The 71153-nt window shown below is 36.4% G+C and overlaps 6 protein-coding genes and 1 long non-coding RNA gene across 9 annotated transcripts in view; 6 read left to right on the top strand and 1 right to left on the bottom strand.

The window, feature by feature from the left end:
• Positions 1 to 15411: 15411 nt before the first annotated feature.
• nrgna (neurogranin (protein kinase C substrate, RC3) a) lies at positions 15412 to 20208 on the top strand. Its single transcript, XM_043240775.1, has 3 exons — positions 15412 to 15568; positions 18366 to 18512; positions 19414 to 20208. The coding sequence occupies exons 1-3, from the start codon at positions 15554 to 15556 to the stop codon at positions 19432 to 19434; spliced, it is 183 nt and encodes a 60-aa protein (XP_043096710.1). The 5' UTR covers positions 15412 to 15553; the 3' UTR covers positions 19435 to 20208.
• Positions 16297 to 18352, bottom strand: LOC122346104. The gene is made up of 2 exons (XR_006251092.1): positions 18102 to 18352; positions 16297 to 17071 (listed from the first exon to the last, which is right to left on the bottom strand). It is a non-coding gene; the product is annotated as an uncharacterized LOC122346104 (long non-coding RNA).
• Positions 20209 to 28275: 8067 nt separating the features above from the next.
• Positions 28276 to 41491, top strand: hepacamb (hepatic and glial cell adhesion molecule b). The gene is made up of 7 exons (XM_043238281.1): positions 28276 to 28594; positions 36210 to 36551; positions 36647 to 36928; positions 37039 to 37132; positions 37227 to 37312; positions 38985 to 39055; positions 39381 to 41491. Exons 1-7 carry the CDS (start codon positions 28507 to 28509, stop codon positions 39708 to 39710), a joined length of 1293 nt encoding a protein of 430 aa, XP_043094216.1. The 5' UTR covers positions 28276 to 28506; the 3' UTR covers positions 39711 to 41491.
• A 953-nt stretch (positions 41492 to 42444) lies between these two features.
• On the top strand, positions 42445 to 48580 carry ccdc15 (coiled-coil domain containing 15). 2 transcript variants are annotated; one of them, XM_043238177.1, is made up of 10 exons: positions 42445 to 42889; positions 43672 to 43821; positions 43951 to 44127; positions 44228 to 44335; positions 44425 to 44601; positions 45175 to 45258; positions 45608 to 45711; positions 46433 to 46633; positions 47176 to 47324; positions 48272 to 48580. In XM_043238177.1, exons 1-10 carry the CDS (start codon positions 42692 to 42694, stop codon positions 48364 to 48366), a joined length of 1443 nt encoding a protein of 480 aa, XP_043094112.1. In that variant the 5' UTR covers positions 42445 to 42691; the 3' UTR covers positions 48367 to 48580. The 2 variants fall into 2 exon arrangements, with proteins under 2 accessions (XP_043094112.1, XP_043094113.1); XM_043238178.1 differs by lacking the exon at positions 48272 to 48580 and having other exon boundaries at positions 47154 to 47291.
• Positions 48581 to 50160: 1580 nt separating this feature from the next.
• slc37a2 (solute carrier family 37 member 2) lies at positions 50161 to 61125 on the top strand. The gene is made up of 18 exons (XM_043239956.1): positions 50161 to 50790; positions 51491 to 51572; positions 51699 to 51789; positions 52401 to 52479; positions 52565 to 52700; positions 53126 to 53202; positions 54430 to 54596; positions 54832 to 54869; positions 55945 to 56082; positions 56551 to 56641; positions 56754 to 56816; positions 56891 to 56976; positions 57369 to 57417; positions 58000 to 58073; positions 58262 to 58340; positions 58538 to 58635; positions 58788 to 58852; positions 60733 to 61125. Exons 1-18 carry the CDS (start codon positions 50735 to 50737, stop codon positions 60746 to 60748), a joined length of 1485 nt encoding a protein of 494 aa, XP_043095891.1. The 5' UTR covers positions 50161 to 50734; the 3' UTR covers positions 60749 to 61125.
• A 1369-nt stretch (positions 61126 to 62494) lies between these two features.
• Positions 62495 to 68864, top strand: pde9ab (phosphodiesterase 9ab). 2 transcript variants are annotated; one of them, XM_043238567.1, is made up of 21 exons: positions 62495 to 62645; positions 62772 to 62912; positions 63638 to 63708; positions 63783 to 63860; positions 63933 to 63976; positions 64101 to 64155; positions 64233 to 64303; positions 64376 to 64463; positions 64558 to 64639; positions 64756 to 64830; positions 65261 to 65347; positions 65428 to 65532; positions 65610 to 65692; positions 65808 to 65964; positions 66636 to 66749; positions 66834 to 66938; positions 67051 to 67056; positions 67231 to 67359; positions 67447 to 67542; positions 67799 to 67868; positions 68352 to 68864. In XM_043238567.1, the coding sequence occupies exons 2-20, from the start codon at positions 62844 to 62846 to the stop codon at positions 67847 to 67849; spliced, it is 1566 nt and encodes a 521-aa protein (XP_043094502.1). In that variant the 5' UTR covers positions 62495 to 62645; positions 62772 to 62843; the 3' UTR covers positions 67850 to 67868; positions 68352 to 68864. The 2 variants fall into 2 exon arrangements, with proteins under 2 accessions (XP_043094502.1, XP_043094503.1); XM_043238568.1 differs by lacking the exon at positions 67051 to 67056.
• A 2161-nt stretch (positions 68865 to 71025) lies between these two features.
• oafb (OAF homolog b (Drosophila)) overlaps positions 71026 to 71153 on the top strand; it is a 6285-nt gene continuing 6157 nt past the window's right edge. The window contains exon 1 of the mRNA XM_043238412.1: positions 71026 to 71153. This exon is cut by the window's right edge and continues 470 nt beyond it. The gene's annotated coding sequence lies outside the window, so the exon portion shown is untranslated.

The following is a 71153-nucleotide window of genomic DNA, read 5'->3' as shown; positions in this document are numbered from 1 at the left end:
AATGGTTATAAGGATGTTAAACCTTAGATGTCAATAAAGAACTTCTATTTTTAAGAGAGTGAATTTACTTGAAGATCATACATTATAAAGGTATTCACAATGCACATTGCAATGCATTATATCTTTTCACAAATAATTATAACCAAAGTGAAAATGCATTATAATATTTAAAGGTTTGGTTCTTGTGTGCTTTAAGGAATTATACTTGAAAGGTGTAACAATGACTAGATAAGTAGATTGGATTAATGAATTACACCTGTGGTAACAGTTATTCCTGAGAGCATACAATCCATTATAAAGTTCATTACAAGAAACAATGAATGCATAAAAACTTTTTTTTACGGATTTTTATTTGAACCCACATTCGTTCAACCCAATTTTCATTGCATAAAAATAATTTTGCTATAAAAAGAAATTGTTTAAATCTATTCTGTAATCAAATGTTATAAAAAATGTAATTAAATCAAGTAAAATAAAATTTACAGCACTGGCCACCAACATATATTTATGATACTGAACTAGCGTGGATATTTTTGTTCTTCTGTGGTGGTCTTTTTATCAAGGTTAGGAGAAACGTTTTATATTTCCAGACGTTTAAAAAGCAAAACCTCAGCATTAGAGAGTTTCTTCAGTTCTTATGTTTATACAGTAGAGACTCATACTGTTGCTCAGTGTCTTTCAAACGTAATTAACCGGAGGTCAATGATCCAGAACTGCATAATAATGAGGATTTTACAACTGTTTCTGTTTTCATGTGAACCGGTTAGATTCTGCATTTCCGATGTATTGCAGCAGAAAACTAGCAGCAAGCTAATCAACCTCCAGAGCTGGTTATGGGTGCTTATGCAGTATAATTCAAGTTTATCTATTATTGAGATAACAATAACTGCAGAGCTTATTTGATCATTTTTCTGCGTAGCTGCATATAACTAGCACATACAGAATAGCTGATTGAGCAACACTCATCGATTGCTTTGTAAAGACAGCGTGACCGGCTGAGGAACAGAGTGTGTCAGTGGTGAAAGACGGTCATAGCAAAAGACATTTCTTTCTTAATAACTTTTACGGTCTAACAACAGCAACTGAACCATGAGATGCTTTAGAAGAAAGAAACGTCCTGAAAGTATCTAGTGAAACAGGTCACGGTTTATTCTAAAAACAAAATACCAAAATGAATAAATTATATTTTACATATACAAATATAATATCTTTTATTTTTTCAGATTAAATTTTTATATTTTGGTTACCAGAATGTCATAATTGATAAATGTAGGTCAGTGAGAATATCTTTAAATATCATTGTATTAAATAATGTGACCCAGTCGTGTTCCTGACAGGTTTTGAGAGATTTATCTTCCCCGTTATTGTATACGCTGCATCTGTTCACCCATACTGTATAAAAGCATGTCAAGCATAAGCTGATTCACAGAACTAGTAGGTGGTTTTGCTGTGCTAAAAGAAGAGAGCTGCCGTACAAGAACATGACCATTGTTCTACTGACACATCACCATGGTTACTCTTGGGTAGTGTCCTACTCGCTTGCCTGAAGGAAAAGCCCACCTCTCTTCCCAACTGTATCAGGGTCAAACAAAAATAGGCACAACTTATGGAAATGGCTTTCAGGATAAAAGTCATCTTTTAGCTGGTGGAAAATGAGGTCTGTTGTTGGCTATTTAAGTGTATTTAAACTGCGCTGTTCTTCGGCTCTCAAAATGACGCCTTTCAAAAAATGGGCGAGCGGTTATAATGACTCTCATGAAATTTTCATTATGAGCACAGCCCATGAGAGCTGCATGATTGGGGTATTTCATTGGTGACAGGATAAAAATAAATGCGAAGACGCCGTATTCAAGGGGCATTTCAGGACACTTCCACTTCTAAAGCAGTTTTTAATTATCGGTCAGTGAAAAATGCTGTAATAGGCAAGGGCCACTCTGGAATGAATGGATTTGTCAGGGCTGCTGTGCCTGTTAATTGATTGTAAACAATGCATTTGTACTGGACAGGAAATGCCCTCCTTGAAGGAAAATAAGTAGGCAGTGTGTGGGATTAGCATTGAGCTCAACATTACAGACTCAAATACCGAATACCGGCTCAAACCGAGGGAGTAGAGCTTTTCTACAGCTCCAGACATTTGTCCTCATGCAAACGGTGTCTGATTCATCTTTTGCTCCTTGTTAATTTTTAATTTTTTTGATGAATATACATATCAAAGGGTATCGTAGATCTTTTATTTTTGACAGCGTGAAATACTGAGGGATTAGTCAAAAGCCTTAGATCATGCATTCTGTAAGAAAGGTAAAGACGTTGGCTTAATTGCACTGAATGTGTGTTTTATAAACATTTAAAGACAATTAAAAGTTAGGGAAATTTTAAATCATTAATGTTTAACAGTCTTTTGTTGTGCTTTAAATACTTTGATACAGTATGTGTAGAACTTGATTATATTTCTAACTTCAGTGTGTTGTATGATATTGCATTTAAATTATTTTAAACTGCATCATTATTTAATTTTTTTTTTTTTACCATAAATGCTTATTAGTAAATGCTTTATTTCCTGCTAACAGTGGAAACTTAAAATATGCTGTAATTTCTTGCTCACACATGTAAGAGTAATAAATAATTTTTTTTACACTAATCTCACGGTAATTTGTATTTTTTACTTTATGTAATTCATACGGATGACCTCACTTAACACACTCCTAAACTTTACCCCTTACAGAAAACATGACAAATCAGGATTCATAGTGCAAAAACATTTATGAGCGTGTGTGTTCTCTGGATTGAAACCCATAATTGCATGATTATAAATCATAATATGCACTACCAACTGAGCTACACAAAACCTGAATTGTGACGCGGATGAAAAACTACAAAACATTAATATGATTAAATTAAATGTCATATTGCTCATAGGCTAGTGTTGTAGCGTATTCTCTGATGGGTTGTATATTTCTGGGATTTGTACAAATGACCTAAACAGGCATATTAGTTGGAGTACAGGTTGACATGCTATGGGTAGGTAGAATGCATCACTATTGAGTTCCTAAGAATAATTTATAAGTGTTTTCAGTTACTGTAAAATCAGTTGTTTTACATGATAAGTGGTGTACAATTGGGACACAGTGCATGAATTCATTCTGAAATAATAAAGTTAGTAATGGATTATATACATTTTTTATGCAGTCATTTTACTGCTAAAATGGTATGAACAACTCCCCATAGTATTCCAGCCTTCCTGACCATGCATCAATTGGAATAAGATGTAATGAGTTAAAATCAAATAATTTCAGCACATATGACCTGGCCATTCATCTTCTCATTTGCTTACATCCAAGTGAAAATGAAGAAACAATGAATCATACGAGCCAGACAAGATGCGTTCATGGAAGCTCTAGGATGCAGCATAAGTACTATATACAATGCATCACAACAATAGATCGATAATGTACTGTAGCACACACTGTTGCCAAGTGACGGTGATAAAATGCGGGTAAACAGTTTCTTGTTACATGCTATGAATGTGTTCCTCTTCAGTACGGACCCACTCCCTTGGGAAAATCAGCCCCTTCTGGGCTTCATTTTAAAAAATGCTTTCACTATATTTAGACAAGCTCTTAAGAAGATTTCCATCCTGCGTTGTTTTCTGCATGCAAGTCATGCATTCACTTTTTCTTTTCCCATCACTATATTACCTTTTGTAACCTTTTTACAGATGCTTCCTAAAACAATTACAGAAAGGCGTAATTGATATTTGGTCCCTTGGCATGGTTGGTGATTCAATATTAACATGCTTATTTTGCCACGGCTTTAATCCGTTCATCCCAGCATTTGACGCTAATAGACTTTGTTGGTCTCATCACGAAAACAGACCCTTGTTAAAACTACATCTGATAGTTGTGAATCACCAACATTGCTTCTGACACAGGTCACCTCCTATAGCTTCTACATCGTGTGTGCCTTGTCATAAATTCATTTAATAAGCCAAGCTAAGCTACCTGATAAAAGCTTTTGTATTCATTAGGAATGCATTATGGATATGCATCTGCATGGATTACATTTAGATTAAGCGAGATAAATAGTCTCTATGCACTTGAGGACGTATTCATGTCTCTCTAAAACAACTCGATGCATGCGAAGTGTGAATTGCCTGAAATACTCTTATACACTAAGGAGCGTCCATCGACTACCTGACATTTCTTCTATAAACAAACCACTGTGATATTGACGTCCACAGAATGTATGAGTGCGCTTTGCCCTCCAGTGGAGAACTGGATGTACGACACTGTTCGAGTCCAGCTATCTGCCCTGCTGGTTACATATTGTCATTTTAGTGCTATCTCGCTGTGCGATGCACCTCTGCAGTCAGTGATTAGGCTTGAGTCATGAAATGGTAGAAAGGTTCGCTAATGTTGCTAAAATGACTGATATACACAATCGGTTCCTCGGCCTTCAGCTAATGATTGTTGGCATGTGTGTGCGCGGATGTGTAGAAGCTCTTGGGCCCTAGCTCCCTCTCTCTAGGGGGTTAGGAGTAATGGCGCACAGCAGTGAAATCTAATAACAGCTGTGAAGAAATTAGCTGGGGTCCATGGCCCCACATGCTGCTATAGCGATTTAATCTCGCTTCAAAATCCACTTCTATGAAGATTAAATAGGCTCTGTTTGCATGGTGGATAAAGATATGGCTTGGATCATTAGAGTCTGGTCTGATCCTAAAATAACATTCTGTCACTGATTTAAAGGATATGATTCTGCTTACATTTGCATGCAGAATAACCAGTGTTTGCAGGATGGAAACTAGCATGTTGCTTACCGCATACCTTATTTTAAAGCATACCTTATTCTTAACTATTATTTAAAACAACAGGTGAAACAGTACAGTCACAAAAAAAAAGGTACAGAAGATTTCACTACCCCTAAAGGGCATATGTTTATACCTTAAATGTAAATGTTAGCAACCAAAGTGCATATATTAATATGTACCTAAATACATATTAGTACACTTTGAAAGGTTAGCACCCCTGTGACTTTTTTTTTTTTTTTTCGTATAGAGCGTATGCAGCTAACGTTTTCTGAGAATGGAACTGCAAGATTAATGTCTCATAACCTGCCTAGTTGCAAAGCAGCATTTTAATTCTAAATTCAGCTTTGCACAAGTAAAAGTCATAAAAAAAATTACAAAGATCATTTTTTCTCAATTTTATTAACTCTCATGTCCCAAAAAACTGATATAAAAATATCCTACCAAGAAAATACGAACTGATTTTTGTCAGTTGGTAAATTACAGGTCATAGATGGATCAATCCATAATGATGTCCTCTTGGGCAGACAGGAAGATTCTGTTTTCATTTGTGGACAGACATTTCTGTTTGCATGATCGTTACCCTTTTTTGTGTAAAAATGTCAAATCTCACACTAGCAATTGTATGGCATGCCACAAGGCTCTGTTTTATTTGTACATGTTTACATTATGAGATTTTTTTAGAAAACATTACAACAACACTAATTTTCTTTATTATGATGATGACTTCAGATTTATATTTTCCCCAGTCTAGATGACATTTCTCAATTTTCCAGGCTAGTGGAGTGTATTAATGACAATGAAAGCATTGAAATACCGATTTCCTACTACTAAATTTTGACAAAGCAAAAGTATTGTTCATTAGACCAAAACATATCATGGTAAACTGTTACACTTGATGACAATCTACATAGATAACGTCATCTGACCTGAGTGTCAAGCATGACAGCAATGTGTTTTTGCGAAAAAACATTTTCCAGTGTTTTCTTCCACATTAGTAATATTAGTAAAAAGTTACAAAACATATTCACTTTTTCTTTCTGGTACAGAAAAGTGCATGTATTCATGACCTTATAGATTATTGTAATGTTAATTTTTTTCATCTTTTTTGCCAGGCATACAACAAAATGTATTCTCAGTAATTTATTTTAGCACAAAAATACATAAATAAATCACTCGCACTAACATTGTCTCGTTTGTTTTCTTCTAGTCTCCTTTGGGATAACCACCCCACATCATCTGTGTTGCTGAGCGATGCTAGCTGCCAAATGCAGTCTATGCGGGACAGTCAGCAAAGGATGCTTCAGTAACCATGGCGCTGCCTGTATCGCTACCGGTCGTTTTGAGATGGTATTTAAAGACTACAATTTGTCAACACACTTCTGACACTAGACAGGCACAAAGGGATGCTTCACAGACAACTGCTTGCATCTTTGCCAGACATTGTAGGATGGGAAAAGACTATAATGTGCCAACCAGCCAATACTGGCAGCCAAGGCAAGATGCACTTTAATGACCACATCTCTAACAGTTGATTTAAGCTATAGAAAAGCATTAAAGAAATTAATAAATATATGATTTATACGGACTGTGCTGTGTCACAATCTCTACCTGGAGTGCCTGTGAGCTTTGCTAGAGAGCACTCCATTCCAGACTCTTGCCAGTTTACTCCAGACTGTCATACTCTAACAGACTACATTCCCCATAATCCCTCACCTGGACTCTTCACTGATTGCATTCATCTGTATCTCATCACTTCATCAGTCTCACACTATAAAAGTCTGGATTACACTCTTTTTTCATCTTACTTGTAGTCTGACTTGTTTTTACTTTTCTGAGCATAGTTTCCATAGTTTCCTTTTTTCTTGTGGTTTTGACTTTGGACTGTTATCTTGTTCCTTTTGATCGCTTGCTGCCTGCCCTGATCTTGGCCGTTTTTTTTTTTTTTTTACTGCAATTAATCATTACTCATTTGCACCTAAAACTACCTATAAAGGGCATTTAGAGGATGTAAAACAATAACAATAATAACTAAGGTTTTAGAACTGCTTAAGTTCTGTTGTATTTGATGTTGTAAAAAGTTATAATCTCCCTAAATGACAGACTATACCAAGAGTGGTCATTACCATTTTAAGAGGACTTAAATTGGGGGATGGAAAAAATTAATAATGATATGGGCTACAGTGATTATTCACCTTAAAAAAAGCTATGATTCATTTAAATGTGAGCTCTAAATATTTAAATGATGCAGCACTGTGCACATTCTACCAGTTTGTGGTTTACAGCATTTACAAACAATGAATTATGCATTTCTTCCAGGCAATTTTTTAGGATCTGCTGATTAATTTTGACTATGGTTACTATATTTTCTTCATGCATTTCAGACTTGCAGAATTGCAGACCAGGACGGCATTAAATCGGTTTTCTGGTTATTAATGGTATTTTGCTTACACGGTAAACTCATTTATTGTGGCATTTCAAAATAAATTCTTGTTTCTCACACAGGAAGGACAAACACAAAAAAACACATTCAGTAAATATATTACACTTGTATCAACACAGCAATGTGTACATAAAAATACTATTGTCACCAAGCCAGCAGAGGGAGCCCTTACCTCTGGATGATCTGTGATCACTCCCTCTGCTGCTGCTTCCTGTTGAAAGACTATAAATTCTGAAGCATGCCCCTCACCTGCAGGTTGCATTGTTTGATTGTTGATTGATTGTTGTTCCTAGTTAGCCTAGCCTTGTGGTTCCCGAGTCATAGATTCTTTGGTTTTGACCCTGCCTGTCTTTTGATACTCTGATTGTTTGCTGCCTGACCCTACCTCTGCCTGTTTTTTGGACTCTGTTGTTGCCTTGCCTCTTATACTCCTGTTTGCTGTGTTTTGATTTCTGCCTGCTTTGACCATGCCTTCAGCCAATAAAAGCCTGCGAATGGATCCGCACGCCTCAGACCTCTCATTTGTTACAACTTTAGGCGGAGCTGGGTGAGTTTTTATTTAGAGTGTGTTTAAAGTAAGGTCCAGTTTAAACATGTAAATTTCAGTATGTGGTGTATGCTTGGGAATAATCATACTGGACCTAAAACATTTCAAAATATTTCTTTCCCACGTAAAAAGAGGTCTCTTGGCTCAATCAACTTTGCCCCAGTGTATCTCGATGTATCTGCCATCCACACGTCAAAGCAGAGCAGAATCAGTTACACACACAGCCCTGAAGAATGTTGATTAATCCATTCAGATAACACACAGAACTTAGTTTATACAGTCATGTGATATGAGAACATTAAATGGCTGAAGGCTGAAAACAGCCATAAACTGCATGACGAGGTAAACTGGTAAAAAATGCAATGAGTTTACTATTAAGAATTCAGTGATATCTATTATATGTTTCTGTCCTGTGTGTTTATGTATTTATTTTAATTTAAGGCCCTATAACCTTGCAAAACATTCATGAGAAACTTGTGGACTGGATCGGCCGGATTTGTCCTGGACACAAATGGGTATAATGACATGGGTACCACAAAGTAAACATGGTTTATGAAGACACTTCCTGTGTCTTGTAAAACAGAATGCTTAAAAAATATATCAAACAATGTTTTATGAAATTCAAAAATGCCATTTGTTTTCTGTAAGGGGTAGGTTTAGGTTCAGGGTTGGTGAGGGGCAATGGAAAATACGATTTATATAGTATAAAACCATAAAGAACTTCCATAAACCACAAATGTAAGCGTGTGTGTGATTGGCTACAGCTATGTTCAAAAAGTGCAATGGATCATGGGAAATGCAGTCCAAGGTCAAATGAAACAGTCTGTGTGGTATGAGTGTCAATATAACGGAAGGATGGCCCCTGGTGGCAGCTGGAAGGAAATCCACAGATAGGATTTTTTATCAGAATACAACTAATATTTTAGGAAATACAACTTACAACACCTAAAATAGTCAATCCCCAATTTTCATAAACAAGGCCTATTAAGAATTTCAAAGCAAAATTAAGTTGTTAAAGCAAAGATAATATTTGGTTTAAAAAAACAGAAATACAATTAGAATTAGAATTACTATGTTAAAACAATCCTTGATCGTAAGAGGGGTAAGTTACTAGCTAGACTGGTTTGTTAAAATGGTAGGCATTCCTACCATTTTAACAAACTTGTAACATTAAACTGTTTAAAGCCAACATTGTGCTTGACAGTATAGCCTCATATTATCTCCCTGAAGTCCTTATACATAAAAAATGTAACATAAAAGAAAAACTGAATATGTAGTTACCAAACGTGCCATGGGTCTTTTTCCATTACAGGCTGAGATAAATGGAAAAATCTTTAAATATATGTGATCACATCACAATTTTTTTTAATGCTGCCTAGAAACAAGGGATTGCTCAACATCCAAGAAGCTCAACCCGGCTCTCTCTTTGTGTTAAAAGGATAGTTCACCCCAAAATGAAACTTCTGTCATTAATTATTCACCCTCATGTTGTTCCAAACCTTTAAGACCTCTGTTTATCTTTGGAACACAAATAAAGGTATTTTTATTAATTCTGAGAGCTAGAATTAAATGACCCGACATGCCCCCCTGCTTACATGATCAAGACAACTTGAAATATTGAGAACGAAAAACGTTCATTTCATTGATCTAGTCCAGTGGTTCTCAACCTTTTTTAATCCATATTCAGCAGCATTTAGTTCAAAGAACCACTAATCTACAGCTGTAACTTATTAAGCTAATAACAAGCAGGCAGGCACACAGTGTGGTGGCCACAAACATCATCTCATGTTGAGTTCCCATTTTATATTATAAATTCATTGTTAAGCCTAGATATCAAATGTAAAATGTAAAATCCAAAAAAAAACGTTTTGGTGTATAAATCATATGGGGTCATACTAAAACTCTTAAATTCCTATAAATTATATAAATATATATAATCTATACATTTTTTTAATCTCCCTTTGCTCAGATGTGCATGCCATCCTAAATCGAATTTCGGCAGTGACATGCATCAAGTTTATCATGTAAGATAAGTGTTTTTCTTAGCACCGTGAAAAACAAAAGTTATATTCAAATCGTATGCTGTTCTGTGTAAGCAGTTTCTGTTTATGATTTGATCTGATTGTAAATAATATATCCACGTACATTGCATACCCTGTTTACGAATGATTAGCACATGAAGATGAATGATTAATGACAGAATGTTAATTTTTAGGTGAACTATCCCTTTAAATCCCACCGTGCTCCTTAGCTCGTAGTAGAAGCCTATTTATCGGTTCTTTGAATTTCTGACATGTCCAAAAGAGACTGTTCTCAGTTCAGTGTACTGTTGGCCCAGAAACTAGTGTGATCAGATTTGATTTGCAAACTGGAGGACATGGTTCATTGCAAACAAGAGCTAGAAAAAGCAAAATCACAAGGTTTTAGGATGACATTACTTTATCTCAAGCAGGAGAGACACATTTGAGAAACCACTGTTCATTGCTGAGTCATCTGTGATCAGTTTTGACTTAAGACATGAACTGTTTTAAAAGAACGGGTCCATATGAATAAACGGCTAAGAATCAGAAAACAACATGCTAATCTTGCAGAGCCTCCACATGCTGTCTGATTACTGTAAATTAAAATGTCCTAGAAATAGGGCATGAACAGCCTCTTAAGATGTATCAGAGAGGTAAACATCCCTAACTGCAGAATTGTACATTCATTTTTTCCCCAACAAAATATTAATTGCTTTCTCTTGTCATTACTGTCATGTATATATATGTATATAACCATTATGCATGTTACATTTTATTCAAAACCTGTTGGACATTGGCTAAATATCCTCTCGAAATTGTGGCTTTACATGAGAAATAGACAAGCATGAATTGATGAACGTCCTTTCCATTACGACTCCTTTTCCTACTGACAACAAAGCACTTGAACTTGACACACTCATAATTACACCTTCAAAAGTAGGGAAATAAGGAAGTGGGAAATGTCTGATAGCATTTGAAAGCAGCACAGGTTAGGCCCTTTTGAGCACGATGAATTAGAAAAGAAAGCTCTTCATGTTCGGGCAGATGTTTGCACGTCTGTGAATCTTTTTATAATTCATTGCCTCGTGGTGTTTGTTAAATGCATTACAGTCGTCCCTTGTCTACTGTGTCTGTGGAGAGTGAAATCAGATGCTGGAGCACAAACTGAAAATGATGAGAGTCAGCAGCACAATCTAGACATGCACAGAAGTGACGCTTTCTGTATTTCTGTATGTATTTGTGTCTAAAAAATGGAAAAGATGTCTGTGTGTGTGTGTGTGTGTGTGTGTGTGTGAAGTGACAATGTTTATGCCTTTTCACATGACAAAATACATTTACATGTATTTAATAGTAAAACCCCTTCAAATTAATGAGGTCGTTTAATGTCTTGTATCATTTTGTGCAGACACATTGATATTCATTTGGAAGAACCCTGGATCAAATTATACAACATTGAAACAGCCATGTAAGGCTTTAGAAAACAAAAGTGACTCCAGTTTCAAGTCGGTTTAGGGCTGGAGAGTGAATATTTTAAAGCAATCCGAAATAGATTTCGTTTTTAAACATTTGAATATGCTGACATCCTTTATGGATCTTTGACTTAGCGATCGAAAATGGCTTACATGGCACTGAGATTTGTGCTGCTCTACTTCATTCTAAAAGGTGGGTTTAAAATCTTATATTAGAGATCTTTGATTTATACACACCGCGATTGCCATTACTATGACTTTATTTGCAACATTACTGTTGAATGTTATGCTCATTCGGTTTCTGTCTTTTTAACCCGTTCATTTTTGACTAAATTATGAATCTCGCAGTAACTGCCATAAAGCTGTGGTCCCCTCCTGGATCGATGGTTAAAATGCCGTGTCGATATGAATACGAGGCTCGAGGAAGTATCCAGCAGTTGTCCCTACAGTGGAGAAGCCCCGGGAACCAGCTGCTCTGTCACCTGATCAAGCACAAAACGTACAGCAACTGCACAGCTGGATATTCAGTGCACTACAGCCCAGGGAACATTACTCTCATCGTCGCTGAAGTGAGGCAGGGGGATTTTGGGAGGCACGTGTGTTCTGTGAGCAAGCTTCATGAATTCTCAGACTTTAGCATCGAATTATACCAGAACGAAGGTGAGGATGGTGCACTGAATTAAGAGTCACATTAATATCTGAACAGTAACGCAGCAGTTATGAATGCATCAGCTGTATCTTCTGTAGCCTATACCTGACAGTGTGAAATCTTGTAATATCTTTAGATCTCTCTGCAGAACTGCCGAAAGGCAAGGTAGATCAGTCAGGTACAGTATGTAATTGCCCTCAGTTAATTGAGAATATCAATGTAAAGATCACTGGCAAAACTGTCATGGGTACATTTGTTGAGATGTTAGTTTATTCATTGAGTGCCTAACTCTAACCCGCAGGTTCTGCAAAGGATCATTTCTTCCTTCTTGGCTGCAGTCTTTTTGTGTCCATTTTTGGGTAGCAAAACAAGAATAATGTACATCACCAAAGGAATGTTTCACGCTCATTTCACACTGAGATAGGGCATGCCTGGGATTTGTACAGAATAAGCCAGTTATGTGCTGTTATTAGTTTTTAAATAAAAATACCACTGGATGGCAGTATACTCATAAATATCTCAAAACACAGTTTTTAAGCTATGAGGTCTGCAATACTTGAGTACTGATGTTTAATTAACATTCATTAAATGCAATAAAAGTGTTTTTGGTGTAATTGTGTGTAAGTCGAAATATGTAATGCATAATGAATTAAAACACAATATGCAATTTGATAATAATACAATCTAATAATTGCGTAGATAGATAGCTAGATGGATGGTGTTAGTGTGGGTGTAAGCTAGGTATTTAGGTTCTTTCGGGCCTATCAGCCAAGCTGCTTTGCACATCATTTTTGTCACTAATTCAGAACACGGTGTATTTTTGCATGTGCATGTTTAAATGTGTTAATAGTGGGGGTGTGTTACGCCAAATCAGCATGTCAAATAAATGACAAAATAAATGCAACAACACAAAGGTTTTAAAAGTACAGAGTGACATGTTGTTTACCAAGTTATTTGCCTTTTTGATGCTTGATTGACGCTTCTTTCATCGGAATTAATCGAAGATGTGATGAAATGACATTGTCAGCAGCACTCGTCTTTTTCTAGACACACAGGCTTGCATCCATTGTACGCGTCTGTGTGGCTTGAGCTCGCACATAAACACGTACGTGTGCCTGAAGGATTCTGGCCTGACATGCCTGCATCCTTTCAAAGACGTTTCAGCCTTAAAGCACTTAATGTTCAACTTGCTATTTTAAATCAAAGTCATGCGACATATCACAAAGACGCTAATAGCTGGAAACAGCCACTGTGTTAATATCGCGATAACACTGTGATAATATTCTCATTTTGTTATAAATTCATTGCGGCTAATGTAAACGCATTAGGTGCTCTGTTAATAAGTGTCTTGAATTATATATAAAATTTAAAAATGCATAAAGTTGCAAATATGGTAGTATAACACAAATGAAGGAGAAAAGGATAAGGCTTCCATTTAAACAAGATGCAGCTGGAATTAAGCATGTCATTTGAGATACAGCGCTCTAAAGGACCATGCATGAGGCATTAGCTTTGTTAATTTTAACCTGTCAGCGCAGAATAATACATTGGGCTTTGACCTACAAATTAAGGGTGGTAAAAAAAATTTAAGCTGTAGTGGTGCCATGGCACACTGACGGAATCAGATTACTACTGTGTGGTAGTTTACCGTAGTATTTAGACTGTATTGATTCTTCTTTGTGTTGAGTAAAGACACACTAAATTCTATTTCAAATAAATGCTGTTCTTCTGAACTTGTCAAAGAATACACAGTGCAGCCTATTATGGCTTCTGCGCAATATTAAATCAGCATATTATTTCTGAAACATAACAGAGTAGCTGCTAAAAATGTAGCATTACCATCACAGAAATAAATTACATAAAAAAAAAAAAAATATATATATATATATATATATAATTTATATATATATATATATATATATATATATATATATATATATATATATATATATATATATATATATATATATATATATATATATATATATATATATATATATAACAATATTTTACAGTATTAATATTGACAATTGTATTAATACTGTTATTTATTGTATTTTGACCAACAAATGCTTTCAAATTTTGAATAGTAGTGTGTTTGTGATACTTCAAGGTACTTCCAAGAATACTTGATAACTTGTCTAATAAGTATAATGTGGTTACGTTTTAATAACCAAGTGGAATACACGAAAACAACTCATCATAGTGAATATATTCAGTGTGAATATTAAGAGAATCTTATCAGTAACTACCCTCGTAGTTGGGCTCTGACTCCCCGAAAAATTAAGGATTTATGGGAATTAAAAAAAAGGATGGGGTAAGTAAGTAACATTTCATTTCAGACTTATATTATGACTTGCGCTCATGGTAGTGGATGTTAAATGACAGAGTCGATAACATCTGAATCATCAGATTCTCTCATTCAATTTCTTATATAACATCCTCACAAGCTGTTCATTTGCATCCAAACACAACTAGAAATATCTTATTTGACCAGACAGGGAGGGTTGTAACACTTTTCAGTGTATCTCCTGGATCCACAAAGGGTTGATAGATTAGGACAGTGTATACAGTAGGTTAGATTTCACACAACTGTGAGAGTGACTAATGCACACCCACGCTGTCTGTTGTGTTTTTAGAGTTGTTAGTCTGTTTTATGTATTTGTTTCCCAATTTAATTAGGTAATTTTTATTTAAGATGTTGCATAGATAACAATTTATTTAAGGGTCTCTTAACTGGTTGCTTATTATGCATATTACTAGAATATTAAACATTTATTAGTAGTAATTAATCGCATATTAATGCCTTATTCTACATTAACTTATTCTGCATCCCTAATCCTACCCAGCACCTAAACTTAACAACTAGCCTACCTTACTAAATATTAATAAACATCAAATTAGGAATTTACAGAGGGAAAAGTATAGTGAATTATATAGTGAATATAGTGATTATATAGTGAATAAGTGTTCCATTTTTCCAAAGTGTTACCGTTTCATATCTGTTAGCTTTTTAAAATAAAATGAAATAGCACAGGTTGACTTATTAAGGATAGCATAATAATGATTTTAAGCAAATTTGATTACTACAGAACATATATGCACATCGTATTAAATATACATTTTTTTCCATCCCATCTGAGAGTGATAAAGGTTGTTACATCAGACGTTATTTATGTATAAGGGTTCGAGTTGTAGCCGTGATTTTTATTAAGTTATGGACATTATGAAAACAAAATGTGCGAGCTACGATTTCTGCCAAACGCGCGCGCTGCGGTTATAACTTTAAGTGTTATAAAAAAGAAGACAATAAACAAAACAAGCGAAAGAAATATAGAGTGTCTGCACCTTCTTGTGTGCTTAAACAATATTTAATCGTTAATAATCCGTAGGAAAGCCCATAAGAAGAAAGCCGTGTGATGTGGGAGAGATTCTCGCACTCTGATTGGTCCGTTCAGCTGAAGCGCACACATCATCAGCAGACAGCGAGAGCGCGCTCAGAGACTCGGCACACTGAAAGAGAGAGAGAGAGACAGCATCTTCACCGATATATTCACTTCAGTCATAGTTTTACTGGACAACAAATCTTAAACTTCACAAACCTGTCATCTCGAATCGCTATGGACTGTCGAAACGTAAGTAAAGACCGTGTTTGTGTTTGTACAGCTGCAAAGAAAACTTATGAATCATGCGGATCTGTGACAACGGACTAAATGTGTTTGCGATATTCTAGGCGTTCTTTGACAAATATAATCATTTTCTAATTTCTGAACAGTTAAGGTAAAAAAAATGAATTACGTAATCCAGCGAGACCTGCAACTTAGTTGAGTTAATATTGTAGGATTTACGGAACTGCTTGACACCAATTACATTAAAATATTAAACTTACAAATTAATTAAAAACTGAGAGAGAATTTGCATTGTGATTACGGAGCCAGATTAATCAGCTAAAACCAACCATTATCTAAGTGACTGTTTACAACAAGAGGATTTAAGAGAGCCTGCTGTACTCAGTTGTATCAATGTCCTGGCAGAGAAATAACAGCTTGCACATATTTGAGGAATATTACAAGTTTTACTGTTTATGCAAACAATGATTGCAATTTTTTAAAAAATAAATGTTTATATGTTTATATTAACCATACAGAGAATAACACTTGTTAGTGTACATTTTTAGACAAATCTTTCTCCATAGGGTTTTTACTGTATGAAAGAATTGAATGCCCTAAAGGAGATGTGCTGTGTATGCAGCTGTGTTTGCTGAGAAGGGTCACCGCTTTGACGTCCGGTCTTGTGCATTCATAAGTGCTGATTTTCAGAACTGACATGTCTGCGTCTAAAAATATAACACTTGAATGCTTGATGCGTTCATCTTTACAAGCTCAAACTTAAGCTTTATTTCCACAAATTGATTAAAAACGGTTAAATAAACTGAAATCTGTGATTGGTTAATGTCAAGTTGGCAATTGTTCGTTTCCATTTGTTTTACCCTCTCTGAACAGCAGGACGACAAGCAGTCGGTTGATTACACAAGTCATCCAATGCGTGGGTTTGGAGTTGTGTGTTTGTGGGAGGGTTCAGAACTTTCTAGAAACAGCAATTATCTGTGTATAATTTGAAGATGTGGCTGTGACTGATGAGACAGATGGTCATTTGCATGTTCCAAACTGACGGGAGATCTTTCTGATGAGACATACTCACGAGTAAAGTTCACGCAAGATGTTCCTTGATTTATGATTGGTCTCTGGATCAGCATCCGTCATTCTTGAGAAAGCTCTGTTGCTGAGAACGTTCTCAAACCTTTGGATGCAAATCAAAGGACATGTAGGTAGAACGTCAAAAAGGGTTTTTTTGACTTATGCGGAGCTTTATGATGAATGATCACAAAGCAGGAGCCCACGGGTTCTTGTTTGTTGTGTAATAGATCGTTGTTTATCCCTTCATAATAGTGCAGAAACCTCAGAGGAGCGTCAGGCTTCCACCTCACTCAGCTGGATCTTCACACTGTTAGCCTGCGAAGCTCAAAATGCTTTCAGCTTCAGTCCCTTGACTGAGACGCACCCCCAGCAGACAGGGAAAATTAGTCGAGCTGTTGGAAACTCGAGGCTCGCTAGGGACCGCTGACAGCTTGGATCCCACTGGATGAGGAGAATAAAAGAATCGAAGAAAGCAAACAAAAAAGAATATGCATTCCCTTAAACATGATGATTTAACTTTGAGGTACCGCGCGTTTTAATGATTTTGATTCTGAAAGAAAAAAAGAACTCTTTTAGCGAGAGACGAATCAAAGTTAATGGAATAGTATTAAAGTGAATAATTAATCAAAATAAGAAAATTCTGTCATTTACTCACCCCTGTGTCATTGCAAACATAGATATTTTGACGATTGTTGGTAACTAAAACAACTTGGTGACCTTGACATTTCATAAAAGATCTTTTTACATTCATTCATTTCATTCAATGACATGAGTGTGAATAAACGATGACTTGATGTTTTTATCAAAATGTTGTAATAGCAAACGATTAAGTTCTAAAAGGAATCTTATGATGGATATATAAGGTATTATAATAATACTAGAAAAGCTCTCACATCCAAAAATAACTCATACCTGTACATGAAAACACATTTACCAGTATCTAAACCTCAACCCAGTGCACAGCTACTCCCAAAGGAATTTTCTAATGGGACTTTCACCAAAAACTGGACTGGTAAGAGTACCATTAAACAATTCCTTTGGGAGCAACAGAGTGCCGACTTTAGGTTTTGACATGACTGTAACAATACTTTACCATTAGCCACTCCAACAAACAACACTGTATGAGAGAAAAGCTTCCACACATTTAGCTCTTTAGAAAAACCTACATACTGTAATGGCAATTTCAGAACTATTTTACATTTTAGTAAGCTGTATTGATTTATACAGTTTAATACATTTTTGTATGATCTACTTACACCCCACTAGCAGTTACAGTTTAAAGGTGGGATTCTTCTTAACCGTTCTCTAAATATCATGCATTTCTGTACAAATCACATTGAGGAAATCCACCTCATAAAATAGTCCCATTTCCTCAAAACCAGCTTGAAAGAATATCCATAGGGCACCTTCTGAAGGCGCTTCAAATATTATATTGTGTATTCATCAGTTTATAAATTAAATATATATTTACCTTCCTCAAAGCTTTTTCATTATGACCGGTTAAAGAGGAACAATTTTTGGAGTTCTGGCAAGAACTCACTGGGTTCCTTTTTGTATGTTCCTCAGAGACTTGCTGCGCAGCCTGCAATCATTTTACACTTGGTGTTCTTGATACAGATTACATGGTGTGAAAGTTCGTTGACACTTTAGTGTAGATCTTGACGAGGAACTGTAACTGTTCTTCTGCCACGTAGTCATAGCTAAAAGTGCTGGCTGTGTTTTATCTGAACTGCAGGAAGGATGCACTCAGCCACAAGATGAGGACATCATGGACATTCCCCTCGATGACCCAGCTGCAAACAAGGCTGCTGCTAAAATTCAAGCTGGTTTTCGAGGTCACATGACCAGGAAGAAAATGAAGGACGACAAGCCTAGAGATGAGGTTAGCAGCATGGGCACTACATCAAAATATCTTCGCCAAGCGACACACACACAAATCCACAAAACAATTCATTACACAGTAATTAATTTTTTTTTAAATATATTATATAAATACTTTGATTTACAGGTTAGATTCACATTTGTAAATTATACATATTCTTAAATCACTGCTAAAATAATTGATATGTCTGCTCTGTATAATACCACTCTAGCTACACATTAATTTCCAATAACCATTGCTTTTTTTTCAATTATAGCCCATGACCTCAAGACATTTTTTCAATTTTGACCCATTAAAGCATTTTTATGTGTCTCTTCACCTCCGACCTTGCTCAGAAACAGCACAAAATCTATAACCACTTCAAAAAGAGCACAGCAGAGAGAAATACAATTCTGTGTTTAAGCCACCAAAGTATTTTTGAAATCTATCAGCCAGTTTTGTAGGTCATTATCCAGTTAATCAATCTTATAATCCATCTTGTATTGAAAGAACAATAAGCATTAAAGCCACAGAGGTTCTTTCAAACTATTGTTATCACAAACTCCACATGATCGTTTATGTCTGGAATCAGAATTTCCCCAGCAGACGTCAGTATGGTTAAAATGGTATCCTAGCAATACCGCCTTAATTGCTTGTTGCTAAGCAATAATACAGATGGTACCCGGTTAATGTCATGTGAGTACCCTTCTCAGTTGTATTGCCTGTGCATAGTAATGCTTTAGAAGAAAAGCAATTTTGGTGAAATGTCTTTTGACCAATTTTTTGGTGTAAATGCAGCACTGAATTAAATGCAGTCCATTTCATGCATAGGAACACGACACGATCATTTGTAAATGCCGGCCTTTCATAAGCATCTTTCAGGAGTTTTGTGCAAAACAAAAACATGTGTCATCTGTTTCAGAAACAACGAGAGCAGAAGTAGCTAAGAGGACCACCGCCACCACCGCCAGATAGCACATCACTGCAATAACCAGAGCTCTTTTGTTTAAAAAGAACCCTTCAGTGTATGATATGAAAGCATCGACATTCAAACAACATGCAGAGTTTGCCACCTGACTAGCAGACTCTCTCACACTTTCCTCTTCTTCCTTTAGCATTTGAGTGGCTGTTTCTGACTCGAAACAGGTTCACAGCATGACATTATAAATTCGATTCATTTTAAGATAGAAGTTTGTTTGTGATCTGTCAGCTTTCAAATCTGAAGCGTTTTTTCTTGTTGCTTCAAGCAAGGCAAGCCAAATACTCTGTCTGGAGATTTGTTGATTTGTTTGAAGTTGTGCTTTACTTCTTTGGCTGTATTGAATCTTACAATATACAAGTATGCATTTACTAAAAGTCAGTGTTTTTTCTAGCATAAATTTTGTTTATGCCTGTTTAATAAAGCAAATTAAGTTCCTCATATAAGCTTTCTGTGTTCATTGGACCAGCTACTATTTAAATGTTGGTGTTGATTATAATAAATATGTTCTTTACTGCTTAGATATATTTTCAATTAGTCAAAAAACGTGGTTTACGTGACAAATATATGCAAGCTGTGCAATAAACAGAGAATATTGTTCGTATTTCCAGACAGTGTGTGTGTCAGATCCATGTGATTCAGTGAAGTATTCCCATAGCTTAATCAATCTTTCAAACACAGAGACTGTATCCTTCAAATAGCACAGATGCTCATTAAAAATGGATTTGCTCAAATGCACTCCTTGCGTGCTGCCCTGTCTGTGTGAATGTTTTTTTGTGCATTTGTGTTTCTGTACCTGTCTATTTGTATCAGATCATCTCCTGGTAAAATACAACATTTTTACCCTGTGTTCTTGTAGCTCAGCTAGTAGAGCATGGCATTAGCTGTGGCAAGGTCACATACTGATAAAATGTATAGAGCGGATGTGCTTAGGATAAAAGCATCTGCGAACTGCATACAGATAAATGTAAATGTCACTGGACTGTATTCTTGAACTTACTGCTCAGGGTTTTAAATGAGGTCTGTAATACCTGTAGAAAGCTCTGTTAGCATCTCCATTAATTTCAATGGCAGTTGCTGGGCTGGTGCATGAAGCACATTATTTGAAATGTGCTATCTTTAAACAATGTTAACATAATATAAAACTGTGAACTTACTGTAATGCTATTTGGACACTTAATTGCATTTTAATGTTGTAATTAATTGTAACACATGAAAGTGTGTTATAGTTTAAATGCATTTTAAATGCAATTACTGAAGAGTTTTTTTCGACTTGCTCAAATAGAAGATATGTAATTTCATAATTACTTTTATTGTCTTTGAAATACGGTTAAAGCGTGTTGCAGATTTTTTTATTTGTTTGTAATGTTTAGAAATATTTGTAATTAAGTTGAAATTAAAGTATACTGAATAACAGTTCAAATTACAATCAACATATTACATATTGCTTAGTCCGTAAACACATCAAAATAAGTTTACCTTAAAATACAACACATTTTTTTTAAACCTTTAATTATTTAACTATTGTTATTACACTTGGTTCACTTTTTGTGTTAAAAAAAGCAGTCATGAAAGTGTTCTTTTTTAAGTATGTTTAAAGGGATATTTCAGAAACTTCAATTCTGTCATCATTTTTAAGGGAAACAGAAGAGGGAAGTGCTGAAATGCTAAATGTCATTCTTGCAACACTCTATAGTGCAGAAATGGGCAAAAATGTGACAGGCCCATCAAATCGAGTCCTACTTTAATCCCAAGAGGTGGCTGTTTGTAATGCCTGACCAAAAACTTATTACATTAACATATTATCCATCCATCCGTATTCCAAACCGCTTATCCTTTGTAGGGGCCGTCCCGTTATCTCGGTCTAGGTAATCCAAATAGCATTTCAGGCTGTGGTTTTATAGCAATAGTTACTTATTGAAGTAGCACTCTGTTATCGCTGTTTGATTTATTTATTCATTCACTTACTTTGCACTGTAGCCTATGGTACTATATCTAAATACTAAGTGTATGTGTGGTAACATAAATAAATAAATAATTTTCCTACCAGTTCCAATATCTACAAGAAGAGGTTGACTAAAGTGACAGCTGTCTAATACGTCGGCTGTCCCTGAAGGAGGATCAATTCAGAGGCTCGACTCAAGCACCGAACTAACTCAATAAGTGATATTACACAGAGAAAGAGAAAGATTGAAATAGTGGAGAAGAGTGGGAGTTGGAGGGAATAATTGTTGCTGGGACGAATCAATGGCTGATGCTTAAGCTCATAATGATGATTGATAAGGATTAGGCTCCTTCTGTTTTTAATTCTTGGTTGCTAATGTGTTCTCTCTTTTTTTGGTGGGGGTGGACCATCTGAACTAGACCATCAGCCAAGCCCCGACTCTTGTTGGTTTTAACATGCCTTGGTTAAGCAGACATTTTACCAGCAGGTTATTTAGCTGACATCCCATTCTTCCCACAGAGTGCTCTTTGTTGGCAGTGAAAGAGTGCCTCTAGAACTCATGTTTTAATTACAGTACACTACTCACAATGGGCAGGAGAAAGTGGAGCGTGTTGTAATTATCTCTTCCTGCCCTGTCCCCTGACAGAGTTTTTATTACATCTACTCGGCCTCCTCAGTGATATCAAGCAGTTAAAATAGAGCAGTCGCACAAGACTGCTGCAAGCTATGTGAGTGTAAAAAACATATCATGTGTGGTTAAAATTCAGGGTGCAAATGTGGATAGATTCTGGGCATATTGCTCAGAATTTGCAATTAGGCCCCCTCAAAATCCCGTTCAGGGTAGGTGTTGACACTAGTCAGTCAGGCCCCTCAAAAGACATTGTGTTGGGCCACTCTCAGCCTCTGGTGTCTCAACCTCCTGCCCATGAGTTTAATAAGGCACCTGCAATATATATGATCATCTCTTCTGTCTGAAGGAGATGTGCAGACAAGCCCTAGGTATGGCAACAGGATGTATTGCGTCTCATTCCCCTTTCAGGATGCATGCACAATGTGTGATGTTCCCTTTCAAATTGGAACGTAGATGCTGCATCATAGAGCTAATGCTGTGATCAATCAATCACACCTAAAGTAAACACACATTGGTAAAATGGACAGCGATGCTGTGAGCCCACAGTTCTGACAGCTATGTGGAAGTGGAGGACTTCTCCCCACCAGAATCCCCACACTTGATCAGAATGATGACAGTGCAGGTCTTCTGACTTATCAGTTTGAACCTTTGGACCCTGAAGTGTATAGCTACACTAGAACACGAAGACAAACTATATGAAGAGCCAGTATAACGGTCAGACTGGTAGCGTTTTTATAATCGTAACAATTCAAAGTGTTTTTTGTAACATGTACTGCATTTGTGCAGATTGTAGAGACCACAGGAACTGGCATAGTGTTTTTCTACAAAAGAAGATGATACCTGAAACTGGTTTGCGCTAGTCTCCAATTACTGCCGGTAAAAAACATATTTTCCAGATTAGATATTTTTGTCATGTATTTGTCATGTATAATGTTAAAATGGTCATGAATAACTCTTAAAAGTGGGAAGTGTATGTGTAATGTGCAGCCACGCAGCCAATGAGCACTCAGATGACTAGGGTTTACTACACATGCCTCAAGCGTAACATTAGGCTTGTATCGATGAGCAAAATCTGCGCAGAACCGAACGCCGGTGATCACCATGAGATGCATGCCGAAAAAGTGTCCAATTTGCATCTGCCTTGTTCTGATGTCATGCTGACATGTGCCAAAAAACTCTCGCGATGGCGAAGCAACTGTGTTGGATTAGACAGGTGAGCACAGTTGCTCTTCACCGACTGCGCTGATCAAAAGCATGATTGGAAACGACTGATTGACGACATAGCTTTGTGCTCGTTGGTTCAGACAATCCTGCTGATGCATTTTTATCTAAAATGTTTGTTTTTTTTATTTCATTATGTACTTAAATTATGCATGCATATTTCCAAACATTATGACAGTACAATCTCTATGTGTCATATCTAATTGTTGTAATATTTCTATAAAAAAATTAAGAAATGGACATTTCCTATGGAATCAAATGGCAAGCACTTTGAGTGTGTTGTTTATCATATTTGTATTCATATAAAAACAACAGAACTGAAATTATATCACGTTTATCCCCAGCACAGCGCAAGAGTGAGAATAACGCAATATCTGCATTTTATATCGTAGGTAATCTGTTCCACTCTGAGAGGGCTGAACTGTCCGTCTTGACTGTGTGTATTTCACTCCTCCCCTCACTGCAGCCACCTACTCTCGTCTCCATTTCAGGCAAGGCTAGGTGCATTTCAAACAGCCTATTTTATACCGGATGAACTAAATGGTACTAAAAAGCTCAAAAATGTTTTATATTTGGTGACAGTTTTAAGCAATGTGCAACACATGCAGTATATATCTGAGTTCATCTCAAAAAATGTGTTGTTTGGATTCATGACGCTAAAACCTCCAATGCTACCATTATTCCAAGGGGGAACATGCATCCTTAACCTTACTCAGGAAAGGGAGGCAAATGAGAGCAAGATAATGCCTTTTTCCAGTAGCTCTTATCACCCAGGCTCTAAACCCCAAGGGAGCCATATAAGAGCTAAGGCCCTACTTAAAGTCCAGAGTGTAACTGAAGGAGATCATCTCAAATCCTGCCTTGAGTAAAGGCACACAACCTAAGACCCATGATTGGTATTTTTCTTTAAGGACTAAAACAAAACTTACTCAATCCATATGAATCCAGCAAGAAATTATAAGAGGGACAACAAATGACAATGCAAAGTCTGTTCATTACTGCTGGACCTGTGTACCATCCAACTGCCCACTCTCATGACCTCTCAGCTATATGCCGGAGGAGAACTGATGGAATGCTTGCCATCAGTCCCAGAGGATCTGAAGAAAACATTATTTTATCTTCCTTCAATCTCAAGAAGGGAACTGGAACCAGAAGGCATGCAATCAACCCACAACCAAACTTCTTGTCCACAGTGCTTTAACATCAAGCATTGTACTGAACTTACCAGCAGTATCCATTATTGAGACATACATTTCTTACATCAGTAATCCAGACTCCGAGCCTGATGTAAGCACTGTCCTCACCTCTTTGAACTCTCCCACAACTATATTAACAGGAGTGCCAGAAAGTCCTGATGATGAGATCGGGGGATCCAAAAGGATGGACAAGTCTGTGGTGTGGAACAGTTCAACAACAGTTTCAGAGGACAATCCCTGCCCCCGATCCATGATAGCAGACCAGGTATGCCTGCAAGGCTTCCCCAGCCTTACCTTGTGCTCCATATGGCCTGCCAATCAATCATAAGGTGGTCTGTAATTATTCAAAAGGCAAGATTTCAGCCTTCAATAAGGACGACTCATGCTTAGAGATAGGTGTCTTCTCAACATCTTCACAAATCCCAACTCGAACAATCCCTACAATCTGAATGCTAGAAGCAAAATAAGCAAAATGAATATGTTTTTCTTTTTCAATATTCCCATCACCTCAGTGACCTCAGCGAGGTTTATGGACAATTTAGCTATGATGTGGGCCATAACATCCAACACTTTACCACATGTGGGGCTGATACAAGGAGAGAGCTTGCTGCAGTGTCTTTACCCTCTACAACCTCATCCAGCACCTTGAAGATAGTTGGCACCAGCAACATGCTTTCTGCTACATCAGAAGATACTAGAGACTGGGCCTCCTGATTCTCCAGATCTTTCAAGCCAGCAGTTCAGCAGTAAGCAAGAGTGACCACTGTCTGGAAACCTTTGCTCACCCCACAATCCTCAAGCTGCCTTAGCAGACATTTGTCCCCACAATCCTCAAGCTGCCTTAGCAGACATTTGTCCCCACAATCTTCAAGCTGCCTTAGCAGACATTTGTCCCTGATACCTCAAGAAGAGGGACAAGTGGGGTGATCAAAGCGTTCCACAATGTGAGATTGTCACTGTAAGTTCATCAAGCAACCTCGAATGCTGTATGCATGTACCTCACTCCCAAGCAAACTATCTGCAGATCGTAGGTTTCCTCAGGAGTCAAATAACGAGCACACGGAGGCACACACATTCTGAGAGACTTGCTGATTAAATTCTCCATTGTCTTCAATAACGTTTTACAAGCTAAGACCCTTTTATACATAAAAGACACTCTGCTTTTGATGTTATGGACTATCATCCCCAACGAAAAATTACGTGAAAAGCATTCTCCATAGCATCAACTCCACAACACACTGTCAGGTAACCAGCTAATTTAGATATTACTACATTAGGGACATATTAGGTTGCATGACAATTTTTTAAGAGCTGAGAAAGTTTGTCTCTGTGTGATGTTGCATTTCATCTTTGCATGAAATGAACAAAATTTCACTTGTGCATATCACAGAAGTGCATTCATCAGAAAATGTTATTTCCTTTCCTCTCACATATTAACACACCTCTAAAAAAATACTATTTTCTGATCTAAAAATACTCTTTTAGGAGCCATTCTCAAAAATAGGCGCTTAAGGGCACATAGTTCATATCAAAGCAAATCACAACTCAAGGAATTCATCATAGCAACAACCCCAGCATGTCTGAATCCATGAGTAGTAACTGAATATCCTGCTCTGTGTTGCGCTGTGGGATGAGAGCCTTAAGTTGCTTTGGAGCCTCTGAGCCCACTTTACGCCCACGTTGGCTCCCACTCGCTCTGACACGTCCAGGGACTCAGCCGGGGGTGGGAGAGTTATGAAATATGAATTTCACTCAGGTTTCCAATGGCAACACAGACAAAATCTGCTATAGTGTTGCCTCCTGCTTCTGTAGGCTCATATGTTCGCTTTTCATCTCTCTTTTTGTTGGTAAATATGTCTTTTGTTTAGCACAGAAACCATGTTCATGCTGACATATACAAGCTTGTTAATGACAAAAGGTCATTACACCTACACCGACTTACAGTATATGGAAAATGAATTAGTCACTGGCTTAATTACTCCCTGTATGTATTTGCTAAAGGGAAATATAAATGAATATAAATGTGAACATGAATTTGGATATGGTTGACTTCGTTTTACATACACTACAGGCTATTCACTCCTAACCTGTAGAGTATATATATACATATGTAGTGTCTGTCTTTCCTTTCCTTTCCTTCCTTCCTTCCTTGCCACAGTTTAATGAATGACTTTTATTCATTAAGAGACAAAGTCATTCAGGAGACCCTGAAGAAACACTGTCCATTTTATAGTGGGACAGAGAAGGAAGGGTCAATTTGGTGCTTTCAAACCAGTGGAGGGCAGCATTGTATAAAGGTGCCCCATGAAACCCCAGTTGCGTAATATATAATGTTTAAAAGGTTTGTGTCAGTGAAAGAATGAAGAATAAAACTTAAAAGAGACAGATAGACAGATATTAGCATCATAGAAGGTTTCAACACTGTACGTAGATTTGGACAGACTGTGTAATTGTTGTGTTTGTCAAATTCTTTGGGCGGCAATGACATATAAAATAAATCCAATAACATTCCTGGAAATAAATGCCAAATCACTGACAAAAGAGATTTTAATTCAGATTCTGTTATTGCATTGACTGAGTTTCATATGACATCATAACTCTAAAACTATTTTGAAATGATTAAAATACATTTCAACATCTAAAGTCAACTGGTTCTTGTTAGATATGCCTTGTGGTCAGTTTTATGATGGCAAGTCAGCTCCTATATCAGTTTAAATAGTAGACACTTTCTATGAAGCCTGTATTAATAATACATTATAATGGATTTCTTAAGGCATTATAATGAATTCATAATGCATTATAAAAATGTTATATAATGTGTTATATCATCACATGAATGTTCATAAAAAACAATTATAATACATTGTAATATTTATGTATTTGTGATTGTAACTTTGAAGAGTTTGATTAATTATAGCACGCAATGAACACCATATTTGAATCTACTTCATTTATAATGGACTATATCATATCTTTATATTGTTTATTTAAAATCTGCACATTACCTTACAACATCTTGTTATTTGTTATACAAGTGTTTCCTGTGAGGCTAATATTGAGGCTAATGTGAGCTAGCTAATACTTTCAACTGAAAAAAAATGCTATGTTTAGTATATAAACCTAAGAATTGTGACATATTACACATTGATCTGATCTGATATCTGATCTTATGGCTGTTTGAGAAAAAACATACTTGTAAGTGGTATTTGACCGTAAAGTAAAGTAGCATAAATAAAGTTGGCAAGATATGAGACTTATAATGCATTATAACTATAAGAAATATAATCCGTTGTAACTTAAGTGGAGGAATTGTGTGTTTTAAATACTCATGATCTTAAAACCTATAACCACAAATAAGTAAATATTATAACACATTAAAACTGTTCTTATGAATATTAATGAGATGATTTAACATATTATAAAGCTACTTATTTATGCCTACTCTTCCCTTTTATTTTTTAAGCTTACTAGGAGAGGCAGGTGTTTGTGTGATTATTCATCTAAAAATTTGAGGGCATATAAATTAGGACAGAATCTTTTGTTTTAATTATCCCTTTAAAATACCGTCAAAGCCAGTTTGTCATTGTTTTTATTTGATTTACTTTTTAATCACCACTATTTTCATTTCTCTAATTTCTATTCACTTCTAATGAAATGTTCAGTTGCACAAATATGTTTATTATCTTAATTACTCAAAGTAAAACTCGTTGGTGAAATACAATAAACAGTCAGGCCATAAAGCAACAACAACCTCCCCACACATATATTAGCACCCCCTTGTCCCCCCTTGCACAAACAGACCCATTCAGCGACTCACAAACATGCCATCATAGTGCACTGGTTGTGAGAATGCGTGCACGCATGCACATGTGTGTGTGAGTGCACATCCGTGTGTGTTTATGCGTGTGTGTGTGTGTGTGTATGTCAGCAGGATGGCATAGCCCAGCCTCGGAAGGAATGGCAAGACTCTGAGTTGAGGGACGTGCTCAGAGTGAACAAATCATGCTAATTGTTTTGGGAAGACTGTGAAAGTTAGACCCAAGATGAAGGCACAGAAGGAGGCTTTCTCTTGGGCATCAGCTGCTTTCGCTGCTCCTCTCCTCCTGATCCTTGCAGTTCTGATTCACTCAGGTAAGAGGGACAAATGTAGCTTTTTATTGAATGACAATGCTACTCTGTTAGCCTTGACCGAGGGCTTATATAGTTATCGCTGGACGTTAAAGAAAAAAATGGCTTTTTATATATGCTTATGTCATTGCTAGTCAATGTCTAGTTCATATTGATTTATTAATAAATAGAAAGCAGAACAGAACTATATTATCTATTGATGCTGACTAATAAATAGTGTGTTTAGACCCTTTTGGGCTCTTCTATTCAACTTATGATATATGAATCTCATAGTATAAGGTAAAAATATAAAATCAACAAAATATCAGATCAATAAAACAAAAGTTTTTGAAAGCTTTGATCTAAACTGGTGTTGCCTTCGAACTTTTCTGGAATCTTTAACCGGTGTGTATCGGTATGATGCTTTCGTGGATGTTGGGCAGGCAAAAGTTTTCACAATACACTTCATCTTAATAATCATTTGAAACCAAATGTCTTTTTATGATATGCTGTGCTTGAAAATGCTATTTACTTCAACCCTATAAAGTCTACTGTATAATATCTGATAAGCAAGTATCTTAGGCCTTAAACGACCATCACAATAATACTTTGTTGGAAAACCTGCTGGACACAATCTTTTATTATAATGTTATGTTTTGCTTTAAAATCAAAAATTGTCTTCTTTGAAACATAAGCCTACAAATATTAACTATAAAGAGTTTTCCCACAATAAACAAGCTGCTTGGTAGTTGTTCGGTTTTGTTATGGGATTGGATTGAGTGCTATACGCAGAATGAGGCATTAATATGTGCTTTATATTAATAAACAGCCAATATGCTATTAATATGCATGCAATAAGCGAATAGTTAACAGTGTCCTTAAAATAAAGCGTAGCACTGACTTGATATTGTTAGTAACATTTCAAGAAGAACAAACTTACTGGTTTGAACCAACTTAGGCTTAATTGATTGTCCATACATCTTTTTTTTCTTCTAGAAAAAGTTTAGTTTTTTTTGTAGTCTAGTGCTGCGCCTGTAAATCTGTAGCAGTGTTAGAGCAGATAGCAGCGTTAGATAGCAGAGACAATAAGTTACTACTGTAGAAGAACAAAGACACTTTCAGTGTACTTTATATTGCTATTTACAACATCATGAAAACCCATTCCTATCCTCGCATCCTGACTATTTTAGAAGCTGTTTGTGTACAATTGGCCAATGTTGTCATCAACAGAGTCACAGGAGCCCTGTGTGTCACTTTTCATCTAATCACACTGATTGTTTGTCGCTCTGTAGGTCCTTTTCATGCCAGGAAATTGGGCCAAACAATTCAAGCTTTTGTGTGCCCATCTCTGGCAGGCCTTTCGCACTGTAAGCAGTTACCAAGGAGATGGGCTGTTTCCACACAGGCTTTATTCTGCTGGTTATCAGAAAGAGAATGAGAATCTTTGATGCTTTACATTAGAATTCTAACAGCTTTAAAAGGTGACCCTCAAAAATACGGCACAAAAGTAAAACCAATCCTCTTTAAAATTAATTACTGGCAATTATTAATACTGTGTATAAAGCATTAATAAAGCAAGCCAATCGTGAAAATTGAGAGTGATATGTGTTTGAACCCCTATTTAAAGCTGCAGTCCGTTACTTTTTTTGGTTAAAAATGATCCAAAGCACCACAGACGTTTGCTTATAATAATGTTTTCCCGTTTGAGTGGTACGGGTGGGTTAAGTATGGCGCTGCACCATTTCTGTAAACATAAAGAAGCTGTCCCATTGAGTTTCAGGTGTGTCTGTTAATTATGTAGCGGTGTCTTCGTTGTTTGCGCTACTTAAACTCTGTGTTTCTAGTGTCCTCGTCAGCTGTTCTTGAGTTTGCGCTATGCTGTACTCTGTTGGATTATATTAAACAAAGTTGAAGTTCATCCGGTGTTTCCTCGTTCCTAAGCAACAGCAGAGTGTGACAATTTTAAAAAAATCTACACGCTAATACACACTATGCTCATAGTCGCATAGCTGCTGTTTTTAATATTAATAAATTGAGATTGATGTATAACAGTAATGATAATTAGCAGGGTTTGATGTGATATGAGCTAACCGATAGTTAGATTTAATCATTGGTAGCCATTAATCATTAGTAGCGTTATTAATATTTTTTCCTCAGTTCAGAATAAAGCAGAACAGACTTGTTACCTACTTATTCAGATGAAAATATACAGTAAAAATTCTTATTTAGGCCATATATTCCAAGACGTAGGCTAGAATCTGCGATTACTAAAGCTGTCTTAATTCAGACATTCTCCTCTACTCTAATCTAAATTATGTGTTTCTATGGCAACACAATCAACTCCAAAGCCCTCACAGGCTCCTTAACTCATAATTACAACTTGTAAACTCTGAACGTTCTGAGAGTTATGACTTGGACCAGTGACAGCGACCATGTGACTGCATAACAACATAAAAAAACTATGTGTAAAATGCCACTTGTTGTCATCTCATAATTATGGTAATTGCGACATGATGTAAAGGCAGCATAAGTACAGGATTTACATCTGAGGAGCGACTGACTGGCTACACGTTCACCTCTTAACATCAGACACCGGAGCACAACCTCACAACCTGTGGAATACTACTCTGCGAGGAACTGCAATTCCAGGCTTTCAAACAAAGATGACGACAAAGAGGCAAAACTTACGGACTGCGGCTTTAACATAGTCTGGGTTGCTGTTGTTTTTAATACTATAGTGTACTATAGTGTAAAAATATTAAGCAATGCAGATGCTTTCAACATTTATAATAAGAAGCTGGTAACACTTTATAATAACTGCATGCTATGAATCATTAGGAAAGCATTAGTAGTCACTTCATCTTTTATAAACCATTGTTCCAACATTAATAGGCACTAGCAGGCAGTTTATAAAAGCAGCTATAAATGCCTTGTTCTTGAGCATATTTAATAATTATATTTTAATATTTTATTAATGATCAATGTATTATTTCTAAATAATTATGTAATTTACAAACCAGTTATTTAGGAATGTTTCATGAGATCATATTAATCAGTACATGATTAATAAATTATTTAAATGTACATTAATAAATCTAGACACTTTATAAAAGTTGCTCAGGTTGTTAATAAATGCTTTATTAGCAAATGTTCGTGCAGTAATTTATGATTAAGTCAGGTAGCTGGCAACTGCTAACCTTTAGTAGTTGCCAGCCATCTCTTTTTGTAAACTCATCTAAAGTGTAAAACATGGAGATTAAGGAGATGTAATGGCTCATTTATCTTCCAAACGGAAAAGTTAAACAAACACAACAACAGAGGGATACAGAACACAGAAATATTTTTCAAGATGCAAAAAATTAAACTATACAATTGTAAACTTGAAAATCAGTTACAGTCTTTTCATCTTTAAATGAATAGTTCTATATCCCTTTGTGTTGTGTTTGTTTATTTTTTCTGTAAGGAAGAAACCTGAGCCTTTAAATCTCCTTTGTAATAGATATGCTTATAAATCAAGAACAATGCATTTATAGCTGTATTATTAACTGCTTACTAACAACTATTAATGTTGTAACAATGCTTTATAAAGAATGAACTGACTATTTAATAATGCTTACCTAATGATTCATAGCATGCAGTTATTATAAAGTGTTACTGAAATGTTTCTTAATCAGAAAACCGGCATATTAGAATGATTTCTGAAAGTTCATATAACAATCATTTTTCAATAATACTTCACAATATTACTGATATCTTACAGATTTCTTTACTGTTCATTTTATTAATTTCACTTTCACTTTTATTTGTCATTTCTTCTCCTGCTGTTTCTGAGAGTGTCATAACAGAGTTGTGACCCATTTTTGACTTGAATGTGCTCAAATGTGAGTCATCAATATCTTAAGAGCTCGATTGTAAAAGGTGTACTTTATGTTGTTGCCCTCTCTGGCAATGATATCTGATGAGTAATATTATAGCGTTATGTGCACAAGGTTGCAGTGACAGTCAGACAGAAGGAGGGGTGAGGCCTTTCCAAACTGACACATTAAGTGTAATCTTCCCTGTGTGAGTGGAAACAAAAGGGGGACAGCTAATAAACCATCACCTAAAGTGAACACGACATGAAACAGAAATAGCAGAGAGAGAGAGTGAAAGAGAAAGATCTGTCACTATACGGCTGTTATATAGCAAATAAATTAAATATTCCATTTAAAAATTACATTATTTATTGTAATAATTATGTGCTTATGGAATTATGCAACTAGTAATTTACAGTGTCCTACAGTGCACTTAACATAGGTTCAGTCCTCGTAGAGGAGCCTGAGGTCAAGTGATTTGCTCAAGAGCATAATAGCTAATAGCACAGGTCAATCCTGGTGTGGATCTAACCATCAGACTCATAATTATGAGCTCTGATTATGAACCCTGAGCTGTATAGAATACTTGTGGTTTTTGAAGAAACTAAAGTACCCTAACAAACATCAGGAAATTAAATAAAAAAAGAGATTATGGATTTTAATTGCATAAAAAATTTCTGTCCTTTCAGTTGTAACATAAAACAAAATAACCTTTATGCAATGCATATAATATGTCAGTGATAGATTAATAAATTGTTTCTGCATTTAAAAATAATGTCATGGTTTAAAACGTTTGTGTGTATTTTTTAAATAATTATAAATATTTTTATAACAAATCTCTGTATAAATTTATACCTGTAAATCCTTGCAAATATATTTCACTGTCAAATATACAGTATATATAAATATACAAAGTACGCACAAAAATATGTAAAGAAAAATGTTTATTCTGAATGTGATTCATTACAATTAATCAGTTGACAATGCTAATACACTGTAATGAAGATGAGGCATAAGCAGAAGAAAAATCTATTTACGGATGTTTATTAAAACAGTTCAACAAATCCAAACTCAGTGTCAGCTAAACAGGCGATGAGGTCAAAAACACAGTAAGGTTCCCCAACCAGGCAAACAGGCAAAAGGGCTAAGAAAAGTCAAAGCAAACAGTTGAACAGGTCATACACATGGCAATAGGACAATAATACCTACGCTTAGTAGAACAGGATAACAGTCTTCAACTGCTGGAACAGAGGAGAGTCGCCAGACCACGGAAACAAACGGGGTTGATATCCCAGCATGCATTGGAATGGGGTGAGTCCTGTGGAGGCATGGGTTACGGAGTTTTGGGCGTATTTTGCCCATTGTAAGAATTGTGCCCAGGTTTTCTTTCCTGCTGCAGTAGGTTCTCTCTCTACCAATCTCCTGGTTTAGCCTCTCTGCTTGACCATTTGACTGAGGGTGATATCCTGACGTCAGACTCACATTGATGTCTAGTTGTCAGTGGAGAGCGTTCCATATCTGAGAGGTAAATTGAGTTCCTTGATCAGAGATAATGTCTTCAGGTAAGCCACAGATTTGAAAAACATGGTGCAATATAGCTTGAGCTGTTTCCATCGCAGTTGGCAGAACTTGATAAGGCGACAAGACTTGAAGAATCTGTCAATGATGACAAGTATAATTGCAAATTCTTCAGATGGTGGAAGATTGGAAACAAAGTCGATTGACAGGTGGGACCAAGGATGTTGAGGGCTCAGTAGAGGTTGCAGAAGTTCCTTGGCAGTTGGCAGTTCCAGACTGCGAGTAAATAGACCGGGTGTTTCAGGATAGGCGCCGAAGTGAAAATTGACTTGAGTTTTGTAAAGGTTGTGGTGACATTGTTTGTCCATTTTAACTTGGATGGTTTTCCTTTCAGAAGAGATCTCCAAGTGGAGGCGAACATTCTGTAGTTCCTGACAAAACTGGCAAGCCTAGAAATTGTTGAAGTTCCTTGATTGTTGACGGTTGGGGCCATTCTGTTACTACCTGGATCTTGGAAGTGTTCATCTCAACTCCTTGATGACTTATGTGATATCAAGAACGTGGTGTTCTGGACATAGAACTCACTTTTCTCAGCCTTCACATAGAGGTGGTGCTGAAGTGAATGAGAGAGGATAGTTCGGATATGTTCTACGTGTTCTTCCTCAGTGGTCTTGGCATGTTGATGTTCATGCAATGGTTTAGGCAAAATTTGGACCAGTGAGTCAAGGATAATACAGGATCGTGAGTGAGAGGCTTTCAATAAGGAACAGCCAATCTTAAGCTGCAGCATGTTTAGTGATACCTCCCTCTATTGATTTATTGTTGACATTGTTGATGCAGATGGAGGGCACAAAAGGTAGTGTAGGTAGACTATATATTCTGACAATATCTTTGTTGATCATGTTCAGAGCAATAAGTTATTCAGTGCTGTCAAGGTAATTGAACCATTTTTAGTAGTCAGCCGAACAGGAATCAAAAAAGATTTTGAGATTTGAAGAGAGAATTGATCAACACCGTGGGCACACAGCGTTACAGTTGCCTGTTTCACCACAGTAAAAACAAAGATTATATTGCAGCCATTGAGTTCTCTCTTCATCAGATAAGTGTTTATAGCTTGGTGGATGGTTTGTGTGGTGAGGAATGTTGAGTGAGGCAGACAAGCAGATTTTCTCTTGGGAGAGTTTCTCAACAGGTTATCAATCTTAATAGCCATAGAAAAAAACACAGAAAGCATACATTTTTCAGAGAAATATCATTCCACCCAGTCTGTGCGGTGAGGGTTCTAAATTCAATTGCGAAATCTGCAGCAGTTCATTTGCTTTGAAACATGTGTAGTAATTGCATGGAAACATCTCTGCCCCCCTCGGGATATTCAAACACATCTCTAAGTTGCTGCAGGAAATATTCTAAGGAAGAACGAAACTATGAATCCATCTCGCAAAATGCTGCAGCTCAGTCAATAGCTTTCCCAGATAACAGTGACATAAAAAAAAGTGCATTTACTTCCCTCAGATCGAAACTGATCTCTCTGGCTTTCGACAAATGAAACCATGACTGGTCTGCAGAGCCATCAAACTTGACTGGCAATGCTAGTCTTACCATTGGTTGTGTGTTTGAGGAAGTGATTAAATATAGTGGGTCAAATGATCGTTTGCCGACTCCACTTTGTTCAGCGTTTCGCTCTGATAAGCAGATCCCGCTTGAAGCTGAAAAACTTCCACTGGATTCATTGTTGGTAAAGTATTCTGTAATGAAGGTGAAGCAGAAGTCAAGGAAGAATCCATTTGTGGATGTTCATTAATAAAGTTCAACAAATCATAACTCACGTCAGCTAAACAGGTGATGAGGTCAAAAACACAGTAAGGCAGCCCAACCAGGCAAACAGACAAAAGGGCTAAACTAACGCTCGGTAAGGCAGGATAAACTGGCAATACTTTGCAAAGAAGACATGTGGTGGCCACATTAATATGGCCAGCAAACAGGAAGCAGTTGCAGAGGAAGTGCTTTGGTGAGAGCTCCCTCTGTTGGTGTGGTGCTACATATACACATTTTAGCCACAAATGCTTGTCTTTTCTCATCCAATTGTGTCATTCCAGATTTTACATGCAGTTCTAAAACAGAAATCTTAAATTTAGGCCTAAATATTTTTAAGTGCAGTCAACAACAGTTCAGATGACTCTTTATAAACTTATTTGATAATCTCTTTACATTTTTACAAACATCAATCTCTTAAATCAGATGTTTAAATTAGATTGTTTATGTCACAGCATGTGTTCAGGGAGTGAACATGACCAGTCTTGAGACTCTAATCAGAGGGACAGTGGGTGGAGAAGCTCTGCTCTCCGTCCGATACTCAAGCACCAGTATGGATCCTCCTGTAATCAAATGGCAGTTGAAGAGGGACAAACCTGTTACAGTGGTCCAGTCCATTGGTACGGAGATCATCGGTAACCTGCGACCGGAATACAGAGACCGTATCCTTGTTTTTGAGAACGGGACACTTCTGCTCCATAACCTCAGGCTGTCTGATGAGGGCACTTATGAAGTGGAGATCTCCATCACAGACGACACCTTCACTGGAGAAAGCAGCATTGACTTGACAGTGGATGGTAAGAAAAATCAAACACTACAGAATCACAATTGGTATTAATCTACTGACACCAGCAACTCATATAACAATAAAACCATACCTAAATTTTGCCAGAGCCAATCTCTAAGCCACACGTCCACATGATCACCTCCACCGTGTTGGAACTGACTGAGAACTTCACACTAAACTGCACCCATGAAACAGGAACTAAGACCACCTACAGCTGGGCAAAAGGTGGTCACCCATTACTAAATGAGACCCGTCTGCTGTTGTCATCGGACCAGAAGGTCCTGACCATCACACGTGTTCAGATGGTTGATGATGATGTCTACAGCTGTATGGTGGAGAACCCTATTAGTAGCATGAGAAGTCCACTAGTCAGACTCACCGTTTACAGTAAGAGCGGGTTGTCTGAATATAATTCACATTTTAATTTCTTTTAAATATTCAGCATTTGTGTCATGCATGCAGATGTAAAATGGCTGAAAATGTTTTTTTGTTTCCAGAAAGAAGTTCTCTTTATATCATACTGTCTACAGTGGGCATCTTCCTCCTTGTCACTCTTGTAACTGTGTGTGCTTGCTGGAAGCCATCAAAGAAGTATGACTTTTTTTTTCTTTGCAGCTTGTCCATCCTTAAGTAGCCAAAATATTGATGTATATTGACATGTCACCACAAATGCTTTCATTAACAGATCAAAAAGACAGAAGTCCAAAACTATTAAACCAAGATCTATTCAACAAAACCATCACATCAGGTATAAAGACGTCAAGCCAGAGGGTATGTCATCAATTTAATTATGCTTCTTTCTTATTGATTTAATGGCCATATTACATGCTGATCACAGCAAATACATACCAGACAAACCTAGGTTCAAATATGCCTTTTGACTAACTTTTTTCTCCCTTTTCAATTAAAAAATTAAAATTAAAAAGTTGAAAATAAAGTTGTGGGTAGGGTTAGGGTATGTATAGGGAAGACTTTATTGTCCTAACGAATTCAAATTCAAATTCAAATTTACACTCAATAACTTATTATTGTATACTGTTTTATAATTCACTACAATACGGAGGTGCAGATAAATGCCACTATTTGCAGTAAGTAGTATAATTAGCAGAAAATCTGGCTATTTTACAGTAGTATAAATAGAATCTATTACCACTTAGAATTCATCAGTGTTGTGAAGGTTACTTTGAAAATGTAATAGGTTAAAGATTACAAGTTATCCAATATAAAATGAAATAGTATGAAAAACTTTCTCAATTGCATTATTAAAGTAAAGTAACTGATTACTTTTGATTACTTTTTGATTACTTTTTCATTTCTAATCAGCTTTTCAAACATTTTCACCATGCATGGTTAACCTTACAGTAGTACTTGACACTGATTATTGTAAGGCTTTTAAAATCCCTTATTACTTCAATTAAGATTTTAATTAAGATTACAATCTGAAAACAACCACAAAAATTTGACTTTAGTACCACTTTTTACTTTGAGATTGACCTGAGATTCATTGCAGATTTATATTTGTAATATCTTTAACTACAAGTTTGGCAAAAAAAAAACATGGCTAATTTGTGTTTACTGTAACTTTGCAGTAGATAATAATGTCCTTAGTATGCAGGATTTAGAGTAATGAATGAGTTAATGGGCTACTTAGCCAAGGAGATAAACAAAGACAAAACTACGATAGCACATTCATAGATGAACCTGCACTTAAAATCCTGAATAGTGGTTTTGCTTCTCCGCTCCACCTGTGCGCTTATACAGTCCACTCCATTCACAAACTCTCTCGCGGATCACTCTGATCGAAAATAGATTCATGAATAGAGTTCTATATATATCCATTATAGTTATTTTGTAATTACATTGCGTAATGCCGTTACATGTAACTAGTTACTCCCCAACACTGGAATCCATCGCTGTTTAAAATTTTGCACATTTTTAAGTCTAAACAAAAAACTCTTAAAACTACAGTTGTACAAAAACTACAGAAGTAACTGTTATTAATTTGCAATTAGTGCTATCAAACGATTAATCACTTCCAAAATAAACATTTTGTTTTCATAATGTGTATGTGTGTTCTGTGTATATTTACTATGTACATATAAATGCACACAAATGCAGTATGTATTTAGAAAATATTCACTTCTGAGGTCTATATTTATATTCATATCATTTTAAATCTGAAATATATACATGCATATATATATATATATATATATATATATATATATATATATATATATATATATATATAAAAATATATATGTAATATACACAGTACAGATACATATATTATGTAAATAAAAACTGTAATTTTTGACATGATTAACCATGATTAATCATTTGACAGCACTATATGTTATATATAGTACTATATATTATATTATATTATATTATATTATATTATATTATATTATATTATAATGTTTTTCATTTATGATTCTAGATGATGCCATCCCAATAATGACTGATCATGAGCGCAGGAATCCTGTATCACTCTACATCCTAAAAGAAAAGGTATTAACATGTCATTTCCCTCACAGCACCACTGCTTTATGTTTAAAAATAGCTCTTTAAGTGGATGAGTGCTTCATTACCTCAGTAGAGCTGTCTGTGATTCAGAGAGCAAAGGTTGAATCTGTAACCACCTGACTGCAACGTTTCTTTACATTAGACATTAATATTTATATTTTCACCCGCACATACTGTACAGCAGAACAGGTTATGAGATTATCATATTTCCGTGCTACAAGAACAGCGGAGTTTTGCATGTCTTGACAACATGAAAGTGCATTGATGTAGGCGTGTAAAGACTGTAAATGCCCGCACTTGACATCCTCAGGATTCTCCTCCCGGCGAGCCAGCATCAATGTGTGAAACATGCACCTCCAACAGCAGCAGCCCCCCGAGCTACAGCAGCTCCATACCTCCTCCGTCCGACTCGCTTGAGCCGCCGGCACGCTCCTCCCGCAGATACCCTCGCACCCCCACCAAATCCCCACCGCACCATCGCCGGAGGAAGGGACACAGTCAGAGCCCACCAGCCCCCTCCTCGCCCCGCGGCCGGGGTTCCGGACGGGCCTCTCAGCGCACGGCCTCCTCGTCTCCAGCCAGGACACACCAGGATCCATCCACCCCTCCACAGGAACCCAGAGGCTCCCCGAAAACATAGATGGTAGCACTGACCACTTTTGCCAAGCCCACATGCTGCAAAAAGACAGATACTCTATTGACCTGCACGAATACTTTTGCATTAATGTATGTCAACTTTAAAGACACATATATGTTTATGCTCCAAAACTATGCATTTCAAACTTGTTTAGCTTTATCATTTTAAAGGGATGAAAAAAAATACATTTTGTCATTAATTAAATCCTCACGTCTTTCCAAACCCGTAAGACCTTTGTTCCTCTTCATGACACATTTAAGGCCCAGACATGTAGTAAGGAGATCATTAAAAAATGGTTGAAGTGTAATTTCCATGTACTTTTTCTGCAAAAACAAAAATTACAACTTTATTCAACAATTTGTTTTCTCCCGTGTCAGTCTTCGACACAATTCAGGAGCGTGCCATGAATACATGGTGGCAGAGACTGACCGGAGGAGAAGAAATCACTGAATCAAGTCGTTGTTTTCTTTATGCACAAAAAGCATTCTTGTATCTTCATACGTCTGCTGTCTATGGAGGGTCAGAAAGCTAAAGAAAATAATCAAAAATCTTAATTAGTGTTCTGGAGATCATTGAAGGTCTTGATGATTTGGAACAACGTGACTGTGAGTAATTAATGACAGAATTTTTATTTTTGGGTGAACTATCCCTTCTAGACACTTTTCAAAAGCACATTGTGAAAGCTGATTTAACATGCTAGGATAGATTAACTTTCTGACATGTCTGGGTCATTTATTGTGATTGCGCTGACTTGACAAAGCCTTCAAGCTAAATCCACCAATTTAACACAGTCCTACAGATTAATTACAGTTGAATTATATTACATTAAATACAACCTATGGGCTTTTTCATTACCAGTTTGACATTATCAGATGTGTGCGGTGGAGGGGGGGGTAAAACAGTAGTTTATCATATGCTTTGCACAACAACTATGATAGGATAGACAAAAAAACAGTAACAAATAAAAATGACAAAAACATATACTAAAATATTCAATAAAATAAAAAAGTAGAAAATAAATACTAATCCAAATATTTAAAATATTTCGTAATACGTAAAAATAACAACTTTAGCAAACATCCCTTTTGCGCATTGTGACTTCTCAAACAACTCAAACGGGTCTATAAAAGTGAAGACGTGTCTCAACAAATAAAATCAGGCTATTTTCAACAAAAGTTTCAGCGTATTGAGAATATTTTTAACCTTACAGTTAGCGTACTCATTAGTAATACTTTTATACAGCATACTTTTGTGGGGACATTATATATATATATATATATATATATATATATATATATATATATATATATATATATATATATATATATATATATATATATATATATACCATTCAAATAATTTAGTACCCAGAACACCATAACACCATAGCAAACAACACCCTAGCAGCCAGCCAAAACCCTCAAGCAGTGCTCTAGCAACACCCTAGCAACCACCTACCTAGACCTATATGTGTTTCAACTACCCATGTATTCAAACTCAAAAAAGCTGGGTTGTTTCAAACAAACTTTGGGTCAAATATGGATTGCCCCAACTTTTTGATAAAAAAAAAATATTGAAAAAATGAACCCATCAGTTGGGTTGTTTGACCCAAACTTGGGATGAAACAGCCCTGTTGTGCATTACAAGAGACTTTGTCAAGCCAACAGTGAATGTCTTTCCTTTTCTAGTTTTTTCCATTTCCTGTTTTTTTTTTATTTTGGTGAATTTAAATGACAAGTAGAGCTGATCTGTAATAAAGATGTTAAATAGGAGATTGAGCAAGACCTGAATGCAGTTTGTCACATATTTGTTGTTATTTTGTCAAGTGTTTCTCCTGCTCATAATCTGAGCATTATGTAATCTTTCTCGCTGAAGTTCATATTGTTCCTGAAAAGGGAGAGACAATGTGCATGCTGATTCACACAAAGGACACAGTAGGCTCCTTGTTATGCAAGGGCACTGCCGTTGAGAACAGGCATTGTAAAGGGAGCAGGCTGTTCTTGATTCATACCCATGCATAAATGTATAAGTTGGAGACAGAAACTCAAATAAACGCAGGGAATGCTAATAGATTACCCTGTGGAAAAAAAAAAATCAAAGCCTTCAAAAGAGAACGTTTTTAAAATTAAAGTTTTAAAATACTAGCATAAGTAGGCATAGAATTAGAATAATTAATTAGAATAAAATTTGATTAATTTAAAAAACAAAAATGTTTTTTTTTATCTTACAACTTGGAGTTTGTTTTTTAGTTTGTCTCACAGTTCTTAGTTTATATCTCATTCGTGAAAAAGTCCCGATTATGAGGACGTATATAACGTAGGTTATTTGTTTTTTATGGAAAAGTTTTTTTAAGCAGAAACATTGCAACGTTTACAACAGTAAACGACCGCTTTACGTTATATTTTACAATAATAATAATAATAATAATAATAATAATAATAATAATAATAATAATAATAATAATAATAATAGAGGTAACACAGCGCGTTTAAAATTGATACACAATATAAATAAGATTTATGAGATTTTAAAGGATATTGATGTGAAAAACCACCACATTTATTTTTTGTCACTGTGGAACTAAAACGAGCAGGTATTGTTTTCCATCTAACTTTTATTTTAGGAGCACATCTGGGCGTGGCCTAATTGCTATACGTTTTGAATGGCGTTACATTCGGCGAATAAGAACTCTTCTTTACAGGCTGTAGCCAATAGAATCAGAAATAGGCGTGTCTAAAATGTTGTGCGACTCTGTTAGCGTCTTGACAACGGATCTTTAATCCTGACGGTTACAGCTATGAAAATATTTACGCTATTTGTATGAGGACAGTAACGGCGTTATGATCCGATGTACTGTTTTGTTTTTGCTCGAATAATCGGTGCCTTGCTAGGTATTAAGGTCTGAATATCAGTGACTCACAAAATGCCATAAAGGGTAGTTATACGTTAAGTTAGCCATCCATAACTGAAAGGTTTGACGCGAAATGAATCGAGCAAAAACTACCAAAGAAAGGGTTTGCTCTTCGATAACACAAAAGAAGGTCTTAAAAGAAAACAAAAGGATCATCTTTGGAAGCAGGAGAAAGGCCAGAGATGTAAGAGTGTTGGCAGAGAGGAACCCGGCTGTGGCTCCTGTGGGTGTTTGGGTGGAGAGCGGCGATGAGAGTCAGGAGCATCCCGCGGTAAGAACCCACACTAACCCATACTTATCACCCCGTCTGGCCTAAATGATATAGGAAATTGCTGCTATCGTCTAGATTTCAGGATGGATAGTGTACACCTTGTAATGATGTAAACACACGAGAGATGTACAGATTGTTGAACACGAGCTTCTTTGAGCGGCACTTTCCGTTATTACAGTGATTGTTTGTGTCTCATTAAGTGTATTCATACCAGGATGAATGCGGCCTGTCCCAAAATGGAAGGGAAAAGGAGGAAGAAAAAAACTAACAGCAATGACAGTCCAACATTTGAGCCCAAACTAGTTTATTAGCTGCTACTCGGTTTCAAATCTCAATTTTTTCAGTTTTGGTTAAACGAGCTGTGTCACTTATCATTTTATCAAAACTTTTAAAGTTAAATTTGAAATAAAGTTGAAATTAAATTAACATTAATTAAAATATTTATATTTATCATTAAGGTTGAAGTATAAAAAACTAAAATAATGCTAAAAAAGCTAGGTATATTACAAAAATAAATTATTATTTGTGTATATATATATATATATATATATATATATATATATATATATATATATATATATATATATATATATGTGTGTGTATATATGTATGTATGTATGTATGTACACATACATGTGCTTATACAAACTGTAAACCCCAAATAAATAGACTCATATAAAATGAGATTTGTGGAAAGTTCCTACTAGCTGAAATCTGATGCAGACAACTAAATGATTCACAGCCACACATGTCCTGTAAATGTATCCCTGTGTGTTTGGTAGGTCCGTGCTCTGCTCACAGAAGAGCTTCTGGAGGAGACCAGACGAGAGAAAGAGGAGAGTCTGCGCCGATTTCGGGATGCAGTTCGTGAACGTGTGTCGCAGCAGGCTCGTCTGGCCAAACAACGGCAGCTGCTGAAATCATACCAGACCGTAAGAAATCACCTGATGACACCTTTATCCTTTAAGAAAAATGTTGCAACTATATGGTAGTGAAAATTACACATTTGTCCTAACAGAAACTCAAATACCTCCTAAATTTGATGTGAACACTATCTTCAGGTTGAATGCGACAGCAAAGTACTGCAACAAACCAGCAGAGCGGCCTATCGTCTTACACCCCAAACCAATTTATTCCCTTCCTGGACACACGGGGAGCGAGCAGTCTGCAGTCCCGGCTCTCGCTGTGTCAGCGCTCTGGAGACGCAGGCTGTTTCTTCACATCACCATACGCATAATGTACGGGTATTTACATGGCCTTATACGTCTATGTAGATCGTTTTGCTTGCGTGATTTGGCAAAATAAAGATGTAAAGGTGAGTTCTTTACACTTGTCCAGGTCAGTAAAGTCAGGAAGCAGGTGAGACACAGACTGGCTGCTCGTCAGACAGCGCAAGAGGGAGATGAACTACCTGGAGGGAGATGGAAAAGATCCACAGCCAGAGAAGTGAGTCATTCCTCATGCATTTGGCTCATTTTTGAGACCCGAACGTTCGGCGTAGTAGTATTAATATCTTGGCGTTTTGTTATATACAGAAAGCCGAATCACACGCTTGGAAAGATCAGAAGGATTATACTGAAAGTGCAAATGATGGAGGAGAGGAAAACGAGCAGGAAGTTGAAGCGGAAGACGAGATGCTGTTGGGGCAGCATGATCAACCTCTTCATCTGCATCGCCGCAGAAGCAAGACTGTAACTTTTCAGGATGATATGGTAAGAAGATCTCGTGTGGCTTGAATGGGAAATGTCACCCAAAAATGAAAATGATGTCATAAATCGCTCTCGTGTCGTTCCAAACCTGTAAGGAGCATAAATTAAGATATTTCGATGAAGTCCTATAGCCTTCTGACCCTCCATAGAGAATGAACTGCCTTTTGTGACGTAATATTACTATTTCATTCTGCTTCTAACTATAATTGTGATTATTTTATTCAGTTAGCAGCACTAGTTTTTAAATGAAGAAAAAACAAATCTGCATATAGCTTTTTTTTAAATCTACAATTAGTTTGCTCATATTTTTTACATTATGCATTCTTTTCACACAGTATAAATGGGTTTACATACATGATAATATATAGCTGTATATATGTAAGGAAGTGTCCTTTTTATCCAAAACTCCCAGTACTGCTGCTAACCATTATTTTAATAAGCTACCAGTTTGTTCATCAATTAGTGCTGTCTTGCACCAAGTGACTTTTTTTTTAATTTGTAGTTTTTTTAATATGCTATTATTATATAATACAATGGTCTTTATTATGTCGTGCATACCTGTTTGTGATTCTTCAGGTGTGTGAGCCAGATCCCACAACCGACTACAGAGCTTCCCAAGTTCTCTGGCCTCATGAGAATCAGGAAGAGCTGAAGAGGCAGGTGGGGAATCATGCTTTATTTACAATGGTGTCTCCATCGTTGGACATTTTTATGCTTATGACAGTGAAGGTGTACATTTATAATAACTGTTGTCTATTTTAATATATTCTAAAATCACTGCTGCACGATCCATACAAAGTCGTTCTAATATGCTGAATTGCTGCTCAATAAACATCTCTTATTAGCACAGCTGTGACGCGTAATATTTGGCGTGAACTCTGAACTAATAATGATCAGATGTGAAAGTTGATACACTTAATAGATCATTTCCGGTAGAGGATTTAGAATTTAGTTTTGATTTAGGTGCGATGGGTTTGTGTTCTTCAGAGCGTTAACTGTATCGTTTCAGAGACAGTCTCAGTTCCTCATGTATCGACGCCACTTCATGGACATTGAGAGAGAGCAGGCGAAGGAACACCAAAGGCACAGGAAACATCTGAAGAGAACTGCAAGGTCAAATCTCACCACATGTTTACAAGTATCTTCTCTACCGCAGTATCACATTTAGTTCGCTTATCTCACTTCTACTGGAAAGGATGTCTGGTTGCTCACTTCTTATTTGGTTTCTCTCTACGTATTCAGGCTACAGTAAATATTTTATATGACTGACTTGGGCCTAGGCGACGTATCCAGCCCTACCCAGCCCTGGACTGACTAGTTAAATAATACTGGACTAAAAATAAGACTGATTGCTAGATCTTCAGCACAAGCACCAATATGTAAAAAAGGCATGAATGTTAAAATGTCATTCCCGTAACAAATGCACATATTGTATTTTAATCTTCTTAACTGTTATACATTCTCCTAAAACTTAGCTGGTAGAGCATGACACATGAAATGCTAAATTCAAGGCTTTGATTCCCAGGTAAAGATACGTCAAAATGACTACACTTTTATACAATTTAGTTACAAATTAATCATTTCAAATGTGATTTATGTGCATGTGTACATATTATCTACAATTAATTTAATTTAAATATCGTTTTATTAAAATTTCCAAAAAAAGTTTTTAGTAATCTGTCTATAAGCCTAAGTGTATTTTTTATTTGTACTGCTGAAGCAAGTAACCACACATCATTTTTCTTTTATAAAGTTGTCCGGGAACACAAAAGACTTCATGCTGCGCTTTATGCTTTCTTTTATAAACTCTGAGAACTTTTCTTTCTGTGTGTAGGATCAAGAATGAAAAAGAACAACTTAGGAAATCTGAGGAAAAGAAGATGGAGAGGCAGCGACAGCAAGAGGAAGAAAGAAAAGACATGGCTGAGAGGGAGTATTTGATTTTGGAGCGATTGAGGCTTGATGAGGAGGAGGAGGAGGCAGCGGAGAAGGTAGAGAGACGAGAGAAAACAAAGAGGAACAAAGAAAGCAAACGGTACATATTGCCAGTTATCTCACTACGAGTATGTTTATTATAAGCATAAATACATCATAGGGTTTGGGGAAAATAAATCTATTATAATCACCAAGGCTTCATTATTTGATCAGGAATACGGTACAAACACATATTATAAAATATATATATTATAATATATATCATCTAAGCTGTTTAACTGTTTTTTTTGTAATTGGTTTTAAAATATAATTCATTTCTGTGATAATATCACAATCATAACTCTCCAGAAATCATTCTAAAATGCTAAATTGGTGCTTATAAACATTTATTATTATTATTACCCATATTAAAAGCAGAAAAGAAACCATGATGCATTTTTTCAGGATTCTTCAATTAATAAAAAGTAACAAAGAACAGGTTTTATTTAACTTTAAAAAATCGTTTGTAACTTTGCATTTACCATCGATTTTGATTCATTTAATGCATCCTTGTTGGCTAAAAGTAAAAAAAAAAAAGCTTCTTAAGCATGTTACTGACCCCAAAATATATTGTGTTGAAGTTGCGTGATGGTCGTGTGACAGGTACATTGAGGCCATGCAGGCTCAAATGAAAGAGAAGCTGGAGAAGGATAAAGTAGAGCTGCCTCCTCTGTGCTGCTGTGGAGACACTTTCTGGGACAGTCATCCAGAAACCTGCGCCAACAACTGCATCTTCTACAACAATCCGAAAGGTAAACTACTCACTCTGCGTCTTTGATTTTATTGTTTTTTTTTTTTTTTTTGCTTTTCTTTCTCTTGTTGCACCGTGTATTGGTTAATTCTAAGTTTCTGTAACACAACATTTTGTTAAGTGCTCGGTTCCTATTTCTGTGGTATTGTGCATGGCGTAGCCCCGCCCACAGAGAAATATCATTGTTTTTTTTTTATCTTGCTCCTCGTAACTGAACTTCAGAAATGTTCTCACTGGTTGTCATTGTGTTGCTGGGAAACTTGACACGTTGTGTCTGTCATTAATGTTCTTACTCACAGCACCGTGACTTGACCGACGACGCATTTTCCATTTTCCATGACGGAGTATAACCAGACAGTCTGAAGTTTAATCATGGATTTAGTTTATCACAGCAAGTCTTATTTTAAAAGATGAAAAGATAGCGATGATTAAGATAAAAAAATAATAGTTTAAATACACATCTAAATAAGGATTTCATGCGTTTAAAGAGTACTTACTGTGAACTTCATAACATGATATTGAAGTGATCTGCATCTGATTGTACATTATATTTTAAAATATGGTTAAAGTTTACTGTTAGATAAACTGGCAAGCTAAAATAAAATGAAATTTAATGCATGTTACATATTGAATTTATGATTGTTATTTGTAAAGAAGTTTAGTACATTTAAAATATATTAAATTTAAATGTAATACTGAATAGCATGCTACAGTTAATCAAGTACTTTACATGTGCTTTAGCATCTTAGCACATCAAAGAAAAAAAACATGATTTAAAATGTATTTTTTAAAATAACTTAATGTCTTTGAAGTGCACCTTTTATTGGTACGCTCAAGTGAGTTAGGAAACGTTATCTATTGTATCTGCAAGTACAGTTTTTAAAGATATATATATAGAGAGAGAGAGAGTTTATTTATTGGTATTTTGTGCTTTTTTTTTTTCTGCAGCGTATGCTCAGGCTCTGCAGTCTGTTTTGCTAAGCTGTGATCTGAAGGAAGGAGGCTTTGGACAGCATTCATCTACCAGAAGACATCCTCTATAGATGTCCATTTTCAAAGGAAGTGATTGTATCTTTATAGTAATTGTTGAACATGTTTTAAGACTGGACAGCCTGAAGGGTTACGTTGCATTAATGCAATGATTTCATGGTTCGATATTTTTTTTACTGTTCTCCTAGGTGGTTTAAAACACCTGACATACCTCTTGTAATTACAGCATTTTTATTGTCTTTAATAAACCTTTTTGAATTGAGAAAATTAACTGCTGTGATTTGTTTGTGTCACAACTTTTCTAAATGCACGTAAATGTCTTTGTGGCCTTTGTACAGTTTTTCAGCCATCGTCCACATATATAGTCCCTCATCATATGCTTCAGGTTGTTAAGTCATTAAATGAAGTCACATTTATTTCTATCTTTGCCTGCGGAAATAAGAAGTATTTATTTCCATTCCAGAAAACAACATCATCATTTCTAGTCAAGGATGTAAGGTTTGATAGCTCAAATCGTGAGGTTATTACATATATAACTATATATATAAAAAAAGTATATTGACAGCGCAAGCAGATGCTCATCAACTTAATGGATTTATGTAATATATAGTATTGAACATAAAGGCATAAACACTGTACTAAAGGTTTGTTAAAGATATTTTTACATCATTTTAGGTCAGGTATTATTATTGTTAATTTAAAATAAAATGACCGGGTCTAAGACGATGGAGCTTACAGTGAATGGACAACCTGGGCCGTACATGTTGACATCACATTAGACCGCTTTATAAACTATCTCCCCCCTCAGGGACTGGGAGAGGGTTAGTAGGAATTCAGAAGGAAGTCGACTCCCCTCCATATGAGGAAAACAAAACCCATATCAACACCACTCTCGGGGTATATATACACCCTACTGTTCCCCTCCGATGCCTACGAATATCAGTACCACTTCAACTTCAGCACCAACCACATGTCTGTATTCCCCAAAGAGATGAGGAGAATTGTTTTCTGCACCACAAAAAACAACAACAAAAGGGTGTTAATAACTGGAATCATTTTCCAACGTATTTAATTATAAAAGCCTTTGGAATATAAAATAGCATTTATTACTTATTTATTACTTATTTAATATTTTCCATATGCCAGTGTAAGCATCATAAATGTATACATAAATTAATACAAAAAAAGCTATGCGATTAGTGAAATTAAAGAATGATGCTTCTCTCTAACAGGCCTGTTTAGCTAAAAACTTATTCTTCTTTTTGTTTTTTACAACCTTTGTAATCTAATTTTTTATTTTATTAATAATCTCTTACATTACTAAATACATGCCATCTTTTTATAAAATGAATGAGGAAGATACAATGAGGAAGAATAAGTGACCAGTCAATTTAAATATATGCAACAGAGCATCTCTGCATCCCACAGAAGGGCGTAAATGTGTGGCATTTAGGTATATTTACAGAATATAACTGAAATCATCCATTCAAGCGATTCGTTCAAACGACTGAGTTAGTAACGAAGCAAGCGACTCTCTTAATGAATGGGTCATTGATTCACTGACTCACTAGATTTGTTCAGCAGCAAAGATTCGTTCATTAACGAAACACGGTATTATACAATTGTTAGACTTTTTTTAACAGTCTTATTGAAGAAATGTAAAGGTCGGTGTAACATACAAGATGAATTGAGGATTGTTTCGTTTATTCTTGTGAAATAACACGATAAAAAAAAATAGCAACAAATTGTAAATCTATTGCTTTTGTTTAAAAAAAAAAGCCGACGAATGAAGGGTTAATTCGAGTGACGTCACCGGCTATCACATGTTTACGTCGCCAGATCCAGAGAGTGTGTGAGTGTGTGTGTGTGAGAGAGAGAGAGAGAGAGAGAGAGAGTGTGTGTGAGTGTGTGCCTCAGCCCCGTGTGGAAAATGGAGACGCTAGTAGAAAAGATCAATTGGCTAACACTCATGTGATTTTTAAAGCCCAGACGAGCCGGTATTAATAGCGTCCAGGTTGAAACGCAGACGGACACGGGCCGAGGCAACCATGGAAATCTCCGGGAATTTAGAGCGCTCTACGGTTTTTCCACCTCTGGAATTGGAAAATGACAACACGTCTCCGATACTTTAAATGCAACCTTTCCTCTGGTTTAGGATCACCGGCTTTCGGCGAACATGATTTTATGGACTCGTAGTTTTAGGTCGCGAGAAATGAGCGCAAACTGATCTGAGACACAAAACGATTAGTCAGCTAGTTTCGGTGTGTATTTTACTTGTTCTTGAAGTTTTAGTGGATATGGGCTTTTTTAGACCTCATTTATAACGTAACGTTAGATACGATTTTTTTAGTATAGCGTTTATTTGTTTTCTGGTTTTGTTTGGGGGTTCTTTTAACGACACGAACCGCGCTAAGTGTAACAATGAGATCTCTGGCCCCGGGAGTCAAACTCATCACCTCTTTCTCCAGAGACAGCTGGTGAGTAACAGGCCCATGTAAACACAGCGGACTGCACAGATAACATGCTCTCTGATGTTAAATGTGTATGCCATCATCTGGCATTTGTTCGTAACAGACATCATTATTGATTTTTGATTACGTTATTGATCTTAACACTGCTTAAAAGTTCATCATTAATCATCTATAATGTTTTTAGTCAGTGCTAATATACATTTCACCTTGTTGAGTACAGGCATATATATATATATATATATATATATATATATATATATATATATATATATATATATATATATATATATATATGCCTGTATATAAGTTTGCCTATGCATAACTTAATTTCACTTTTTAATTTATTAATAATCTTAAACCACAGTTTTACACAATCTCAATACTGTGACCTAAATGTTAGAGGTTTCTGTTTTGCTGCCAGCCGTCAGAACTGATGTACACTGTGTAAAGCTTCCCCCACAGGAAATGTATAAAACCTTATAGACAGATCATTCAGTGTGTGTGTGTGTGTGTGTGTGTGTGTGTGTGTGTGTTGTTTACCTTAGGTGAGGCTGTTTTCCTGTACGTCACGCTATGTGGTTTCATTTCTATCACTGTCTGACTGTTTTATTTAATGCTGCAGAAACCTGCAGATATCCCTTTAACCGGTGTTGATGTTTTTTGAAGTGTGACTCTCCCGTTGTAAGAGTTTGTGTCTTTTGATTAGGTACCGGTTCTTCATCCTCCTCCTGACGTTCGTCTTCTACACCACCTACCACCTCTCTCGGAAGCCTATCAGTATTGTCAAGGTAATAAAAAGTCAGAGACCTGGCAACTAAACATTAACTAGCTGCATGACAGGCCTAACCTGAAAAGAAGACATGCTAGTTGTGCTGATAAATGTGTGTGAAAAAATGGTTTTATTTTTGTGACAGAGTCAGCTGCACAGAAACTGCTCTAACGTTATTCATCCGGCAGACCTCAACATCACTGACAATGACACCTGGTGTGATTGGGTTCCTTTTGGTAAGATTCATTCTTTGCTTAGAATATTTTGTGTATCATAGGCCCCCTTTAGGTGTCTGCTACTCATTGCCGTCTCACACTGCCTTTTAATATGTTAGGGTCTGTGTGTGTGTTTGTTTTTCAAAGTCTCCTAAGTTCACATTTAATTAATCAAAATAAAGTAAACCATTTAAATAGTGACAATAATAATAATAATACAATTTAACATATCCGTGGATCATTAAAGTTAATTAGAGTAGTCTTAAGGGAGAAAGCATTTTATATTTAGGTTTTTCATTGAGTACATTTTAAAATGAATTTCAGGGGCCATCATTGCAGTCTTCGGTGCTTTAGAGATCTTTCTCATACTCTGGATTGGTGCATAACCTGTCTTGATTATTATGAGTGTTGAAAACAGTTGTGCTAATTAATATTTTTGTAAAAAAAGAAAAACCTGATACATCTTTCTTTAGGATTTGTTGATAAAGAAAAAGTTAAAAAGAACAGAATTCATTAAAAAGAGAATTGTTTGCAAGGTGTATGTTTTTACTGCTGCTTTTAAATAATTTACCCATCATTATTTCCTTAAAAAATCAATCAACCTGTGTGTATGTATTTTTTTTTTTATTCAGACCAGAACAATTACCAGAGCCTGTTTGGAGTCTTGGATAACTGTTTCCTTGTTGCGTATGCTATCGGCATGTTCTTCAGGTTTGATACGTTTTGGTTAGACTTTCTTGTTTTGTGTTTTTCTTTAGGTATAACGGCTCGTTTTTTTTATTGTTTTTATTGACAGTGGGATTTTTGGAGAGCGTTTGCCCTTGCGGTACTACCTGAGCTCAGGGATGATTCTCAGCGGCATTTTCACTGCTCTCTTCGGCCTGGGCTTTTACTGGCAAATCCACTCTTTGTGGTATTACTGCTTAGTTCAGGTAAGCTAGTTTTCTCCTTTCTAAATGTAAACCTGTATCTCCAAAAAGGTGTGTCAGTTCCGTTTCGAGTACCAGAGCGAGCGCAAGAATTTCACAGTACGAAACCAAAAAAACAGAAGTGAGTCACTTCCAATGACATTTATTGTCACAAGCACATTTTCAAAGTTAAATGAAACACATTTTTTTTTTATTTTTCATAAACAAACCTTATCGGTGCATGGTTGAAGCGTGTATTTTCTCTTCCTCTTAGCCTAATTCCAGTCTTACAGAGCCAGAGTTATTTCACAGTAAATCTTTAGTCATGCTAATACGAGTCACGCGGTTAACACATGACCGAATCAGGCGGAATGGTTTGCTTCTTGAACATGTCAAACCCATGTGCTCTTCAGACTTGCTGATTCTTTTTTTTTTTTTTACTTTTCCAGGCCTTAAATGGGCTGGTGCAGACTACAGGCTGGCCGGCCGTGGTGGCTTGTGTTGGGAACTGGTTTGGGAAGGGAAAGTAAGTGACTGTTGTGTTATTTGCTGCTTGCTCAGTTTGTGAGCTGTTGACGGTGCACAATCGCTTCTGAGCTTTTTTTTCACAAAAACAACTAAGTGCGGATCTAAATGATCTGTCTTGCTTCTGCGGTGCCAAATGATAAAAACTTGTCCGCTGTGAACTGCAGTTTTAAATCCACATGAAACCACAATTGCGAAATGTTTCGACGGTGCCAGATGGGAACCGTAGTTAACAAAACCACTCCTAAAGTTCAGAGTTGTGCACATTAAGATTTCCACTGTTGTTCTACAGTTTGGGATCAGTATTAATCCGTATTTGTTCAGAAATTAAAGAATGTGATGTATGTGTTACAAAGGTTGTCTGTCAAACAATGCTTATTAAACTTCATAATCATCCAAAAATCTCATATTACAGTTTCCAAAATGATGTAAAGCATCACAACTTTACAAGGCTCTCTGTCTCTCTCTCTCTGTCTCTCTCTCTCTGTCTCTCTCTCTCTCTCTCTCTCTCTCTCTCTCTCTCTCTCTCTCTCTCTGTCTCTGTCTCTCTCTCTCTGTCTCTGTCTCTCTCTCTGTCTCTGTCTCTCTCTCTCTCTCTGTCTCTGTCTCTCTCTCTGTCTCTCTCTCTCTCTCTCTCTCTCTCTCTCTCTCTCTCTCTCTCTCTCTCTCTATCTCTCTCTCTCTCTCTCTGTGTCTCTCTCTCTCTCTCTCTCTCTCTCTCTCTCTCTCTCTCTCTCTCTCTCTCTCTCTCTCTCTCTCTCTCTCTCTCTCTCTCTCTCTCTCTCTCTCTCTCTCTCTCTCTCTCTCTCTCTCTCTCTCTCTCTCTCTCTCTCTCTCTCTCTCTCTCTCTCTCTCTCTCTCTCTCTCTCTCTCTCTCTCTCTCTCTCTCTCTCTCTCTCTCTCTCTCTCTCTCTCTCTCTCTCTCTCTCTCTCTCTCTCTCTCTCTCTCTCTCTCTCTCTCTCTCTCTCTCTCTCTGTCTCTCTCTCTCTCTCTCTCTCTCTCTCTCTCTCTCTCTCTCTCTCTCTCTGTCTCTCTCTCTCTGTCTCTCTCTCTCTCTCTCTCTCTGTCTCTCTCTCTCTGTCTCTGTCTCTCTCTCTCTCTCTCTCTATCTATATATATATATATATATATATATATATATATATACACATATAAAAATACAGACATTTGAATGGTATTGTATTAATAAGTAAATTTTCAGCATTCCAAACTTGCTCTCTGATGCAGGCGTGGGTTCATCATGGGTATCTGGAATTCTCACACCTCAGTAGGAAACATTCTGGGCTCCCTCATTGCTGGGGTCTATGTGTCATCTGCATGGGGCCTGTCGTTCATTGTGCCTGGTATCATCATCGCTGTTGCTGGAGTCATCTGCTTTTTGTTCCTGGTCGAAAGTAAGTCACACCTTGGATTGGAGGGAAATTGCTATTATATGCCTGTAGACCGGAACAGAAGGGAAACAAAAACAGACATGCACGCTTTTTTGTAACCATTTCTGATAGTTACTTTCTTGTGATTAGAAATGAAATGAAGACCATCTGCAGACATACAAGTTATTTTTAACACACTCAAGATTCATTTTGCGGAAAAAAGTGCTGGATAAATCACAATGTTGTTTATTTTTTACAGAACCTGAAGATGTGAACTGTACTCCTCCACAACACCATGTGAGTTCACGTACAATTTAAAAAAACTATTCAAACTATTTTGCAGTTTGACTCTATGACCTACATGTTACAATGCCATTATTGCACTTGAATAACCAGCTAAACAGCAGAATTCCCCTCCCTTTTGTTGTTTTTTTTGCGCATTATTTGCAAATTGACTGTTAAAACACTCATTTACTACCATTCGGTTACAATCAATAACAGTTTTTGCCAAACTGAAAGTGAACTAAAATATTTGCAATACATTTGGCCTCTTTCACAGCAAGAGAAGTGATCGAGCGAGCGTAACGTTGCCACGATGTCCGTCTGCAGTTCACAACGCTGTATTTGATTTAGAATGTGATTGTGAATTTGATTTAGAAATGGCCTGAGATTAGAAAGCAGAAGTAATTGTGAACAGAGAGAAAACGTGTAACAAGTGTGAGAAGAGCTATGATAAATCCGTCTGGTGAAATCTTTTGATCTCTGTGATTAAACTATGTTGGTCTCGACGATTAAAGGCCGGATAACTTAAAATCTGAACAGATTTTCAACCCTGGGCATCATACACTAGGAAAAACTAACCACTCTATTCTCTTTCTATTCTATCTGTTTGTTTTTATGCATTAAAAATGACCCTCATAACACTAGTGTTCTGTTTTATTTCTATTCCGTCTTTTAGTTTTTATTTATTGAAAAATAATATCTTTAACCTCTATCGCTAGCTTCCTCTATTCTATTTCTATTCGTTCTATTTCTTTTTATTAAGAAGAACAGAACCTCTAAAGTATCTTCTGAAGGATTAAATGTAATTTAAATGTTGATTTACCAGTAAGAACAATCTGTGTTCTAAAATCAGATGACAATATCAAATATCTTTTATATCCTCAGGATAAAGTAAAAAAAAATTAAAAGTTTCTGTAAAACTCTTAAGTGCATTTTTAACAGCGTTGACTCCTCCAGACTGAAAATTGGGACAAGAATATATACAAATGTAGTGTATTACATACTTAAAGGTGTCACAAAATTGTCTGCCTTTTTAACAAACACTTTTTCTCTTCATTGATCCGACGCTAACAGTCTGTGCTGTGTTTAGGAGAGTGCGGAGCAGGAGCCTCTGCTGAGGAACTCTTCCAGTAATGAGGAGATCTTCAGCACTAACACCTCCACAGCCGTGGAGACGGTGGAGGATCACACAGAAGCCATCAGCTTCTGCGGAGCGCTCAGGATTCCTGTGAGTGACCTGTTATTCTCAGTTTTCCACCCACAGCTGTTAGTCAGCGAATGTGAGGTGTTATTTTGAACAGACTGAGGGAGGAGCCGATCCTGCAAAGTGTCTGGGCTTCTCGGATGAAAAATCATGCTTTTGCCTTCCCAACCCAAATAATACTCATTTCTAAGATTAAATATGCAATTGAATCTGTTCTTAAAATATGAAGACTGTTTTTTTGAAACATAATACTCCGTTGGGATCATTTGTCAGATACTTTTTTGGCTTTACGTTTATTTATTTAGCAGTTGCTTCTTCACGCGAAGTAACTTACACAAGGAATGCTAAAAAACAATCTGTTTAGCCTTGAGTAATGTTATAAATTAGGAGTTTATAGTATAATATTGAGTATCTGCTGATACAGAGTAATCCCTGTCCATTTTCAGACAGGATTGTGTCATTTTTGCTCATAGTGTTGTTTTCTTCCTGCAGGGTGTGGTGGAGTTCTCCTTATGTTTGCTTTTCGCCAAGCTGGTCAGCTACACCTTCCTCTACTGGCTTCCTTTATACATCGCTAATGTTGGTAAGAATCCTTTATCAGATTCTGTCACATTCACTCGGTTTTTTTAGGCACTAATGAACCGTCAAAAACTGTCAAGTGTCAAAAAAAAGTCACCCTGTCTGCTCTCTCTTAGCTCATTTTGATCCTAAAGAAGCCGGGGACCTCTCTACGCTTTTTGATGTCGGAGGAATTGTGGGTAAGTGTGTGGTATTTCAGTTAAGTGTGATTCTTGAGAATGGTGCTTCTCTAAGGGTTTATTTCCTGTGTTAGGTGGCATCGTGGCTGGATTAATATCTGACTACAGCGGAGGCAGAGCCACGACCTGCTGCGCCATGTTGATAATTGCTGCTCCAATGGTTAGTCAAACTGATCTCTCTTTTTTTTCTTTGTCAGCACAGACTTTAGGCAAAATGCAATCACCATCTATTAAAATACATGCATGTTTATTTGCTAGCTTTATGGATCGTAGAAATTACACATGGGAGTTTATATCATTTTAATGTGCAATGCTTATGTCCGGTGGCACTGTAAGTGTTTGCTGTACTACTCACCTGGTCAAAAAAAGAGCAAAGCTGGCTTTACTGTCAGTAAATCTTGAAGTTTGCCCAGAGTTTTTACACACGTCTGTAATCGTGCGCACACCGATCCCTCAAGCTCGAGTTTACCTGTGAATCTGTGTGGACGCATGGATGGGTTTCTCTTTCCTGTGAGGTCTGCTGCTTATTCATGTTTGCTTTTCTTCTTCAAGCTGTTCCTGTACAACAAGATCGGGCAGAACGGCTTACCAACCACCATTGGTTAGTGTGGATGTTTTGTTTTTTATTTGAACAGTTACACTTTTTCTTCTAAAGTGGGTTAAATCAGTTTTCGGATGCATTTCAGACTGAATAATCTAATCAGAAACACGTTTTTTTGGTCCCATAATTATATCGGGTGATTGTAAATAAATAATTCGATACAATGAACTCATTGTCTACATGTTTTGCATTGTACTTGCATGTAAAAAAATACCTGCATGTAATTACACATGTAATTAATGTCCATAGTTACACTAATGATTACACCTTAAACCTACCCATACCACCAAACCTTACCTGTTTTCCCACCTCAATAGCACCAAAATTAAGTACTTAAGTAAGTGCACTGTACTTATTTTTTGATGTAAGTACATAGTAGTTAAGGCAATCTAATATAAAGTGGTACCAGTTATAATTCATTTTAAACCTTAACAGTCATCATAATATTGTATAATGCCAAGTATAAGGGGATCAGATGATCTTGTAAATGATCAAATAAGGTGCCGTATTGACAACAGATAAACAATATCTATCTTTTTTTTTTGGTCTGTATCTCCTCTCCTGCCCTTTTCGTCCCCGCAGGCATGTTGCTGTGGTGCGGCGCTCTCGTGAATGGACCCTACGCCCTCATCACCACTGCCGTGTCAGCTGACCTAGTAAGCGCTGGGCACCTCTCCTCCGTGTGCTCTTCACATGGACATTCGTAAAGTCTTAAAAAAGGGTTCAAAACAGACGCGTCGGGACCGGCCTTCAAGTCCCGCCGTCAATAACTGATCAATAAACTATTTTGTAAGGCAACGAGCGTTTCGTGTTGTACATTTCATAATGTTTTGTGATCGTTTAGGGAACCCACGAGTGTCTGAGAGGGAACTCCAGAGCACTGTCCACTGTGACCGCCATTATTGACGGCACTGGATCAATAGGTATGTAGGGAATGTGGCTTTTGTTTAAATCAAACACTGAATGCGCGGTGGCAGTGAATATTACATTTGCAAATAAAATCAGTTTTTATTGACCGTCAATTGAAATGTAGCATTCAGAAAGCCGTGTTTGTTGTGAAAACGCCTCGCTGTCCTGTAATGGCGGTCACACGTTGTGTAATGTGTTTAATGCGCTCTAGGTGCCGCTGTTGGGCCTCTGTTGGCTGGCCTGATCTCTCCCACTGGATGGAATAATGTTTTCTATATGCTCATTGCTGCTGACGTGCTGGCCTGTCTGGTGAGTATTATGTGTATTATTATGTTTGATATTATTGATTCCAGTGTTATTTATAATACTGTTCAATAAGCAATGGCCCGTTTTCTGTTTTAATGAGGAGCGTGTGTTTTGGGCTGGTGTTTCACCGTATCCTCTTGTTCTTGTTTGCGTAGCTGTTGTCCAGGCTGGTGTATAAGGAGGTCAGAGGATGGTGCGGATACACTACAAGGATGAGAGGGTAAACAAGATACACAAATCTCAGTTAATGTAACATAGTAAACATAGAACTTTTTTTTATTATTATATGTATGCTAAATAAATACCAAAACAGATGGAATAGAAAAGGAATAGTTTTTGCTTTTGTTAACTGTATAATACATAAATAAAAAGAAATGGCATATAAAGGAATGTGTAGGAATTAAATGAGTCAAAGTCTGAAAGGGACAATGTTTAGAATTAGAATGGAGATTGCTATTATATTACATCTGATGCATAATATAGTAATATTGTGAATGTTGCAATTTAAAATACCCCTTTTCTATTTGACTATGGTTTAGACTGTAAATCCTGGGGCAGGTTTTCAGCTTCAGCACAGTCTTCAGTGTCACATGATCATTCTGAAATGATTCTGATACGCTGATTTGGCGCTCAAGAAACATTTACTGTTATTATCGATGTTGAAAACCACTTCGGATGTTTAATCTGTTTGTGAAAACAATGTTGCCGTTCAGCAGGTTAGGAGCAAATAAAAAGAAAACACAAATGAACACTTATTTAGCCAAGATACATTAATTTAATGAATTGTAGTGACAAAAAAAGGGCATTTATTTAAATGTTAATATAACACTAGCACTATTTCTGTTTTCTTTTCTTTTTTTCTTTTATAATAAACTTGACCCTCCAACAGATGCGCTCTCTAGTCTACTTTCATTACTTTTATATAAAAAACATAACTTTTGTAGCTTATTATTCATCTTTTTTTCTATTTTATTTACTTGTTTTCTTCAAACTAAATATACTTGATGCATGTACTTCTGTAGACTAACCGGGACTTGTCACAGTACTTTTGTTGGTTTTGAAGTCACTTTGGGTTAAAGTGTGTGCTAAAAGACTAAATGTAATGTTACAAAAGGTTTCTAATTCAGTAAAAATGGTGTTCTTTTGAGCAAACTTTTAAATAACCACAAAATTATAAAGCAGCAAACATATTATCATCATTGACGATGATGATGATGATGGCCATTGCTGAGAGTAAATAATAACGTGGCATGTTTAAATGATTTCTTGAGGAAACCTTGTGACGCTGAAGGTGATCTCATCAGAGAATAAATGATTCAAAATCACTGTAATAATTCATAATATTAAAACGTTGTACTGTGAGCATAGGAGGCTATAGAAATGTAAAATATTATTGCAAACTTTTGACTGGTACCTTATTTTTTTATTTAATTTTTTCCCCCCCATGCTGTGTTCTTGGCAGATGGCTTCATTAAGGTTATTTTTGACCTTCTATATTTAGGTAGGGGCTTTCAAATATGCTGAATGATGCTGCTTGGGCTGATTGCCATTACATGTACTTGATATTAGTGGCTGCCAAAAATGTAGAATGTCATGACCAAAGAGACGCTGTTCTTGAAATAATTGGGCCTTCCTGCCTTTTAATACCATTCAGTGCAGGCTATTTTTAGTGGTTGCAAGGCAATTACAATTACTCCAAGAGGCTGCGACCCGCCTCGGGATTTATTAGTTTTAACCCCGTTCCCAAATGACTGGCAAAAATCTGTGTGTCGAGGTGGAAAATGATGCATGCACTTCAACCGCAATACCATTACGTCTTTGACACCCTTCTAATTAGCAGTCCATTTTTGGCTTGAACCAAACCTGTTTTAGAATTCTCCATAAAAAAAAAACACAAAAAACAAAGCCTTTTTTTAATTATATTGAAATCCATTAATTACGCTAATGGTCTCCAGTATCCGCTTTTGACATTTATCAAATGAGCAGGCGGTGGTTATTTGGTCTTGTTTGTATTTTTTTTTTTTTTTTTTTGATTAAAAGGGAAGCGTTTAATTTAGCACCGTGTGTTTGCAGTGGTTTCATCCGCTCTTTTCTTTTCAGGTTCAAAGAGATCTGAGCCGCCCGTCGAACAAGAGAATATCACACCTGTGACGGAAAATTACCTGCAGCATAACGACAAAAAGGGACCATGGACTGATGCAACACACCAAGTCTTTTTATGCCCAAGGGTTATTTTATATGAAAATTGTAACATGAGACTTTCATCCTTTTATACTGACAATGGAACAAAGCTCAGCTGCTGCGGTGAAGGAGGAGGAGAGTCACACACACACACACACACACACACACACACTCGTCCACACGTGGCCCGAGCGGGACAAACACAACAGGATCGCTAAGCTTCTTCATTTTAATACATTTTTAGTGACTGCTCAATACGGATGTACCTTTTTATCCGAGCATTAAAATATGCCGTTGGTGCTTTGTCCTTTTTATCTGCGTCATCATTTGCGGGTTTGCTGTCGGAGTGAATGTCCTGGTTGTTATTGTCCTGGCTAGCTGTGAATCTTATTTTTGAGCCTGAATATGTATTTACATATATAGAGGTCGTATTCATGCGCATACACACTTAATCACTCCCAACTTTATTAACATACGCGGTCGAGCCGAGCATCCCAAGAGAACCTCTCGGCTTTATTCTCCGAAGCTTCGTAAGCATATTGGGATTTTTAGCTTTAGGGTATAAATAATATCAGTTTCTGTCAAAATGAGAAATGGGCAAACAGTCATAACTGCAGAATGATGCTTCGTTATAAATAAATTCTGGAGATGCTGATGATTCTTAAACACACAATATCTTTATATTTTTAGTTTTTTAGTCATTACTGTTGTTTTGTGGGGGTTTTTTACTTTGATTTGTTAATTTATTGATTCAAAAATACTACCCAGGTTTTTTAACTCGTGTGGTATAGGGCATGTTGCTACAAAATTTCATGTTTAATAACAGAAAACAGTGAAGCGCTGAAAAAACAATGAATTAAATGTACACAAAGATAACATGAATGTACAATGCTATTGTTATGGTCAACAGAAATAATCAAATTTGTAATAGATTATATTTATATTAGTGTAGATTAAAAATTAAATCATCAGCACAATAGAATGATTACTAAAGAATCGTGACACGGAAGGAATAAATCAATTTACAGATATATTAAAACAATTTTTAATTTGTAATAATATATCACAATATTACTGTTTTACTGTACAATACAGAGGCGCCTTTCAAAAATAAAACATCTTTAAAAAAAAGTCTTACTGACCATAAACAGTACTATATGTATTATTTGTGTACCTTGAATTTGTGTTATTTCTTTATTATTTTATTTAAAGCAGAATTCACAAAAGCAATTTTATTATACATGATGAAGCCGTACCTGAAGACTTTTACTAAAACACAGCCTTGTGACAACTTGCCAGATTTACTTTTTTAAGTTATGATGGCAAAAAAAAAAAAAAAAAATATATATATATATATATATATATGTATGTATATATATATATATATATATATATATATATATATATATATATATATATATATATATATATATATGTATATGTATCCATATCCTACAGCAGTCAAATTTTATGTAGACTTTGAGTTAGGAAAAAATCATCAGTTACGATTAGAAATTTTATTAAAGCATAAGAAAAATATCTTACGAGACATTAATCGTTTGAATATTGTTTATTGAGAATGTTTAGGTAGATACTGCATGTGTCGTGAAAAGGAAGGGTTTTGTAATGGATACGTGTGTCTCCTCCAAACAGTAGATGACATGAAGTACATAGTCAGCTCTTTGCTCTAACAGTTCCTTGGCAACGCTGGAGAGCAGGGGAGTGAGTGATAGCCTACTTAAAGGGCAGAGCTGTGACTCCTGCCGAAGCCGACCGCATCCATCAGCATCTCGGAGCGAGCAGCTGCACCAGATTTAATGGCACATGCTGAGGTAAGGTTTTATTTATGCTCCTGTCAGTTATCGTTCTGCAAATGGCTGTTTTAGTGCCACAGATCCACTTTATTTTCTCATAAACCAGCAGTTGTAAGTTACTCGTTTTGTTCGTCTGTTTTGAAGTCTTATTTGCTGGTCCTGAGGAGGTAGCTGTAGATCGGGTTTTCTGTTGCTAAAGCGTCATCGGAGGTCACCATGGGGTCAAGTTCATCATCTTATGCCCCTAAAACTATTTATCTGGATGTGGATGGAAAAGTGCAAAGGGTGAGTCTCAAGATTTAAAATACAGAGCTGTAAGTTTAAGACTGTAAAAGGGCAATTAATAATGATTAGATATGTCAGGGTTTTCGATTCAAACATTCATTAAACTTAAAAAGTATAGCACGCTGATGTGGTTGGTAACTAAAGGATGCTAGAGCTCCTCTCAACTAACTTTTTGGATTAATTATACTGTATTTTTTATTGACTGGTGCGGCAATAGCTTCAAGCAGTTCTCACAAAGTTCACAAAAGTGTCAGACTAACTTACCAAAGTTCAACAAGCAGAAATTTCAAAAGAACTGCATTTGTTTGTTTTTACTGTCACTTTTGATCAATTTAATCCATCATCGATTCATTTGTATTTTATTCATTAGCATTGCGATTAGTATAATAATCGAAAAATTGACCAGTAGTGTAACTACTTGTATAACAGGGACAATATTTTGTTAATATTAATATTATTATACTTAAAGGCCATACTCATTTAAAGTGTTTTAAGAAAGGGATAATAGGATGATACTTGTGTTAAAAATATATTGAGGGTCATTGTGGGTGACAGGTGCCTTTGACACAAACAATCACCTGTGACGCCTGCCAAGGGCAAATCCAGCTCTGCTCACTGATAACCACACTCACCATTAGTTATTAATTATCTGCATATAATGTCGTTTGATTTTTCCTCTTTCTACGTCTTCATCACCTCGTTCACGTCGTGCTCACATGTTTTAGGTGATTTTCAGTCGACACTGTAGCCCGTGTGATATTAAGGAACTTCTTTGTTCATCATCCAACATTGCCAGGTCAGTATCTTCTCATATATAAAGTGTTTAATGCAGATTATCATCTCAAAGGTATCTGGAATATGTCTCTCCAGAAACACGGCTATACTTCTGATTGACTCCGAAGGAGCAATGATATCTATTGACCCCACCATGCCTGCAAACACCCCAAAGTAAGAATTCAACTTAGCAATAACGATTAGCGTTGTCATTTAATTAACAATTCTTTCTTTCTTCGTTTCAAGCAACTTATACAAAGTTATGCCTCATTCTACAAACCAAGGAGGAGGTATGGAAAAATGTATTTGGTAAATTGTACATAATTAGCCAAAGGCGATGGTGATTACATCTCTAACTAGCCAGCTATAAGACGGTAACGCACCCTATAAACGACTTTGTGTTCCCCTCAAAAGAGAAGGAAGACATGTTCCAGAACGTCCTGTCGCAAGTGGCGGAGCAGTTCAGCAGGTAAGTTACGTGCAACTGAGGTAAAGTAACTGTTATGATTCAGATCAGCGTGGTAATGAATGTAATGTTTGTTTCAGGGCTTTCAGGATCAATGAGCTGAAGACTGAAGTGACCAACAGACTGGCCATGCTGGAGAAGAGAGTGGAGCGTGAGTGATTCTCTGAAGGGCTAATAATGCACGTTACTACTCAGCGAGCTAATCGTCTTTGTGTCCTTACAGTGGAAGGACTTAAAGTGGTGGAAATTGAAAAGTGCAAAAACGATCTGAAGAAATTAAGGGATGAAATGACCTCTAGAGGAGGAGTGAGGTAAGAACAGCGATTGTTTTATTTCTTTTCTTTTGGTTTTAGTAGCTATTCCGTTAGCAAATGTGTTCATTGGTTGTTTGTGTCTTGCAAAAAGAGTGAACTGCAATTGCAAATACAATTTTACTGATGACGGGAAGAAACTGTCTCCAAGGCGAGATGTTCCAAGCTACCCAAAGGTACAATAACTAAGCAAACAAGCCGCTTTTGTTTCTTGGCTTACGTACTGCAACCGAATAAAATCCTTGCAGTGCTGCTGTAATCATACGTAACGCTGTGTTTTGTGTTTGTGCAGTACACACTTTCTCAGGAAACCATAGAGGCTCTGAAAAAGCCTACCTTTGATGTATGGCATTGGGAACATAATGAGGTTTGTCGTCCTTTTTTGAGATATCTTGGCACATGCATGCTTTTATTTTTTTAAGTTCCCTGTATAGGGAATTACAGTTGTGTTTCACTTCAGTTTCAGTTTTTCCTAAAATAAATAAATAAACAGATAAAATATATGATTTAATATGATTAAAGTGCCAACATTTATAGTAAACTAAAATACACTTTGATGTAATTCTATCGCTTCTATCATCAGTTCTATCTTTTCTATCCTACTTTGTTTATTCATCCTATTGTGTGGTCAAGCATTTTTGCAATTTACCATTTAAAAAATGCTGAAGTTTAAACTAGATTAACTTTAAATATTGTATAATACACTACAGCTAAAATGGTAATAAAAATGAATTTTGTGCTTATCCGCATTAGTTGTTTTATCTGACACTCATGTGGTGGATTATGTTTGTCTACAGATGCTTAGCTGTCTGGAGTATATGTATCATGACCTTGGCCTGGTTAAGGAGTTCAACATTAACCCCATAACTCTCAAAAGATGGCTGGTAAGATGTGCTTTCCTGTTTATCTCATTTCCGAATTAACTAGAGCACCAGACACTAAGGCTCGCCTGCTGTGCCTCCAGCTTGCGATTCAAGAAAACTACCGCGACAACCCTTTCCACAACTTCCGCCACTGCTTTTGCGTGAGCCAGATGATGTATGGAATGATCCATCTGTGTAACCTTCAGGTGAGAGGTCATGTCCTTAAAAGAGTGTTCTTGTGTGTGTTTGTCAGATCAACATGCTTCTCGCTTTTGTTCCCTAGGAGAGGCTGACTATGACAGACATGTGTATTTTGATGACTGCAGCCGTCTGTCATGACTTGGACCACCCGGGATACAACAACACGTATGTCACTGACATGTCCGGCCTCTCGGAGAACAATACCAGCTGGCAGCAGTTTGCCAGTGTATCTGTAATTTATACAGTAGGAACTACTAAAAGGTTTGCTCTCTGCAACCAGGTATCAGATTAATGCTCGCACTGAGCTGGCCGTGCGGTATAATGACATCTCTCCACTGGAGAACCATCACTGCGCTGTGGCCTTCCAGATCCTCTCTATGCCCGAGTGCAACATATTCGCCAACGTGGAGCCTGACTCCTTCAAACAGATACGACAGGTACTTCCAGTCCACCATACTTACACTTCATGCAGTTTCTACACACAGGAACACTGTGCACGGTGTTCTTTCATAGCTTCATGAAACCAGCTAAAAAATCATTTGTTCAAAGGTGTTTGAAAGAAGTCTCTTACCAAGACCAAGTCAGCATTATTGAATCCATTATTTGATGTAAAATACAGTGGAAAGGGTAATATTGTGAAGTAACGACACACTTGAAAAGAACATTCATCTGTTTTAATGTATTTTAGCATGTAATTTATTCTTGTGATGGCAAGTATGAATTTTATCATTATTACGTCAGTACCCCTTCAGAAATCCTTCAAAATCATTCCTGCTGCTTAAGAGACATTTATTTAAAATTATTACATTTTGATGCCTAATATTTTTTTATAGAAAACTAGTCAATTTTTTCAAGATTCTTTGACTCACAGAAAGTTCAAAAGAACAATATTTTCAACAGAAACATTTTTTGAAACAAAGAAAAGTCGTACTGATCACCAGCACACAGTCTATTTTACTGGTAGACCTCTGTATGAAGGATATTTGTGTGTTAGCTACATAAATGGACTACAGCGTTTATCAAAAATGACATCTTTTGGTTTGACTTTAGTTAAAAATCTGCCGGCCATCCTAAACAATCCTGAATGTATTTTCTGCGTATGTTGCAGGCGATCATTACTCTTATCCTGGCAACGGATATGGCCAGGCATGGAGAGATACTGGACTCCTTCAAACAGAAAGTGGACAACTTTGACTTTACCAATGAGGAGCATGTTAAATGCGTACGTGTTTCTTACTATGATTTTCGATTGCATGCTCAAAACTGGTTGGCTTTGTCTGGTACGAGCAGCTCTGTGTCTCTGCAGCTGAAGATGGTGTTGATCAAGTGTTGTGACATCTCCAACGAGGTCAGACCTACGGAGGTGGCGGAGCCGTGGGTGGACTGTCTCCTGGAGGAGTACTTCATGCAGGTACCTCAACACAAGCAGCTTCCGCTTACAAGTGCTTTGAAAATGAATATGGTAAAATGCTTATTATTATGCTTCTATTATTTCACAATATGCTTACATTACCGTTCAAAAGTTTGGGGTCAGTATGGCTTTTTGATTTTCTTTTAATCAGCATGGACACCCTAAATGTTTAATTTCTTTTGTTTAACGTGCAACTTTATGAATATTTCCTATAGAAATTGAAGATTTTGATTTGAACAGCCCTTCGGACTCCAATGTATGCTCTAGCTCGCGTTTTGGTTTATTTTAACAGAGTGACCGGGAAAAGTCAGAAGGTCTCCCTGTGGCTCCATTTATGGACCGTGATAAAGTCACCAAACCAACGGCACAAATCGGCTTCATTAAATTCGTCCTCATCCCAATGTTTGAGACCGTCATGAAGGTTTGTACGCCCATCATAGAGACTGACCTGTGAACTGAAACTTTGACCTGAAGTTACGCAACATAGAGATACTCTGTCTGTGCTCAGCTCTTTCCACAGATCGAGGAGATCATGGTTCAGCCTTTGAGGGACTCCCGTGATCACTATGAAGAGCTCAAGCAGATAGATGACGCCATGTCCGAGGTAACAAACTGAGCATGTAGAGGAAGTAGTGGTCTGTGTCTCCAGAATGCAAATCAAAACGGGCGATATATCAAAAAGGGGTGATTCCTCAGAAGGACCATTTTTCTCTTAGTCTTCTGAAGAGACTTTTTTCGACTATAAAGTATGAAATGATAAGGTTCCATGGATGTTAAAGTCTCTTCATGAAATCATTGACTTTAAGATTGTAAGATACTTTTTTATTTTGCCTTTGCATTATGGTTTGCTCTCTTTTCAGGCGCAGAAGAAGAAAACAGAGAGTATGTCTTTAGGTGGAAAGAAGAAATAGGCGACTTGCTTCTTTTATGGTATGAAGGAAGAACATTCAAAACATTTGAACATTTATTGAAACAACTAGAAGATTCTCATTCATACTTAAGATCTTTAAGATTTTAGTTAAAGGGATGCTTCACCCAAAATTAAAAATTATGTCATAATTTACCATTATGTTTTTCCAAACCTGTAGGACTTTGGATACACTTTATTTTGATAGTCCACTGTACACATTCTAATAACTGTCCACTAATTCTCATTAATTTACAACTACTTGTCTACTAACTCTCAGAGTTGACTGTTAAGGTAGCTTTATGGTTAGAATAAGTTGATTACTCTGTCAGTATGTAGTATGTTGTGGACTCATCAAAACAAAGCGTGAGAAGATATTAAGCAGACAGTTTACTAATACTCTAAAGACTGCTTGTTGACATGTAGTTGCAAACTTACTTACTGCTAGCAGAATGTCTAACTTAGACTATTGAAATGAAGCGTTATCTTCCGTTCTCCTCATTTAGGGATCTCAGGCTAATCCAGCTCCCAGTTTCCTGAAAACTGTGGTTTTGAACCGTTTGGGCTGTCCAAGCACCCTATTTCTGAAGGAGAGCGTTGGACCCCCTTCTGCGTATTGAGACATCAGGAATGTCCAGAAAAGGCGGCCATCAGTAGGAAAGAGGGGGTCAAGATGATTGATTCTGTTGATTTTGCTGGTCTAATTATTTTTCACAGATATGTTTGCACTATAAAAATAAAGTGCTTGGCCCTGAAATATTGTTTTATTGTCACAGGCTAGACTAAAATAAACACCTTTCAGAAATGAGCAGTCAAGATTTATAACTTGGAAATACTTAATCAGATAAAGGCATCACATGACTTGGGTATGTTTTCAGCTCTGGGACTGAGTGAGTTTTGCAGGAACTGATTTCAACAAAGCAGCTATTCATAAAATGTATTTAGTAAAAAAAAAAAAAGCGCTGTCCCAAACGAAAACCTTGAAAATGAATAAAAAGAAAGCAAATCAATAAAATACACATTCATCGTGAACGTGTCGAAATTTTGTTTTTTGTTTATATAACTTTTTTTTTTTAAAACAAAGTGAAGCATGTTTCAAGAAAAGCATTTGTTAAGGCAATGTGTCTGAGACACCTGTTTTAAAGGTGCAGGTGTTTTCGAGGGCTGCAGGTGCAGGAGACATGTGCTCTGTCCTCTCTGCATCTGGATGTGACAGTTTTTACACAGCCGTCGAATGCAGGATTACGGTTTTAAGGAAGCGCTTAAACACTTTCTTCGCATACTGTTTTCACGATGACCTCGAACAACGTACAAGAAAGTTCTTGTATGAATTTAAATATATAAAACATGTCAAAGTTCTCTTTTGATAGAAAATGTTTGGGGTTTTTTTAGCACTGGGGACGGGGCGGTATATATATATATATATATGATTCCAACATCAATCCAAGACATACAGTAAATATGGACCGTGTGCGATGAATAATAACAAACATTAGGGAAGTCTGATAAAACATGATCTGATACCATAAATATTATATTTGCATTACCTTTATGGGTCACGTTTGGAGGCACGACCGCCAAAACACACAATATACGTAATTATTTTTAATTTCGATATTGTTAAAATATTTTAAAAACCGAATAAATGCTTAAATGCAGATTTTTTTTTATAAACCACAATGAAAAGGGTAACAGATAGTTTTGCAATTGCAAGGTTCTGTCTGCATTCCGCGCAGTTTTGAGATATGAATTGTATAAAGTCACAGCATAAGCTTTCTCGTTTATGAAAATCAACCACTATTTTAGTGTTCTTTAAACTTAAATATAGTTACACTAGTATAGGGACTATATTCACTATTAGCTAGTTGCTTATTAGCAAGCCTATTAGTAACTTATTGGCTGTTTATTAAAGGACTGCATGACCATCTTCTACATCCCTATCCAGTATCTAAACTTACTAACTAATAAGCAGCAAATTAGGAGTTTATTGAGAAAAAAAGTTGTAATTAATGGTTTGTTAATAGCGAGAATTGAACCTTAAAATAACTTGTGACCTGCAAGGGAAGCATGGTAATATTGGAATTTGTATTTTAACCTTTAAGAACTAGATTCTTCAGTCAGTGATTCACGCCATTAGTTCCAGACCACTCGTCTGAATCCCCTGGCAGCGGTTAAGAGCTTTGTTCATTTCAACTTGAGAGAGTCTGCTGTGATATATGTCATAACATTTGTGAGAATGTGACTAAAATTATTAGATTGTTTCTGAAATGAAATGAAACTTAAGTCGTCCTAATACTAATTAAGGTTAATTCGTTACAACATACTACTGATTTAGTTGCATGTAATTATGCATAATGTATTGTTATTATTACTATATTAAATACTGCTAACAGACATTGTTAAATAAGTGTAACCCAAAGTTTTCTGTGGTTTTTTGTCGTTGTTTTGTTTTTTGTTTTTCTTAGGTCTTCTTTTAATCTGTTTTGCAGTAGATTAAGAATAATTGTGTGTGCTGTTACAAATAATTATAGTTATTTGTAGTGCATACCAGGAATGTATGTTTAATATGAACCTGCAAAAGTCTTAAAAAAAAAAAAAAGATAAAAAGGTTAAAGTTCAGAAGGCTAGACGTGAGGGTCACCTGCCACCTTCAGGCATCCTGCTGCCAACACACTGGCATCTCCCTGTGTTAACAGGTTAGAGTTAATGATGGTAGATTTAGTATTGTGTGGTTTGTTTGACAACTAGAGCGCTGCTAAATAATAAACATAAAACATAAAATAATAAAAAGTTGCCATAATTCTAATCACAAAACCTATTAAATTTTACTTAATAACACACACACACACACACACACACACACACACACATATACACACACACACACACACACATATATATATATATATATATATATATATATATATATATATATATATATATATATATATATATATATATATATATATATATATATATATAATTACACTATTTATGTTTAATATATAGTATGATATTGTTAACTCATTTGCATGCCCCAGGTTTATGACATTATATTTCATTATATTGATACAAAAAGAACATATTTGTATGATTCTCTACGGCCAGTTCAGTGGAGGTATTAAGTCTCTTGAAATCCGAGCCTGTGTCTTTAAGAAGTGGCCCCATGCAGCGCCGGGAGCCCGAGGCGCCTTTAGCCGAATTACTGAAGTTCAGAGGAAGTGACGGGAATACCGCAGCTTTCGTTAAGAGTTAGTAGTTCAGCGAATATTAAAGAAAGAAAAAAAAACCTTACAGAGAGGAGACAT

Source organism: Puntigrus tetrazona, chromosome 5, assembly GCF_018831695.1.
Source record: "Puntigrus tetrazona isolate hp1 chromosome 5, ASM1883169v1, whole genome shotgun sequence".
NCBI classification, from domain to species: Eukaryota; Metazoa; Chordata; class Actinopteri; order Cypriniformes; family Cyprinidae; genus Puntigrus; species Puntigrus tetrazona.
This window is presented reverse-complemented; position numbering and strand designations above follow the sequence as displayed.

Excerpts from the sequence above, each read along its gene's own strand:
- hepacamb (XM_043238281.1), top strand. The coding sequence starts at position 28,507 with ATGAAGGCACAGAAGGAGGCTTTCTCTTGGGCATCAGCTGCTTTCGCT. Across the intron at positions 36,552-36,646 it reads CATTGACTTGACAGTGGATG|AGCCAATCTCTAAGCCACAC; the intron begins GTAAGAAAAATC and ends AAATTTTGCCAG. Across the intron at positions 37,313-38,984 it reads TAAAGACGTCAAGCCAGAGG|ATGATGCCATCCCAATAATG; the intron begins GTATGTCATCAA and ends TTATGATTCTAG.
- pde9ab (XM_043238567.1), top strand. The coding sequence starts at position 62,844 with ATGGGGTCAAGTTCATCATCTTATGCCCCTAAAACTATTTATCTGGAT. Across the intron at positions 64,831-65,260 it reads GGCATTGGGAACATAATGAG|ATGCTTAGCTGTCTGGAGTA; the intron begins GTTTGTCGTCCT and ends GTTTGTCTACAG. Across the intron at positions 65,348-65,427 it reads TAACTCTCAAAAGATGGCTG|CTTGCGATTCAAGAAAACTA; the intron begins GTAAGATGTGCT and ends CTGTGCCTCCAG.
- nrgna (XM_043240775.1), top strand. Across the intron at positions 18,513-19,413 it reads ACGACAAGCCTAGAGATGAG|AAACAACGAGAGCAGAAGTA; the intron begins GTTAGCAGCATG and ends CATCTGTTTCAG.
- slc37a2 (XM_043239956.1), top strand. The coding sequence starts at position 50,735 with ATGAGATCTCTGGCCCCGGGAGTCAAACTCATCACCTCTTTCTCCAGA. Across the intron at positions 51,573-51,698 it reads AGCCTATCAGTATTGTCAAG|AGTCAGCTGCACAGAAACTG; the intron begins GTAATAAAAAGT and ends TTTTTGTGACAG. Across the intron at positions 56,977-57,368 it reads TGATAATTGCTGCTCCAATG|CTGTTCCTGTACAACAAGAT; the intron begins GTTAGTCAAACT and ends TTCTTCTTCAAG.
- ccdc15 (XM_043238177.1), top strand. The coding sequence starts at position 42,692 with ATGAATCGAGCAAAAACTACCAAAGAAAGGGTTTGCTCTTCGATAACA. Across the intron at positions 42,890-43,671 it reads AGAGTCAGGAGCATCCCGCG|GTCCGTGCTCTGCTCACAGA; the intron begins GTAAGAACCCAC and ends TGTGTTTGGTAG. Across the intron at positions 44,336-44,424 it reads AAAGATCCACAGCCAGAGAA|AAAGCCGAATCACACGCTTG; the intron begins GTGAGTCATTCC and ends TGTTATATACAG.